This window comes from Phragmites australis, chromosome 16 (assembly GCF_958298935.1).
Source record: "Phragmites australis chromosome 16, lpPhrAust1.1, whole genome shotgun sequence".
Classification (NCBI taxonomy): Eukaryota; Viridiplantae; Streptophyta; class Magnoliopsida; order Poales; family Poaceae; genus Phragmites; species Phragmites australis.
In genome coordinates this window covers 24,985,267-25,057,191 of record NC_084936.1, presented here as the reverse complement: position 1 = coordinate 25,057,191, position 71,925 = coordinate 24,985,267, and the positions used below count along the sequence as shown (strand labels likewise).

The 71,925-nt window shown below is 43.5% G+C and overlaps 2 protein-coding genes and 1 pseudogene across 2 annotated transcripts; 2 read left to right on the top strand and 1 right to left on the bottom strand.

The window, feature by feature from the left end:
• Nucleotides 1-12,482: 12,482 nt before the first annotated feature.
• Nucleotides 12,483-18,899, bottom strand: LOC133895409 (protein DETOXIFICATION 27-like). The gene is made up of 8 exons (XM_062335707.1): nt 18,475-18,899; nt 16,469-17,010; nt 16,300-16,386; nt 16,145-16,201; nt 13,480-13,718; nt 13,267-13,385; nt 13,044-13,130; nt 12,483-12,929 (listed from the first exon to the last, which is right to left on the bottom strand). Exons 1-8 carry the CDS (start codon nt 18,739-18,741, stop codon nt 12,882-12,884), a joined length of 1,446 nt encoding a protein of 481 aa, XP_062191691.1. The 5' UTR covers nt 18,742-18,899; the 3' UTR covers nt 12,483-12,881.
• A 21,523-nt stretch (nt 18,900-40,422) lies between these two features.
• Nucleotides 40,423-43,096, top strand: LOC133895408 (cell division cycle 20.2, cofactor of APC complex-like; annotated as a pseudogene).
• Nucleotides 43,097-52,516: 9,420 nt separating this feature from the next.
• On the top strand, nt 52,517-55,955 carry LOC133895792 (serine/threonine-protein kinase PEPKR2-like). Its single transcript, XM_062336307.1, has 3 exons — nt 52,517-53,549; nt 55,037-55,333; nt 55,422-55,955. The coding sequence occupies exons 1-3, from the start codon at nt 52,829-52,831 to the stop codon at nt 55,715-55,717; spliced, it is 1,314 nt and encodes a 437-aa protein (XP_062192291.1). The 5' UTR covers nt 52,517-52,828; the 3' UTR covers nt 55,718-55,955.
• Nucleotides 55,956-71,925: the final 15,970 nt, after the last annotated feature.

Below are 71,925 nucleotides of genomic sequence, written 5' to 3'. Positions count from 1 at the left end.
CTCTAACGTGTATACCATCGATTGTCGGACCTTCCGGCGTAATCGTTATTCCTGAGACTTCTCCAATTCAACTAAACTTTGTCCTGCCTGCTGTGACTTCTTAATGTATTGTATTCATAAGACCTACTAATATATATTCTTGATAAACATATTAGTCTCATTAACTATGTTGTTATTAATCACTAAAATACAATCATGACCTAATAGGGTAATTTTCGCTATAATCTCCCCCTTTTTGTGATTGATGACAACACAACCAAAGCAAGTGGCAAGTAATAAATGATACCAATTATAAAGAGCACAAAGTCTTAGCACATTGATTTGATGCATGTTCTTACCACTTAGTCCCCTTTATTGTGGCTCTCCATTTCTCCAACGCTATTATCTCCTTTGATTGACCTATGCAAGAGCTTCTTCTTCTTTGTTAACCTTTATGTATCTTACACTTGTTTTGGTCATCACAATTCTACCCTTTTGTCAATAATCTCTCAAAAAGGCTATAAACACACGTTGAACTTAAGAAAAAAAATATTATAGCACATGTGAAAGAACTTCATAAACTATGATCTAATAAAGTGATACCACTTGTAGAGACTCAATTAAAAAAAATATGTGAATATCAATTTAGATGAAAGTACATAGATCACAATTCACGAAACTCACATAATATAGCCCAAACTCTTCCTATATATATGCATATATATGATGAGAAAGAAACATATACACAACTAAACAAGATATCAAGATAGGAAGTTTAACCCATATTATATATGGAGGTAGCTTAAATAAAAAAAGACAAAGATATCAATTGAAGTCTTTAAACATTTCATATCTCAAGGGACTTGTCAATTACTCTATGAGACTATAAAAGATATTACTTAAAATGCATGTTAGTCTCAAAATCACAACTCATAGAATATATTTCCCTAAATATGTGCATATAAGTGTTGAATACTTACGATATATGTGCACTTGTAATTGATAACAATAGGGAGGGTACCCTCTAGATTGAACTCATAACACATAAGGAATACCAATTTAAAATTAGTGTCATATAAAGAACCTACAACTAATAAACCATATAGATTGCTCATAAGAAAGAGAGAAATACAAATAACTTACCATATGAAAAACCTACACTAAATATTGCAATAAATTGAAATATACATACGTAATCCTAGACAAGTTAAAAATACTCATTAATTGAAAAGATTTTGCATCTAGTATCATTACCACTTTTACCTTTAGATGAGAATTTAGGTATATGATAATCATGTTCTTTATCAATATGTTCAATTTTATACACATGGTTTATTTCTTGAACGTTCATTTCATCTTGTGAGTCAAGTTTCTAAATCCCCGTAGCCGTCTCGAACTTCAAATCTTCTTTGAAACTCAAACCGATTAGTGCTGCTTTATATTGGTATGACTTCCTTAGTCATCCAAATGGGTTGGTTTCACCTCCGGTCCTTTTTTCAACTATGTGTGCAATCAGCTTATCATTGTACTTCTTCTTGAGCTTGTAGTGATTCGTCGGTATATACTCCGGCGTGCATACTACTGATCGCTAGACCTTCTACCGTAATATTTTTTCCTAGAACTTCTTTAATTCAACCAAATTTTGTCCCGACTACGGTATCTTTTTAATATATTACATCTATGAGACCTATTAATATATATTCTTAACAAATATATTAGTCTCATTGAATATGTTATCATTAATCATCAAACTCATAATCATAGTCTAGGATCATTTTCGCTATAGATTATAAAAAGTAGATTTAAAAAACTTTGATGAGCAATCCAGTAAAATAGACTTTCATAATATATAAAAAATTAAGAAAAACTAGCTTCTTGAATTTCTATAATTCAATAAACTGATTATAAAAAGTTATTATGAAAAAACTATATGATTATTTTAACTTTAAATTGTAAAAATTAAAAACCATAATTCAGAACTGAAACAAACCTGTAGTTATTTTTACACTCAGAAAATAGCGATACGCGCACGTACAACGGTACTCCCTTGTTTTGCTCAACTAACCAACTGCATATCTAATGGCGTGCACATCATTATCTTATCAAAACTCACGCACGGCAAACCTAACGCCATGGCCCATGGCGAACAGGGATTGAAACCTCCTCGTCGGCGTGCCTTTCTCCGCGCGGGAGACTCCGCGGCCCCGACCTAATTAACGCCGATGAATACGACGCTACCAGACTACCAGAGTCTCCGCAGGGAATCGCACTGTGCAGGAAGAACTCAAGGGTGAAGTATTTTCGGCGTTACCGTCATCTAGGATCTCCAATCTCCAAATTATCTTTCTAAACATGTGCATGCCTAATCCAGCGCTGCGCATGGGACCATGGATAACAGGCACGACACGATTTCATTCGCCCGCTTAGTCTCCCGAGAGGATCGAAATTAGTAGTAGGCCATTTCCAATATTAATTTTTAAGATATTAATTAAATGTTCATCTAAACTAAAAGATGATGTACCAAATAATTTAAAGATGAAAAGAATGAACTTGTTTTTTTATGAAAAAAACTAACTTTTTAAGTATTAAATGATTGTGAGGCAATAAATTACTTTTAAAAACTTAGAAAAACTAGCAAACTATATATACACATTAAAAACTTATTTTTTTATATTTATCTTTTTATTCTCTCTTCTTAGACATCACATTAAAACAAAATATTAAAAGTGGATGTATGTCGTATCTCGTCGGATAACTATTGGTTAGTACAAATTTGCCCCTACCCATTAACTAATACTTTATGTTTAAGATTTGTGGACTTTTCTTAGGAAGGAGCACTGGAGCAAGTCTCTGTACAATTTATTACTTTTCAATCACTTTTCAATCATTAAATCTACACCCAACAGCTCACATTTATTAATTTTATATATGTACGGTAATATAAATACATAGAAACTAACTAATTAATTCCATGTTAAGCAGTATTGTAATTTTAGGAAACTGGGAGATAACAATGTACATGCAATTTAAAACTAGGAAAATCTGAAACAAAAAACTTCTCTTCCACGGCTAACGATTCACCACTTAATCTCAGCCCGCCATCATCTACCAATTTCACTCATCCTCGATAAGGAGAAAGATGATCGCAAAAAGCCATATCGGTACAAACTGCTAGACATTAGCGACCATCACAGATGAGTGCAATGGTTCCTCGTTTTGAGGGCGGGGTGCTGTATCAAGTTATGCTTCTCCGTCCACCTCACGGGTGCAAAACTCCATATTTTCTTCATTAACATGGAATTTAGTCAATTTTATGCAGCCACTTTTTTTTGTTGGAGTCAATCACATGCAAAGTATGGAATCGATTGCTAGTTTGCCGTACCTAAATCCAACTCATATGGGCTAATTTATAACACTCCTCCTGATCCAAAATTTAAGACATTGACATCATCTCAAAGATGACATTTTGATCAGCAAAATTATATGAAAATATGTTATTTCAAAAAAAAAATTATATATTTCGAAAGTACTTTTCATAACGTATTTAGTAACATCAATCTTATACTCCCAGTCTAAGTTTAACAACAACATATCAGAAACGGACTTATAGTTGGGATCGGTTGGAGTATTAGAGTTGCCCCAATACACTGCCTATATGAGCAATTGCTATGGCCTTTATTTCTTGGAAAGATCATTGATGTTGCCATTTCATGGAAGAGGTCCGTGCAAACATTTGCAACTACTACTCCCAACTTGCAAAAGCAAACGTCAACTTGTTAAAAACAACAATTATTTTGGATCGAAGGCAGTACCAGCTCGAGGCACGGTGTGAAACCAGTAGAGGGCGTTCCTTTAATTCCCAAGGACGGTCTCCCCATAGGTTTCGGTAATGATCAGATTTCAGCAGAACGTAACCTGACTTAACAACCATACGTCGTTTTTTCTTGTGAACAATAAACGCGAGAGTAATAGTTGTGACACAGCTCGTCACCTATCTTTTCCAAATCGTCGTGTGATTCCCTTTCAGTTTTGCCCATCTCCTAGTAGCAATAATGGTATTAGAAAATCGAACATTTGATGTGACAAGAATAAATTTTAAACCAAACCTCATACATGTTGACCGTTCGATCACCAGAAAGTCTCCCAAGAGTAGAGGCTCACTACCAAAATCCAAAAGCATGAAGCTGGCATGTGACTAGATGATAAGGAGTGCAGATGTACATCCAGTCTACTACTACAATTTAATTTCTAGACTCGGTGTGCACATAATTTTTTAGGCGCGTATGCGCGCGTCTGCGTTCAATGAAAAAGTGTGTACCCACGCCCAATAAGGCCATAGTTGTCTCTGAAAAATTCCTAACGTGTATAAAGAATGTGCATGCTTGTGTTTGGATAGTGGTGTGAGTGTGGCGTGTGTTGAATATGTGCGTCTGCCTTGTACTCTCGTCAAAAGCCAAATAGTAGATAGTTTTTCTATTGCACCAAAACGCCTTTGAAGCATATAAAACTCTGATACAACAAAATGGCAATTTGGTAGCAGTGAAGAGAAACAATACACAATTGGGAATTGGCGCGTCCTTGGCTCAGTTTATTACTTTACATGTGGTAAAAGCAGTATGTTAGCATTTCTGATTCTTTTGTTCAAGTCCAAACAATGAAAGCACGGACCGATCGATCTGGATCCTTTTGGCAACTGAACCTTGGTCCAGGCCGGTCTATTGGAGGTGTAAGGTGGAGTGTTTTTTTTTTTTTGGCAAAAGGGGTTGGATTAGATTAAAAAAGGAGTGTACATCCCCTTTTACATAGAAGCCCCTGAAAGAAGGGAAAATTACATTGAACAAACACACTGAAACTCCCTCTCATCTTCTTCAAGTCCGGCAACCTCCATTGCTCCCCACAGCGCCATGCTGGCCAAAGAGGACCACCAGATATGGAACCTAAGGCCACAAATCACACCAGCAAAGGAGTCCACTCTTGTAGAAACCGCAAAAGATGCATACAAACAAGCTCAGGTCTTCGCCATACTCCTACATGCGCAAAGATCGTTGAAAGAACATATGCCCACTCCTCTCCGTGTGTGGTTGGGCATCAGAACCGACGCCGGCATCCGTAGATTCACTGAAGATGCAAGGCTAGAAGAAAACTCTGCCACTATCAACGAACACACCGACGGCCTGGAAGAAGCAGCCGCACAAGGGGACGGCAACTACCTCCAATCCTTTCACAAAAAGGACTAGAGATACTAACCTTACCCTAATCTCGCCGAGGAGGATGCCAATTTTGTCATCTCCCTCATCACCGGAGAGAACGGGGAAGGACAAAATCCACATGCTCTTCACACCAGGGAAGAACACAGGAAACAAAATCCTTCTATAAACCGCTTCGCTTGGGACCCCACTAGCAGTGGCATTGTTGACAACTGCATCACCTAGAGATCCATCATCGGAGAGGGACCAGAAGACACAAAAGGCCACATCGCTATGGCCAAAACTACAACATAAACAACCTAGATCTAACACAACTAGGCTTAGGTATATACACCAGCCGCGGGCACCTGCTGCCCCTCCTCTCTGGCACTGGAGAAGCTGCTAGAGGGGAAGGGGAAGCGAAGGAACCCCTGCCGAACTGAGGTCGCCTCTCATTCGACTATCTTTACTGTAGCATGGGAACAGAGGAGAAGACTCGAGAGAGTTGTGTTGTAAGGTGGAGTGTTGGCCGGCCTGACCGAGTGGCGGACTGTCACTACTAAGGGACTTGTTTTTTCCTAGCCTCCCCAGTGGCCTAGTCTTAAACGCAAATTCCTATAGGGCACTCATCCTAAACATAGCGTAACTAGACTAGCTAAATGTCTGTATGTTATAATGAAAATACAAATATTGGAGGCAGTAACTTCAAGCACAAACTCAAGGTATGGAGATGTAGATGTGATATGGGAGCGTCGCCAAACGAATCTAACGGTGCAAGAATCACTGAAAAAGGAGATGGGACGAGAAAGTTATGCAAAAACAAGTTTAAGGTTTAATCTAAAAAAGAAAATGACTTAATTGAAATAAACAGAAAGTTTAGGACCTTTTTGTAAAATAGAGGGATCTATTTGTAATTATGAAAAGTTTAGGGACTAAAGGGCAAAAAGACAAAGGCTTTTATGTTAAACAGGAAAGTTCAAGGGTTTATTTACAAAATTACTAATTATCTGGATTATTTGGAATTATTTTTATACTAAAAATCCTATTTATTGCGCAGAGGCTGATTGGGCTAACACATGGACTGACACGTAGGTAGATTTGCTGGCTTGGCGCACATGTGGCACTGATGTGGCACGGTGACATGGCCAAGGCACTGACTATGTTTAAAGTGCGACATGTGGTGGCTAGCTACTGGTGGATGAAGGGATATGGGTGGTTTATAATCTGGGCCGTAGGTTTGGATCCGACAGCTCAGAGGGAAGGGGACGGTCGAAGAGGACTAACACAGTGGTGCCGAGGAGATTGCAGCAGCGCTTTCATTGGAACCTTGTCGGTGATGACGAGCGGTAGACTACGATGAGAAGACAACGGTGACTCTGTTTTGGGGCTTACCTCAGGCAAAGGAGCATTGGAGGGGTGTTAGCGATGATGAAGATGGCGGAGGGGCTCGGATCTCGTCGAGACGGCAGCTTCGGCGACCAAAAGGTGAAGGTGACGGCGGTAAGACCTTCGGCAAGGGCAAGTGGCTCTACTGATGGGCTCAGGTGACGCAAGGAGGTATTGGGGTGGCTTGGCGACGAGCTCAGCCAAGGCGGCGCTAATGGCGGCGGTGGTCAATGGATCTCGGTGACTCGACCTCTTTTGACCGGTTGGATCGATGGGAAAAGGGCCGAGGGTTGGCGGTGATTATATAGGTGGCTAGGAGAGGCCTCGGGGCGGTCCAGGACTCTTAGGAAACATTGTTTTCCTCTTGGACACGATGGCGTCATCAACTCGGAGTTGAAGACGACGATGACGCGAAGGTGTAAAACGGGCAGGGCGTCTTCAGCGCGGTGGGTTGTGAGCACTGGGGCAATTTGAGTGACGCGCCGAGCTGGGCTGAAAACAGGCCCACATGGGAGAAAGAGCGGGAAAGCGGGAGGCAAGTAGGCCAGCTGGCCGACTGGGCTGAAGGCAGGTCAGGGAGAGAGGGTGAGGGAGAGAGGCCCAGATATGGTTTTGGTTTTACTCTTTTTCATTTTTATTTTCTAAATTCTACCTCTTTTGAAAACCAAAACAAAGCAAGGCCAAATTCAACTAAAAAGCCATAACTCAAAACCAAACAAAGTCCAAGAAACCCTAGATGCCTAATAACATCATTAATGCATATAAAAAAATAACATATGTCAATTTGGATTTACTTTTAGAAAATAGGTTTTATCCTATGCTATTTATTTAAACTGAAATTAAATCTAGGAAAATTTTAGGAATTTGCAAAAATTGAAAATCAGGGTGTTACACTTAACTATAAGATCAAGACAAAAAGAAACCACTACAAGCTCAAGAAGAAGGACAATGATAAAGTGGTTGCACACATAGTTAAGAGAAAGGATTGGAGGTGGAACCAACCCATTAGGTGCCCCATGAAATCATCACCAACATGAAGAGGCCCTAATCGGTTTAGGTTCCAAAGAACTTGAAGTCCATAGGTCAGCTTGGAGGATTTGGAGACTTGACTCACAAGATGAAGTGAAGGTTCAACCAAAGAATTTAAGTGTACAAGATTGGACGTATTGATGAAGACCTTGGTCATCATATACCCAAATCTCTCATCCAAAGGTTAAGAGGTAATTGTAACTAGATTTTTTTTCATAAATTTTGTTTTGCATCTAGTACATTTGACTTGTTTAGGATTGCATGTGCATATTTGATTTCTTTTCAATGCCTAGTGTAGTTTTTTTTATGTGGTAAGTTGCTTGTGTTTATCTCTTACCCATGAGCAACTTACATGGTTTATTAGTTGTATGTTCTTTTCATAGCATATTTCTACAATTGGTATCATCTATGTGTCATGAGTCTAATTTATAGAATAAATTTTTCATTGTTATGAATAACAAGTGCATATCTCTCACAAATATTCAATATTTGTATACACACATTTAGGAGATCATATTCTATGGGTTATGATTTTGAGACTAACATGTGTTGTAAGTTATAACTTTTATAGTCTCATGGAGTAATCTACAAGTCTCTGGAGGTATGTAATGCTTATTAGTCAATTGGTATTATTGTCAATTCATTCGTATATATAAGCTACCTCTATGCATAATATAACTTAAGCTTTCTATCTCTATATATTGTCTAGTTATACATATATTGTTACATACCTACAAGTGGTTCATCACAAGTGGGTCTCATCATATGTATGCACACATGTAAAGTGAGTTTATACCATATTATGCGAGTTTCATGAATTATGATCCATGTTGAATTTCACATATTCCTTTGAATTGGTATCCACATAACCCTTTCATATCATAAGCGGTAATATTCAAACGGATCATGATTTATGAAGCTACCTCCTGTGTGCTCTAATGATTTCCCTTGAGTTTAATATGTGTTTGTAGCCTTTTTAAGATTGTTGATAAAAGAAGAAAATTTTGGCGATCAAAGCAAGATGCAAGATTGTTGGCAAAAAAAGAAACATGATGCAAGAAGCATGCATAGAAGGATTACAAGTGATATCAAGGTAAGAAGCGTGTAAAGCAAGGAGCTCTTGCATGGGTTGATCAAGGGAGATAGTGGCGATATGGGGAGAATTGTCTCTATTGCTACCACAACAAAAGGAGGATAAAGTGAAGGTAAGAACAAGGTATGATAAAGATGAGATATTCCTCTTAAAATGGGTCTATATTAAGTTGGCATCAATGGTTCATTTTCAATTAGTATTATTCATATTTCTACCATTGGTACCATTAGTTGTTCTTATCTTGCATCCAACCAAAGTAATAAAGCCTTATGCATTTTATAATTGTTGTTATTTATTATTGTGCACTTTACATTTTGTATCATTTATGTTTTTCCACTTGATTTGATAGTGTTGTCATCAATCATCAAAAATAGGAGATTGTAGCAAATATGCCCTTGGGGAGACTGTAGCGGTCATTTTAGGGCATTTATGTGATTTTGGAGATTAATAACAACATAGTCAATGGGACTAACGTGTTTGTCAAGTATATACTATAGTAGGTCTCATGAATGCAATACATAAAGAAGCTACCGAAGCCAGAACTCAAGAAAGATTTAATTAGACGAGTTCAGAAGAAAATGCACTAACCAGATGGTCTGGTACTTAGATAGAAGAACACATCGGATGGTTCGATGATTAGTGAAGTGTATACACCGGAGTGTTTGACTTAGAAGGGAATATTCTATTCTATACATCAGATGGTCTGGTGCTCATACTCACAGGAGTATTTTTGTACACTGGAGCATTTTCCAGGAGTTGTAATTCTAGGTGGCAGAAGAAATTCTACACACTGGATGGTTCTGTGCATACAAAGAAGAACTCACCGAAGCATTTATTCCAAAGGAGGCTGCCACTGTTGAAGACAGAAGTTGTACGCACCAGATTATCCGGTGATCAGAGGGTTTATACACACCGGACAATAAAAAATAAGAAGTGGCTTGGTCAGGCTCAAGTCTGCACATCGGATGGTCCGATGATGGAGTTCAAGTTACATCGGAATATCCGGTATTCATAGATATGTTTAAGTGAGGTTCCAACGTCTAGTTTGTACTATTGTACACATTGGATGGTCCGATGCTTGCACTGATGTTGATGTCGAATTATTTGGTGTTCACAGTTTTTTGGAGCCATTAGAGCAACGGCTACTTCGTGGGGTTGAGGCTATAAATACCCCACTCAGACATTTGAGTGAGATGGAGTCTAGAAAAGCTCATAGACATATGAGAAGACATCCAGGCCACCAAAGTACTAAAAGTAATCATCCAAGATAATTAAGCACAAGATTAGAGAATGATTAGTGCTAATAGGCCTAGAGAGAGTTGTTGCTAGGTGTTGTTGCCTAGAGAAGGGATCAAGGAGTGATCCAATATTGTACCAAGTGGTACGTCGACATCATAGAGTCTTGGTGACTCGCCGGTATCATGAGCCTTGGTGGCTCATACTTGTTGACCCTCCGACTTGGTGTGAAGAGGTGACAAGACTCTTGTACGGGAACAAGGAGATTCTTGTCTTGGTGGCTTAAGCTTTGAAGTGAATATGACCGCAAGTGACCAGAAGAGAGACTTGTGGTGAGATTTTACCTTAGTGGTATGGCAGCTCAACCTACTTGAGGTCTTAGTGGGTCAAGGTTTGTGATCAGATGTCGTCCGGGAGCTATAGCCTATGTGACTGCTCCAATGTGGATTAGGAGTGACGTTTATACCATCGATACCACGGGATAAAAATCTCTTATACCGAGTTTGCTCTCTCTATCATCTTTACATTTTCATATTTACTTCTTATAATCAATCCTTGTATGTTTACTTTTATAAAGTAGTTTATTAAGATTGGCTATATGTTTCAAACCTTTAAACGGTAAAGTAGACACACTAGATAAACTTAAAGCATATTTAGATAAAAATTGATATAGGTTTATTTTGTGAAATTTTTAAAACCGATTAATTGTAAATGTCATAATTCTATCCTCTTAGGTCGTCACCAATTTTTTCTTGCTTAGTTCTAGTTTTGAATGGTGGCTCACGTTGGTGTATGATCCAACTGGTGATCAGGACAACCCCATCTTCCTTCAGGAACTGCACGATCTCAGGCAAGGCTGCATTGGCTCATGGATGGTCAATGGAGACTTCAAATTCATCTATAAAGCAGAGGGCAAGAACAATACGCTACTTCACCATTGGCCCATGGCTCGATTTCATCACTTTATTGATAACACCGAGCTCAAAGAGCTACATTTGAATGGTCGCTTGTACACGTGGAGCAACAAACGGCGCCACCCAATGTTGATCGCATTTGTGATGTCTTCATCTTCCCGAGCTGTTATCTCCATTCCATCGCCTCCCAGTGCTCTGACCAAGGTCCTCTTCTGCTACAAACAATCATCAAATTCCAAGACAACAAGCGCTTCCGCTTCAAAACTATCTGACCGAAATATCCTGGATACCTTGACACAATCAAGAGCGCTTGGTCTTGTCCACTAATTAATGCAGACCCATTTTGGAAGCTAGATTGGCACCTTAGGAACATGGCCAAGGCGCTGCGTTGCTGGAGCAACAAGTTCGTAGGCAGCGTGAAGACATAATTACAGGTGGCCAAGGAAGTGATTCACTAACTGGATGTCAACAGGACTTCCAATGGCACACAAAGGTCTCCAACAACCTGATCATGTTCTGGCGCACAACTACCTCAACACGCTCTGAATCTCCAGGCCTCACTGAGTCTCCAGGCGTCTAGGACTCTTCATCAGCCGCACGACGTCCACAAGCTGCGCCGCACCTCCGTGCTTCCTGGATTGAGGCGCCGACTCTTCTCTGTTGTTATTTAGCGCCTTGCGCTCATGTATATATTTGAACATTCACTTGATCAATGAACAAGCCGCACAATACATTGCCTAAACTATTCCATATGATATCAGATACCTCCTCCTGAGACCTTAGCTTCTTCTCTACCATGAGCGACCGCACATCATCCGCCATGGGCACTCCCATCTCCCTGTGCCACAACCCACCCTTCCAATCTCCCAAGCAATTCACAACCTCCATATCTCTAGGGCTCTGCTGTATATATAGAGGGTGGGAGATAGGGCACGGTAATATTTTCAGCCGATCAGCCTTCCTCATACCTCTTGCTCTGAATGGCCCGTGAATCCATGATCTATCATGCAGGACCTTCAATTTCGGCCTGTCCCAGTGTCCATGCACGAACGTCCCATATAAGCTTTACCGGCCAATATGTGGTCTCACTCGGTGGGTGATGGACGGACTTGCATCCTCTAATATTACTAAAGCAATGTCACCGATAAACAGTAATAGTGACATTAACCCTCCATCAACTGCCAGATCTGAAACGGACGCATCTGATTGATTGGTACAGTAAAGTAGTGCACAGTAAAATCGTTACAGTACCATCGCTACCGTAGATACTGTTATGATACTGTTTATTCAGACCCAAATCACTGTTCATTTCGGTGACATTGCTTGGTGATGTCAGAGGATGAGGATGCGAGTCTGTGATGGCCGGTCCCCTCGCGCAAGAAAGTACAACCTGTTTTTGTCGAGCTTTCGCTTAATTTCTGGTTGTTTGTTTTAATAATATAAACACTATCTCAGCCTCTACATCATGCACATAGTCATTTCATTTCTATGCTGTAGAAGTTAAAAACCTTAAAATCAGATACTTCTCTTGTACTTTATTGTGTACTCTGCAAGAGCCGGACTTGGAAGTCTGGTTTTTCCTCGGCAAAGAAGCAAGGCTCCAGATCCAGACCAAATCACGATATTCATGTGCAAAACAGTGGGAGGCAAGATGGTCAATGACGGTTCTGCAAACTTTGCTTAAATAGCACTCAGTATTTGGATCTTGAAACCTTGACGCAAATTGCAAAATGCATGTTACATAGCTACAAAAGAATCACAGATATTATCACCCCTGTGACTCCTCTGACGGTACTGCCGTTCTCTGTGGAGTCCTGATAGGTGAGTATATTCAGGAACCGGTCGTCAACCGCCAACTTTAGTTGGAGGCTTGGAGCTCATCTGCTCATGGACGTATTTATACAAGCATAGATAATGCATACGCATTGTTTCTTCCGGATTGTTTGGTTGTACTCATTTCATTCTGATTTTTCTTTTTCGGACCCGAAGTGATCATCATTCAGCTGAGCTCAAATGTTCCCTGTGTCTAAGAAACCGCACCAGTATTGCCGAGCAGCTTCATTTCGAGCTGGCCCATACTTGCATTCTGGTACTGGCTTTCTTGGCCTGCAAAGGCACAACACGAGGCAACCAAATGAGTTCGAATCTCCAAGGAACAAATGCGCAGGTCCATTTTATGCCAAACAAGAAAAGCTGGAAAAGCCAAGATGAGATGCTCACCTCTTCGTCCCAATCGCATCTGACAGTGAGGTAGGCCAGTATCAGCGTCTGGACGGCGGTCCCGCCAATCATCCCGGACCAGATCCCCTGGAATCCAGACATAAACTGTAAAGATCGGTCCAAGCTTTGGCGTGTGCTTTGCGCGAAGCTGATGCCATGATAACACTATTCTGTAGTTCTGCATAGGTTCGTTGTGTGATCTTTGAAGTGTTCAGAGCATTACCCCAACTCCGAAATGCAGCGGCCAACCGAGAATGGCGCCCAAAGGAACTCCGATGAAGTAGTAGGTTCCGACGTTCACGTAGGCAACCAACGCTTGCCATCCAGAACCAACGGCCACCCCTGCAGCAACAACAATGACGATGCAGAGCCCTGATTAGCATTGCTCATGTCTCGCCATGCGCCGCATGTTAGCTTTTCAGGTTCAGCAGCTTGCCTGAGAGGACGGGCTGCACGCTGTTGAGGAGGACGGTGAAGGCGAGCAGCACGGACAGGGTGTGCACGGCGTCGAGCACGACCTTGCTCGACGTGAAGAGGAGCGCGATCTGGTCGTTGAAGTAGAGGATCAGGCACCAGAAGACGAGGCCGATCACCACGGAGGTCGTGACCGAGACGACGATGGCGAAGCGCGCGCCTTTGCCTCTCCCCGCGCCGAGCTCATTCGCCACCCGCACGCTGCCGTTTGCAAAAGCTCACTGGTTAGTGACAATTGATCAGCTCTTAGCACAGTAGCGGACTCAGCATTTTCAACTTGAGTGTATATATTCATTGTACTCGTGCCCGCATACATCCGTCCCGCTTATGCCCACACCATCGCCACGCCCCACCTAACTCGAGCTTGCGCCACCGCCGTCACCCTCCAGGTTTGAGCTCACGCCCACGCCCACGCCCACGCCACACCACTATGACCCGCTCATGCCCGCATCGCCGCCGTCCTCCATCTCAAAAACGCAATTATTACGCAGTCACACACACAGTCTCATCTTATCAGGAATCGACACACTTACGCATACGGTCGTCACTCATATCTCGAGGGCACCTAGGCCACTATGTGTGGCTGTACGGGGTAGTGAGTTGTGAGTTATGGTCATGTTAATGCCGGTTAGGTCATGCTGATATGTGCTTGAGCCGTTGTGAACCGCGGTTCTAGGCACACCTACAAAACATAATACTAGCTAAGTGTACATGCGTTGTAACGAAAATATAAATATTAGGCGCGGTGACATCAAGCATAAACTAAAGGTATGCAGATGTGAATGCACTATAGGAGCGCCGCTGAATGAATATGTCGGGAGCGATGTTATAGTTTAATTTGAGATGGAATTTGAAAAAGGAATATGAGATTATCCACTAATTTTTCTTCTAATTTCTTCAAATATTTTTATTAGTAAAACAAGCCTTATACCCGTACTCAGTAACAAGACAGAGAGGTTAGATGATGAGAGTGGATAGTAAAAGTGGATAAATTATTTGAATTTTAGGAATTTTTATTAGATAAGAGAGAGTGGAGGGAAGAAGTGACGCGGGAAACAATTTGTATTTTATATAGTTGACATATAAAAAAAATTACACAAAATTTTGGTGTACCTGCCACTGCTGAGGCATATGCTGTGCATGAACATACGTACGTACGTGGCTAATTCATGAGCGTGTGCTGGGAAGCCGACTAGCAACTTTCTTTTTTTAAAGTCCTCTTCCTCCGTAACTTTCTTTTTTTTAATGTTTTTCAAAAAAAACTTTTAAGCAAAAGTTATCGAGACAAGTTATCGGAAAAAATTATCGAGAAAAGTTGTTAAGAAAAATTGTAAAAAAAAAATCAGCACAAACTTTTTCAAAAAAAAAGCTTTCAACACAAAGTTTTAAACAAAATTTCCATTATAAATTCACATGGACCTAAAAAAGCCCCACCTAAGCCTCTCCGCTCCCCCGGTCTTGGCCCGCAAGCCGCGCCTCTCTTCCCACAGCCCGGGCGGCCCAATGCCCGAATCGGAGAGTTTTTTTTATTTTTATATTTTTTAACTTAAAATATTAAATAAATAGATTCATGATAAAAATATTTAAAAAATAAACGTACCGCCCTCACTTAAAAGTCGGATGAACAGTAGCCGTCGCAAATTACTGTTTATGCATCTTATTTTCTATTCAAAATAGTAGTTTTTTTGTTGCTCTAAAAATTCTATAAATTTTTATATGTGTTTTATAATATATATGCAACCCATTTTAATTGGATTCATCTAAAAAACATGTGTAGAATTTAAACTAAAATTCTCCAAAAAATACCACTTTTATAAATTCTAACAATTATTAGGGTCTCAAATAAATTTTTAAAAATATGAAAAAAATAACTAATATTCTTCTTATATGATTGGCTAATTTCTAAAATTATTTTCAGCCATAATTTATATGGTGAAAAGGTTAGTTCCTTTATAATACTCTATTTATATGTATTTTTATCATTTCATGTGATATTAATCTTTTAATTCAATTTGAATTCAAAGAAAATTCAAACATATACAAAATTTAACTATTGGAAATATATCAATTGTAAATATTTTTTATGTATAGGATGGAAATATTTTTTATTTATAGGATGGAAATACTTTTACAAAATTTCATGTGATATTGTTTTCACCATATAAACTATGGCTGGAAATAATTTTAGAAATTAGTCTATCATATAAAAAGAATATTAGTAATTTTTTTCAGATTTGTGAAAAATTATTTGAGACCCTAACAATTGTTAGAATTTATAAAAGTAGTCTTTTTCGAATAATTTTAATTTAAATTATACGCGGGCTTTTTGGATGAATCCAATTAAAATGGGTTGCACATGGATTATGAAACACATACAAAAAGTTATAGAATTTTTAGAGTAACAGAAGAAAACTATTTTGAATAGAGCGCAATTTCGATTGCTACTGTTCATCCGACTGGCTAAAAGGCTGAGCGCGGTAAGAGAGATATTTTTGTAAATCTTTCTAACAAGTATATTTATTTAATATTTTAAGTTAGAAAATATAAAAATAAAAAAAACTCGCGGACATGGTCGAGCGCGCACGTGACTTCACAAGTCAGGCGCACGCTATTCGCGGCATACTTACCCAGTTGCAGCCAAGAAGCCGAACGGAATCATCATCTCCCATCCATTGATCGTCAGGCTACATTAGGATCAAGAACCAATGCATTGCAGTTAGATATGGAAACTGATTTGGATGTGAATGGCGAAGTACTGCTCTGGATGCTAAGTACCAATTACCATATGGAGAGTGCATCCACAGCGATTTCAGCGTTCTTCAGGTACCCTGTCAGCAACACCAACACTCTGTAGTACCAATTCTCCAAGCTGCAGTATATGAGCAAATTGTGATGTTGTTAATGGCATGAGTTTGGAACAACAAACAAATGTTCCTGTCAAATGGACGTACCAGAGCATCACTCCGGAAGCCGAGGAGAGCTTTATGAACTCCCAAAAGTCGGCGAACGCCTCCATCGAAAAGCCCTTCCACGACAGCGGGCACCCGCCGCCGACGACGTAGAAGAACTGGCCCAGCACAACGAGCCACCAGGACAAGTCGGCGGCGGCGACCGCCCCGACAAAGCCGAGGTGGAAACAGTGCACGAGCACGTACGTGACGACGACGTGGATGGCGAGCGCGACGCCCGCGGTGACCGCGGTCACCCAGTTCTTGAGCTGGCTCTGCAGGAACCGGGTGAGCGGGAGCAGCATCGCCATGGCGAAGTGCTGCGGGATCAGCCAGATGCTCATCTGGCCGGCGAGCCGCGACACCTCGGGGGACTGACCGATCAGCAGCAGCAGGTCCTCCATGAAGATGTACGTCGGCGTCAGCGCGGTGGCGAAGAGGAGGAGGACGACCCACGAGCGCTGCAGGTACACACCCAGCATGTGGTGTTTCTTGGCGCCGAACGCCTGCCCACACAGCGTCTCCAGCGCGCTCGCCATGCCCAGCTACCACAGCAAATAAAATTATTACTGTGATGGCGCACATTTTTTACTACTTGTGGCATTATTAATTGGGTAGTCAAATATTCTACTGCACTACTCTACATGTCGTGAGCCATGACGAAATGACAGAATAATTAGAGTTCGTGACCATATTGTATGGTTTCTGTGAGCTGCATACATAGGCGACTGATCTGATTGATGCTTCTGTACACAGTAGCAGACGCGGATGCTGCGGCCAAGTCACAACAAGACAAACACGCATAGAGTAAGAACGAAAGAAAATGCAGAGGGTGACAACGATCGATCGAGCACTGATAAGACGCGTGTTTGCATGTCTTCAAATAGGAGACTATTCTTCCGACTAAAAATGACAACATTGTTCGCCCGATTGGTTCATTTGGGATGAACCAAATGAAACCCAAAAAAATCAAAATCGTTTATCTCTTGGCAGTCTATCGTCGACAGCAGCCGTCCACATAAATGGAGCACCAGAGATCTCTCGCAGATCGCAGCTACCGCTTGGACCTATCCGACATAAAAGGTGAACGGTGAAAGATACTAGGACCCGACACTTAAGTTAATCCCTCCGATTGCAAATATAAATCATTTTAGATTTATGTATAAGAATTAAGAAAATAGATCAAATAACTTTATTGCTCTTTATTTATTCTGTATTGGAAAAAATAACTTATTCATTTGTGAGAGTGGTAGAATTTTTTAAACAAGGATAAGACGGAAAAAAAAGAAATAAATGCATAGAAGTTCGAGAATAACTTATATTTAGAGAATAGTTAAGGAGGCTAAAACAACGTATATTTACAATAAGAGAGAATATTAACCATGTTGGTGTTCCTGTCATTCTCAATCGTGACAGCCAAATAAACACGGCTCCTTCGTACCACCATAAACAAGTATCGCAAATATCTCAGTTGTACCGCATCGCTGTTTTAAAACAGAGGTCAAGTACCACGATGATCCGAGGGCATGTACCAAAGGAAGAAGATGAGCAAAGTCAATCGTCGATCGGTGTCCAACCAAATAATTATGTACCAACTTGGAGGTAAATTAACATTGTAAAGTACAGCTCGAACAATATTCAAAGCCATTTGTTGCAAACTGCCAACAAAATTGCAGATGCATGCAGTAATGGCCACTTGATCGTCCATACCATTTGAGCAAAAAAGATTTTGATCGGAGTGTTCGGTTCTCAGTCGCAGGTACTCGTATGTTTCGATGGAAATTGGTCAGTGGTTATTGCTTGGCTACTCTCACATCATTCAAATCAAGTGCAAAAGGCAAGTTCATCCCAGTGCTAACTGGTTAATTGGACAGTTCACGCGAAGGGTAGCAGTCTCTCCTTCACACGATCTGCCTCTAGAAACAAAAAGAACAGAGAAGAAAGGCTGTTTGTGTGGTTAAGCTCGAGTGCATGCATCATGTAAGCATATGGACGCGTAAGTAGTGTACCAGGAATCCAAAGTTGAAGCCGGAGACGACGGTGGCGGCGATGGAGAAGGCGGCGAGCTCGAGGTCGCCGAGGTGGCCGATGAAGGCCTGCGAGACAACGTTGATCCCGTAGAGCGCGATCCGCTGGAAGATGGCCGGCCCCACGATGCGCCACAGCTTCTTCGACTCCACCCACCACTCCACCGCCGCCCGCCTCGCTCGCCCCTTCGCCGTCGCCGCCTCTTCGCCGCGCGGCTGCAGCAGCGGCGCCCGCGCCTCCTCCTCCATGACACCACGCTGCGTACGTACACGGTTGCTAGCTAGCTAGCCGGCGTAGGAACTAATGGTTCCGCTACCTCTCCGGCTCTCCCTACGGGTTGGTATATAGAGAGGCTCGGCGACGGGTCACGGGAGCCGCTGTCGCGGTATCGCTCATGGTGCATGTTGCGCGGGCGCGTACCTGTTCGCAACCCAACCCAACCAATCTATTTGGTGCCATCCGGCCGGAGCATGGGGCGAGCTGCGTGCGATGCACAAAGCCTGCACGTTTCGGCTGGAACAGGGTTGACTGCAGTAGGGGCACTTGCTACGCGCCAAGATCAGCTTTTCGGGTCGGCAGATCACAGCTCCAACTATAACAATTTTTTAATAGATATTTCTAACTTTAAAATTTTGTAGAGCTAAGTTATAAATGCATTGAAGATATTTTAATGAATTATCTTATTTTTATTTTAAATTAAAAATATATGCTTAAATTAATTTATTTTATATATAAATTTTAGATCTAAGATGGAGAGCTATAGCCCTACTAAATAGGTCTTAGTAGGCTTAGGGTGAGTTTTGTTATCTGCATATGGCTCATCCTGTCTCATGGGATGCAAGCAGCAGATGCTTGGTTGCTTGTATGTCACTCTGAGTATGGCTCTCGGATATAAATACATGCACTCAGTCTGACTCTACAGGTATGTGATGCAAATATGTTTCTACAGAGCTAGACTTGCCAAATTTAGCATAGTGCTCAGCTAATGATGTTATTAGTATGTATTAAGTGATATTAATATATTTTAAAAAATATTAAATTTTAATAAGATAAACTAATAATTATAATAGTACAAGAACATAAAAATAAATACTTATTTGTACAATTTTTCTTATGCAATATGTCTTCGTGTGAGCTATCAAACACCATCTCTTTTTTGTCAAACTAAATAGATACATACAATCAAATAAATTACTGCTCAAGGTACTCAACTTAATTAAGATGAACCTAACTCATAAATACGGGTCAAACTTAGACATGCAAGTAACCAAACGCACTTTTTAGAGTTCTTGCAATCCATCCCATAATTAGTCTACGTGTACAACATCCAAAGGGAAAGGAATACCGAGTGCCTGCCAAATACTAATCGCCCTAGGACATCGTAGAAACAGGTGCCTGATATCCTGGCACGCCGAGCAGAAAAGACATTGGTTAGCCTCCCCGCTGTTTTAGGCTTCATTTGGACGTGGTAGGCGGCCGCGTAGACTCATCAGCGAGAAGGAATTAAGTGTGTCGCCAATCAGCGAAGCATACAGGTCACTACTGGCCCCTAGCTATAGTTAACTACCCTACCATTGGGTCCCTCGAGCGCGGGGCGACGCGAGCAATGAAACCGATTTGGACTCCGCACCTAACGCCGTACGCCGATCAAAGCGTTATTTCAGGCCAACCCGTTCCCTTGGAGAGATCCTCAACGTTAAACAGTTCCAGCTTTGCAACGAAAATTTCAAGTTTCAGCTCACCGGCAACAAATCCAACTTGGTTGGACATTAGAAACTTTGAACTCGTAATTTCAAATTCATGATTCAAAACTTCAAATACGCAACTTGAAATCCCCCAAATCTCAACAGTGAGATCTGGACTTTCACTTGGACAAATCAACCCCAAACCACAAGGGTGAGGGTGACACGGACAATGACAGTGAGAGACGTCACTGGCACTGACAACGGTGAGGTTCACAATCAGAAGAGAAGCGGGAGTAGTGAAGCTACAGTAGTGATGTATATTATTTCGGCTCTTCAATTAATAAGTGGATCCTTCACGATTTATAAGTCCCACAGAGCGAAAGTGATGCCTTCAATTAATCACACCGATTGCTTATATTTAGATTACCCGAAGATTCAAATATAAGCATTATATTGCATAGGAAAACAGATTGCATGGGAAAATATAAGCATTCAAATATAAGTTGTATGATCATAGGAAAAATAGATTATATGGGATATTGTATATATTGCATTTATCCTCGAGTACGGAATATATAGAGTAAAAATAGCTTGGATATCAAGCAATCCTAATAATATGATAGAATCTAATCATTTTCTACCATAAAATCTGGATCCTTATGTATCGTATATCATATACTCTAATATCCTCATGCAGCCGCAGCAGGAGCATCACAAATGATGAGATTGGAGAGAAAGACGAATGACATCTCCCACAATTAAAACAACATGATGTATATGTTGTGACTGAAGAAACCGACGAGTTGCTCATGCAAATGGTAGCCCTTTGTGCCTAATGCCGACATAGCCGAGAGCGAGACAAGTAGTTGTGGTCAAGGATGTTGTGCGTGAGGTAGCCATGGTCGACGAAGGCATAGTTCGGGTTACCATGGTCGAGGTAGCCACACATGAAGCCACATGCATATGGATGTCTGAGGGAAGAAGACGGTGACGCGGATAAGGCAATAGTCAAAGAAGAGGTCAATGCTGAAGTTAACGCAGTCGAGGCAGTCGAGGATGAGGCGTGCACCAGGTTTGCCAGGTCCAGGAACGCATCGGGGACGAAGGCATGCACGGGTGTTGCCAATACCGGGCGCGCGAAGATAGGGAAACCAACTATGTGCCAATGTCTGAGGGATCAGTAGAGAATGCCTCAACGGTCACGATGTGCATAACGGTGAGGAGGAGAAGGTGCCAAAATAGTTCACATGTACTGGAGTAGACGAAGAGGCCGAGGAGGATATCGTGACGTTGGCGATGAGGTTGTGCTGGATGAAGATGGTAGAGACGGAACTAGATGTCTGGAGCAGCGATGATAGGATCTGAGAGCGTGGTGGCGGTGCTCGAAGAAGTCGGCGAAGAACACCCTAACAACATGACGAAGATCTAGTGCGTTGATGACTAAGGCGACGATGTGCTGGGAGAGGCGGCATTGATCGGCCGGAGTGTCGTGGTGCGATGGGACATCAATGTAGGGCGACAACAGGATCCTCCGTTCGGTCGGACCGTGCTAGAGAGGGCGTGACAGCAATGAGGAGGCATGACCATGGGCGGCGGCACTGTGGCCTGAAGGCGATGCAACGGCAACCCCAGTGCTCGAGAAGGGGGTACGTGCGTACTCTAGGAGAGTATGAGCCATTACCGATCAATCGGGAGGAGCCATGTGCGATCAGTTGATCAGACCGAGAGCGCGTGAGGCGGTCGTGGCGGAGGCATCCCGATTGGTGAAGGCGACGACGAACCGGCATAGAGTGTCATGCGGACGGAGTGGCGGGGCAACGATGTGTGAGGGTGTCCCCTGAGTGTCGTGCGCCCAACTCTGGTCACGGATGGTCGTGGTCGAGGATGGTCATGGTCAAGATGACGTGTGAGTGGTCGACAGAGTCCCGAGTGGTCATGGTCGGTGTGGTCGTGTAGTGACGATCCAGCGCATGGTCGGCCAAAGTCGGCGTGTGCGGACAGAACCGTGCCACACGGTTGGAATCGACGAAGATGAGGATGCCTCCACGCGTGGACCAGACATGGAGACGGATTGGAGATGGGGATGCCTCCACGTGTTGACGATCCGGAAGTGGAGACGATGATGCAGCATGAAGACACACCGATGGGCGCGTGGAGAGGGAGACGTGGTCGTCATGTGGTGTTGGTGCATGGAGACAGGGCAACCGACATGGTCAGACAAGTAGAAACCTGGCAACGTATCCAGAAGTCGGGCGCGTGGTCAGATCAGTGGTGGTGTGGACAACCGACGCGAGTGTCAATGAACAGAAGGATAGAGCCGATCCAGGCCGTGCACTTGGAAATAGGCGCGATGGAGCCGCACGAACGAAGAGCAATCGGCCATGCCGCACAGGTGGAGGAGCCGGTGCAGTCGTGCCAAGGTCAGATTAGAGGTGCGTGAAGACGATGGGCAGAGGGTGATACAAACCGATCTTTGATCGAAAAAACCAAGGAGAAAAATCGATCAATGACTGATGTGAGAGAAAACCCCGATCAACAGATCGGTAAAATACTCTATAGGGTGGCCGATCAATATGATCGATGGTGCGAACCCTAGGTATGGGTGGTGCTGCCCCTGGTGGAGATCATGGAGATCGATCTCCTTAGTGGCGTGCAGTGTGGAAGCTGGTGGCGGCTAGGGTTTGTGGCTAGGATTAGAACCTAAACTCGTGATACCATGTAGTAAGAATAGATTGTGTGGGATATTCTATATATTGCATTGAGCCTTGAGGGTAGAATATATAGAGTGTAGATGGCTTGGATATCAAGCAACTCTATTGATAAGATAGAATCTAATACTATCCTACCATAACAACTGGATCCTTATGTATCATATACCATATACTCTAACAATGACAAATGCAGTTACCATTTTCAATTTTAACACTTGTGTTATGTAGCTGCATAGTTCCCTCGTTTTAGCATTGTAAAACTAAACGAAATTGCTAGAAAACATGCGATCATTTTTTTGAAGAAAAATAGTTAAATTTGTGACCTTTGGGTTTTCTTTAAGATCCACGAGCCTCATCACCAACCCTGGCGACCTTTTAGGTTGGGGGTTGACTAGGACCCAACAATGGGCGATGGAGTAGCAAGGCTTGAGGGGTGCGCTGGCCGCGGGGCGGAGTAGGTTAGTGGAGGGGGGCAAGAACATAGGAGTAGTAGGTGGCGGTCGATAATGGTGACGGCTCTAGCAATGATCGTTGACCTCGAGAAAGAATATGTGGGAGGATAAGCGATGGTGTGGTAAGGGAGGGTGGCGGAGGTGTGGGCCATTAGGCCTCACTAATGCCTAGATAGGAGGTGGCCTACATGGGCGGGGGGGGGCAGCCGAGTGGGACATAGCTAGGTCAGGGGTGGATGTGGATGAGATAATGTGAGTTCGTTAGAAAAGTTTATGCAGTAGGGTTGAGGAAAGAGTTAGCCATTGGATATAGATATAAGGCTCCAACTTTTGATTATTGTGAACTGAAAACAACATGTTACTAAATTTAGTTAAGTAGATATAAGAGATTCACCTTTGCGTGACCAATATCCAAGTCTGTACATCATAGCTCATCATAAAGAAAAAATTGTAGCCGAGGTGATACAATTTCCCTAGGAGAACATCTCTTTTTGGTGGACACTGAAAGGAGCTCATTTGTTAGCTTTACATGAGATGGTGGAGATTGTAAATAGTGTCAGAGTATTGAGTAAGGAGGTGTCCTGGTTAACGGGTCATACGAGGGATATAGCAATCGACGAAGGATATTTCCTGAACCCTGGCTTATCGCGCGACCATGTCAAGGCTCGCTCGACCAGCGTGAGGCTTGCGCGACCAGCCTCCTTGCATATATTGTGATCCTACGACTAGCCCTTACTAGTCATGAGACGTCCATACCTAACATGTCTAGTCGCATTTATTGATTTCTACTCAAGTATTTTTCTTCCCGATACACCCCCTTCAGCAAACAATGTCGTGGCCAGTGCAGATAGATAGTGCCTCGTTCTATAGCACTATAGAGTGGGGTTTTACGGACCGACTTGGTGCTGCGTGACATATGGGATGGGCCCCGCAATACCATCGGCATAAGGTGATGGCCTGAGAAAAGAATATCTAGCTAGGTATGGATCTACTGAAAGAGGCTCATTTGTAAGTTCTCCTTCAATTGTATATAGAAGGGGGATGAACGAGTCTAGATTTAGAGGAGGTACTCATCTATAATCAGTTCACAAACACTCATAATAAAATACACAGGACATATGGTTGTTATCCTTCGAGAGGCTTGAACCTGGATAACTCGTGGTGTTCTTGAGTTCGTGACATTGTAAGTGTCGTTCATGCTCCCATCGATTGGTGCACCCCGAAATCATTGTTTGGGGTTAACACACGACAGTTGGCACACCAGGTAGGGGTGTGTTTCTGCATTTTAGTAAGTGTTGAAGATTAGATAGGGCTACCTATGGCTGGATTCACGGCAACCACTGAGTCCCGTTTTGAGGACCCTGGTCACCGTGAGGTATTCTTCATGGGATACGACCCAGATGAGCTCGGTGTGCTCCAAGTATGAGACACCGAATCGGACTTCAAAGGCTCTGAGGTTCAACAGGAAGTTTATATGACAGTTCATGCAACGGGGTGCAGCAGAGGCTCCCGTATTTTGGGTGCCAGTGATGATCCCCAGGCCACGCGCCCAGAGGGGAACGAGACTGGTGCCAGGCAAGATCTCCAAATAGGTAAGAGAGTACTCTGAAACTAATCAGGTGTGTGGCCTTTTGGGTAAGGTCATCTTCTGGATAGGAAAAAAGGTCTCTTGCTCTTCAGGTTTCTAATAGTAAGAACAACCACTTTCGGTGAATAGTAGGAATGGAGGCAACCTTCCAGGATCTCAACAGGTGACCCTTTTCTCCTCTTGTACTGACCACTCCTCGACCAGATGAGGAGTCGTTGCCCTATTTTGCAGCTACCCCCACAGGTGGTGAGAGCGGTACTGGTCATCAAGCGGTGAGGGTTTCTGGGACCAAAGACGAACAGGCACATGACCACACATGTTGATAGGTCGTTCACGTTGAATGGACTAGGGGCTGGAGCGATCTCAACCCCACAATCTAGCGACAACTTCATGTACACATTTCAATTAAATATTTAGGCCACCAAACAATATTGCGGAGTATGAGGGTCTCTTATCCAGAATACGAGTAGCATCCGCAAGAGGGGTAAAACACCCACTAGCGATGAGGGACTCGCTATTGGCCATAAACCGAGTGCAAAGGGTTTCCTCTTCTCAGACCAGACGATGACGACATACCTCTCTGAAGTGAGAAAGCTAGAGCTATGCTTCATCAGTTTTGAAGTCAAGCATGTCCCTCACAAGGACAACTTTCTAGCCGATGAGCTGGCCCATCTAGCCTCTTCTTGTGCACCTGTCCCGGTCGAAGTCTTTGAAAAAAGATTCACATGACCACCCACCGTGGTCTCGGGTCAACGTAGAAGGGATGCTCTGCTTGAAAACGGAGCACCAGAGGCAACACCTTTGGAGGCAACGCCTCCTTTAGTGTCGTCGACCTCGAGTGACCATTATGTGGTCTTCCTGCTATTTTCGAGTATGGCCTGGATGGATCAGATCTTGAACTACCTTCATAATTAAGAAACCCTTGATGATTATGTGTCAGTAGAAAGGATCACGTGGTAGGACCATAAATACTCTTGGGTAGAGAGACGTCTCTACTGCCAAAGGAGCAATGGCATTTTATTGAAATACATCACTTAGAAATGGAGGAGCACATCATTCCTCGACATTCTTGGAGACATATGTGGTAGCTGCGCTTCGTACCACACTCTGGTCAAGAAAGCATTATGGTAAGGATTCTATTGGCCCACGACCCTCAAGGATGCTTGCGAGGTAGTGAAACAGTGTAGATCATGTCAGAACCATGGCTGAGATACAAAACTACTAGCCCGAACACTGCAAACCATACCACTCTCTTGTCCTTTCACTTTCTGGGGGCTCATTATCATGGGACTATTCCCTACAAGCCCCAGGCGGTTTTGAATTCCTATTTGTGGCAGTCGGCAAATTCACTAAGAGGATTGTGACCGAGCCTATCAGGAAATTCATCACCACAGCAACGATTAAGTTCACATGAGCGGTGGTAGTGCAATTTGGTCGTCCAAATCGTATTGTTACGAATAAACGAGACTCAATTCGCCAGTCGGAGAACGCACGTCGGTTGCCTCGAATGACCAACTACTCACGTGATGACCAGGAACCACAACGAAAGGACAATACAAACCCAAGCGAAGAGTCCTACAAACATGCTCAAAATTCGGGCAACCCGATACCAACAGGGCCTTAGGCACTACTGCGACCACATGGTGCGGGAGTGGACATTGGTCGTAGACGACCTCGACCTCAGACGAGTCCAGGAATAGGGCAAGTCGTAATAGTCTCTTCCCTAAGGGGGAGGGGTCCTACAAAATGGTCTGCATGTCTTGACCTGACACGGTTGACTTAGCCACAGAGGCTGGCCACAAATTACACAAACTCACGGAACACAAGTTCAATGTGTAAGGCTGCTCGACGAGCCTATTTTTCTATTTTGCAGGATCTTCCAGACGAGCGTGGAACATGACTTGTATTTTTTTTCAAGTTCAAAAAGCAGACTCTGTTTTGCAGGATAACCCGAGTATGAACGGTCTCACCAAATTGTAAGTTTTTCTGATTCATAGGATTTACCACCTGGTAGGTATGTTTTGGCTGACCAGATGATCAGGGGCTAAAGCTTTTAGGATATGTAGTTTATTTTTATGCAACGTACATGTTTTGTTCTACTCGATCAATATTGATTGAGTGGGAGTCAAAATTGTTGTTCACATAGTGTTAAAGGTATGGGTGTCCGAGGGATGACGACCACGAGGCCACAAGTCCTAGATCAGGTCGAGTGTTGGTCGCCCCCGAAGGGCTTGTAGTGCTAAGGGCCATCCTAAGCGTCAGGAACCTTGCTAGCGAGCACCCAGAACCTACTCTCCACTCGAACACAGGAAAAATTTACATCAAGGTTGGTCCTTTAATTACAAAGCGACCGCACGAGCAGCTTTTGGGGGATGTTTCTAAATAGTCTATTTAATATACACATGACCCAAAAATATAGGGCAGTGTTCAAACTAAACAAACAAAAGAATGGAGTGGATTGTGGGCAGATACGAATCGACGAGGTCGTGGAGCTCCTTCGTAGTCTTCATGGATCTACCAAAACCCTCAAAGACCGCCGTGATAAGGTTAATATTCGGAAAGTGCTCGTGGACGCAGTCTAGGGCAAGACAGACATCGATGTTTCTGACATCTAGCAAGTGGACTCCCACCATTACACGTAGCTTGTCCTCAAGGCCACTCGCCTCATCAGAGACTGCAAAAAACTAGTCGATATGAAGGATCATGGTGTCTCCAGGAGTGGGGCGAACTTGAACGCCGACGGTCCGCAGCCGCGAGTCGAAGGGTGCAAAAGCACGGCTGAGGCGATAATAGAAATATAGCCACCACTGGTTGCTATCTCGGGTTATCCTCTCCATGTCTTTCCTTGTCACGAACAACTACTCCCGACAAGCTGGACAAGGAAAATAGTCGCAAGCCATGCAGGAGTTAGCTGATCGAGCCTCACTTGGCCAATCGGGGTCTACACATGACTAAATAGAGGTAGGACCGGTGCACCTCTAAGATCACTCTGCAAGATCTCTCGCTCGACCACAAACCCAAACTCGCACTCGGCCACAGCTTTCAGACTATGCTGGTCAACAAGGTCATCGGTCGACATGGTTGGGAGCTCCGTGCGGGCAGGTGGGTTGGTTGGTCCTAGCCGCACTCCATCTACAGGCGTGGTTGGGGGCTCGGAGCAAGTAGGAGGCTTGGTGGGCAAGCTTTGGCTTTCCAATTTATAGGGCCAGCGCGATATCCCAACTGTCGCATGGAACCCAGACGTCTTGTGATTTGAAAGGCCGCGCTTGGGGAACTAAAATTCCCCCAGGTCCGACGGAAATCAATGTCTCACTCTCCTGATGTTTCTCTCTCTCCCTCTAGAAGTTTAAAACCTCCTCTCAGAATGCGGTTTTATGGGCCCACCACAAAAGTGGACTGCGTCGAAGGCCACTCCCAGGGTGAACTCATGTTTACCTAGGGCCTAGGTGGTACGACCAGGTCCACCTGTGACCACGCAACAAACTGCTCAGACCACCACATCCGCGAGGGAGTATTGAGGGCTACTGGCTAATGGGTCTCACGAGAGATATGAGGACCAGCAGGGGATATTTCCAAAACCCTAGCCCATCATATGACCAGGTCAAGGCTCGCTCGACTAGCGTGAGGCTTACGCGACCAGCCTCCTTGCGAAATATTGTGATCCCGTGACTAGCCCTATCGTGCGACGTCCATACCTAACCTATCTAATCACATTTATTGATTTCTACTCAAATATTTTCCTTCCCGAGGCACCTCATTTGGCGAACAAAAGTTTTGGCTACCGCAGATAGGCAGTGTCCCGTCCCGTAGTGGGGTTTTGCGGATTGACTTGGCGCCGCACGATAAATGGGATGAGCCTCGCAGTACCACCAGTGCAAGGTGCAGCGTGCACGCTTTGCATGGTGATGGCTTGAGAAAAGAATATCTAGCTAGGTATGAGTCTACTGAAAGGAGCACACTTGTAAATTCTCCTCCTCTTGTATATAAAGAGAGGAGGAACATGTCTAGATTTAGAGGAGGAACTCATCTGTAACCAGTTCAAAAACACTCATAACAAACTACACAGAACATAGGGGTGTTATCCTTCGGGAAGCCTGAATCTGGATAACCCCTGGTGTTCTTGAGTTCATTACATCGTAAACGTTGTTCATACGCCAATCGACCGGTATACCTCAGAATTATTGTATGGGATTAACCCATGACAAATAGTATCAATATCACTAATGTGCGAGATGAGTTATTTCATTGGAATCTAACCCAAAATAGTCAATTCTTGGTGAAATCAATATACAAAGTGTTAAAACAAGTCGATACGCCTAACAAAAATAAACTTATGTGGAAGCTAAAAGTGTCATCTCAAATTAGGATCTTCCTTTGTTATCTTTGGCGAGAGGTTTGACTCACGAAGGACAACCTAAAGAAAAGAAGATGACAAGACAATAAAAAATGTTGCTTTTGTAAAAAAATTAAACAATTATGCATCTTTCTTTTAGTGTTAATTGGCTCGTTTCGCTTGGCTCATTATCTAGGTAGCTACAAATCTTTACCTACCTCGAAGTGTGACCCATATCATGGAATGCTAGTTACATGACCTTAGTAAATATTTGAAAGCTAATATACTGGTTGGAGCAGTAGCCTTGTGTTGGTCTATATGGTGATGTAGGAATGATTTTATTTTCCACAAGAAACTTTCATCTTGTTTGCATGTTATTTTTACATATATGCACTGGCTCCGTACTTGATCTGTGCTTCTTCAACCAGAATCTCGATAGATAACTTCTACGGCATGCTGGCTGGGGTTCAAGACAACGGATTCAGACTTAATAATCCTAAGGGATATCTATGTGATGTATTACTTCTCCTTTCGTCTCTTAGGGTTTTATTGTGTTCTCTTTTGTTTTTAGGTTATGTGCATCTTCGATATGCAGAGATTAGAAGCAACTTATTTTGGTTGTAAATATATTTTATTATAATAATATGAGTAAAGCTTCCTCTTATCCCAAAAAAAAAAGCTAAGTAGATATCACGTACGTCTCTTTTTTTGTTTTTGAGATGTAGATACCACACGCTCTACCAGCCACGCACTAGATGCTTCTGGTAACTTGGTAAGCGATTTCATGAAACACCGGAGAGTGCAAAAAGACGGCAGGTCCCAACCTTTGCCTGGCAATGGAATACAGTTCGTTGCCCTTTGCACTGTCCTTTGCTTCCACATGCACACCCGGCCTTTCTTCTGCTGCAACGATACGCCGACGTGAGGTGCACAACCTAACATGGCACCGTAACCACAAGCTAGCTCGCGATGGGAAATGTATGACGTACGTACCGCGCGTGTCCATCTTAAGGCGGCACTCATATGTGCGTAAGGGGTGATGCAATGCTGGAATAGAAAGATTTGACGCAGTCCGACGTGCCGACGGCGATGGCGACCCTGTTGCGATCGACGTAGTTGGTGCGTCCACATGCGTACGTACGTATCCAACACGAACAGGATCTTTTCCGGGGCCCTATCGAACAAAGATTTTATGCATGTACAATATAGAGAGGAAACCAACAACCTATGCTATTTCTGTGAGGTTGTTAACCAGCCGAGTCGCTAGGAGACGCGTGGTGACAAGGCGAGTTATGGCGATCGAGTCCGGCGCGCTTGCGTGGGGCGAGTCTGGTCATCTGGTGCAGGGCCGCGCAGATCCTCGCTAACACTATTATTATATTCGGCATGCATGCAGCATTATTCTATTGAGCGCCGCCTGCTCATAGACTCATCCTCAATGGCACCCGGTCTTGCTGGTAGTTGATACGCATATTCTAGCAGAGATTTATCTTCATAGACATACTTATACTTCGATTATAACATCTAAATTTAAGTGTTGTAATAATATATTACATCACAAGTTAAACACAACCTTTTCAACTTTAATAGACTTTTGCAGTAAAAAAAACTCAGCGAGTACATCTAAACTCTGTAGGCAACTTGGGTGCAAACTTAGCCTTAGTCTTGTAATTTTCTTTGCCGGTACTAGCCTAAATGCCTTATAGGTCTTGGTTTGAATCCAATAAAGCAGGAGTAAGTATATAAGGTACTTAACAAATTTTACCTTAAGAAAGTAATAGATGTATAAAAGTAGAATAAGGATAAAGCTATAGATCTTTAGATTTTTGATGGAAAACTAATTTTGATGCATGCAGGTGTTCAATTTGCAATTTTTTTTTCTCAAAGCAAATGACCAAAGAAGAGTTGAATATACAATTATAAGGGTGTTGGCTCTAAGGGAGATACATCGATCCCACCAGTTCCTAAGTTTTAGAGTTAGTAGATATCATATCCTCGTCAACTCAAAACTCTCGGTCTGTGCTTCCAAAACAAGGGCACACTATACACTCACACATCAAGAAGGTACTAGCACCATTGAACTAGTCATTAAGACCAAACAATAGTATCATCCATAATCGTGAATGCAGCTATTCAAATAAATTTACACTATATAAAAATGATATACTTTACCCGTACAATATGCTTAGGCACGCACACCGCTATCATGGTAGGAACTTGCATAACGAGATTCATATCTACCAATATCTACACACATAACTACTATCGAGGAGTCTATAGCAGTATGTCGGTGTATTAGGAACCAGGGGTCCCTGAGTCCTGAGACCGGGCCGGCCATCCGCCACGTGTCACCATCCCGCGAGGTCCACCCTGCAAGATAAGAAGAAACTAAGTCCCGGGAGAAGGTGCTCGAGGCCGCAGCCTCTGGTTCCCGAGCACCCCAGTTCCCCGATGATCCGCAGAGTCCAAGTACCGGGAAGGAAGTGCTCGGAAGGGTTCTCACTTACCCCCGAGTACTATAGTCCCCCGATGATCCAAACAGCCAAGTGCTCGGGAGAGAGTGCTCGGGGCTGCTCGTGGCAGCCCCCGAGGACTCGGTTCCCCGAAGGTTTCCCCCAAGTGCTCGGGAGAGAGTGCTCGGGGCTGCACGTGGCAGCCCCCGAGGACTCGGTTCCTCGAAGGTCTCACCGAAGTGCTCGGGAGAGAGTGCTCGGGGCTGCACGTGGCAGCCCCCGAGGACTCGATTCCCCGAAGGTTCGCGCAAGATCGTCCGACGACCCGAAGGGTCCCGTCGGCGGGGTGTTAGCGAGTCAAAGGCCCAATGCCGCATTTAATAGGCACGCGCGGCCTGACATCCTGACATCCTGACATTCTCAGCTGCCCACGCCCTAGTGTCAGACCCTGCCATGCTTTGGCAGGGGGGCGTGGGTCCATTAAATGCACGGGTCCCGTCCCGTTTCATCCGGGTGCCTCGGGATAACGTTGCCAGAATCGAAGCGCTCCGCCTGCCACCCTGCCCTGGCAGAAGAACAAGACAGGGTGGGCGCACCGGGCACCTCTGTGGCTGCCCGGTGGGCCCTCTTAATGGCGCCGGAGGACATCCACAGTGGCGGGTGGTCGGATGCACGCCGCATTTTTCCACCGCCCCTGTCACTTCGCCAAGACGGAATGATGACGCCTTTCTCCGTGGCGCCTTGGCACTCGCGCCCCCTCTTTCCCATTCAGGATAAGTCGAGGTCGGCGCGCCTATAAAAAGAAAAGATGGAGAACACATAAAGGCACCCTGTCAAAGCACCTCAAAACCCTGTCAAAGCACCCCAAGCACCCCTGTCAAAGCACCTCAAAACCCTGTAAAAGTCCCCCAGACCCCAGACGAAAAGCGAGCCCCAGTTCGAGATTCAGGTAAAAAAGGTTCAGGTTCAAGACAAGACGAGACGATAGAACAAGAACATCGCAAACAAGCTCGAGCAGTGCTAGAACACGGGAGCCTCAAGCTCTCTGTAGGCAGCACACCCTTGTAACCAGATACATCCTTGAAGAATTCCCTTCAAGGAAAGATATAGCACTCACACAGGAGTAGGGTGTTACGCCCCCGTGCGGCCCGAACCTGTCTAAACCCCGGTGCATCTATCTCTTTTTTGCACTAGGTTGACCATCCCCCACCACCAGCCGTTGCATTTATTTCCGTTTCCATTTATTTCCCGGACGAGCTCGTTCAGGATCATCCCCCCGCCGAATCTTTAAAAAGGGGTATCTCGGGATCCCTGCGACAGGAATTCATCATCCGACACAGTATATCTCAATTAAACAATTAAATAGCACCAGTAGAATCTGCTCTCTAGCCTAAATGTCACATGATATTCTTGATTGTTTGAACCTTAATTCCTCTCTATATCTAGTTTTGATCCTGTCATCCACTACATTCGTACTCAACACAAACCTGCATATGAACAAACACATAAAAGCACAAGTTCTTTCCTACTTAAATTAAAATTAGTCAATGCAACATCGCTCACATGAGTATATTGCATCCTAATCAAAATCACAAGTACATTACCAAAAATGTATCAATGAACGTATCACAATACTACCACAAGTATATCTAAAGAGAACATATTAGCAACTAATGCACATAAGCCTATATAATTATACTAAATCACTATATTTTACCAATTTCATCATTAATCTAATTTTTCATCATATATGGTCACATCTCCCCATGTTCCAGCTATCAACGCCTCGATTGGGGGCCAACCAGCGAAAAGTATCGGTGATCATTCCGATACCGGCTTCATCGACCGCTGATGGGTTGGAGGTAGAAATAGCACCATAGAATCTGAGAGGAGGCCAAAAGATGAAGATGTTTTGCACTCGTTGTTCGTGACATGGACACGTGGTTGCTTACTGCCCTGTCCCGTTGTATTGTGACATCTTCGAGAGCACGAACCACGTGACATGGACACGTGATATGCTCAAATCTCATAATCTAAATGTGTCCTTTCGCAGAGCTCTTGTAGGGAATAAATAACCAGACCAAATGGAATGATTTAGTGTCTAGAGTAGCTTTGGTGTGACTCACTGATCAACGAGATTCATTTAGGTAGTGTTTGGTTGGAGAGTGAGGTGGGATGAGATGATTCCATTCATTTATTTAGGGATGGGATAAGATGGTTTTGAATCAGATATTTGTTTAGTGGGTGGGATGGAACGGCTCTATTTTAGATTTTGGGCCCACCGTCAGTGACCCGTCTCAAGTGGGATGGCTGCGTTCAGTCTTTTTTCTGGAACGGATCCGTCCCGAATCTTTGAAGAATATTCTCTGATTCAGAACCATCCCATCCCATTAAACTCCAACCAAACAGCTCAAAAACAGGATGGATCCGCTCCGTTCCACCCCATCCTACAAACCAAACACTACCTTAGTTGGCCCTTACATAGACATGGACGGTTCATAGGGCAATCCATGTATAGAGCTTTAATTGATCATGACATAATCCAAATAAATCGCTTCTTGTAGAAATTAAAACTCCGCCTAAAGATTAAGATATTCCTATGGTTTTTACAAAAAGGTGTAATTCTAACAAAAGTAACTTAGCTAAACGTAGGTGGTAGTGCAGCTTTCAGTGTTGTATTTTTTAAATACTAATAAAACTATCTAACACTTATTTTTAGTTATCAGTTTGCTAAGTTCATTTAGAGGGTTGTGCAAGATGCTTTTGGCCTAGAACCACCAAGTAGTGCAGCTCAATTGTTTGGATCTTGGCTGCCCAATTTGGGTGCAAAAAGAAGGCACTAGATTTTAATTGGAGAAAGTTTCATCTGTTGGGTTATTTGGTTTAGCAGAGAATGGCATGGTTTTTGACAAGGCAAAATCACATTTATATATGCAAGTCGTCTTTAGGGAACATTTATTAAAGAGCGAACGAAAGGGGCATATCGTACTTTGAAGACGATAATTATGACGATTTTCATGAAGCACAGGGATGTTACTAATATAATTTGTTCTTAAGTATCTTTCGTTAATGTACGAGACTTTTATTCACAAGCCGTTTGTTGGCATTCTTCCTTCGAGGTTGACGCTCAAACTTTTTAGTAATAAATGGTTTGGTGCATGGCTCATAAAGAGGACACAATAAAATTATTCCTCCATCTAAAAAAAGCTTCTGGTTGTTGGAGTTAATTACAGCCCGAGTTATCCATGTCCGATCTCTGTTCTCCTTGGTGGCATAATGTGCTTCACCAGTGGCACTGTGAGTGCCAAACAAAAGTTAGTCCGATAACAGTGGCACGCTTCTTGTTGTTGAAGAACAGAACCACTTACTTGGTCATGCATTTTACTTTACAGACTACAGAGGCGTCATATAGTCGTATACTGTTGACAGTCCCTTTAAACTGAGTTGCACACAACACCCAGCCCATTGAATACTCGGCCCATGCATATCGAGGCCCAGGTTTCAGTATTGATATTTATTTATTTATTTTGAAAAGCTATAAAAGCACGAATACGCTTGAGGGAGAGCACAACATCATCTCTCCGGATCAAATCCAAGGGCTCCTCTCTCTTCCCACCGCAATACGTCACTTTTTGTGTCTCCTGCCTTTCCCTTTCCTTCCGAGGAAATAAATTCTATAGGTCCGGTCCTTTAAAAGAGCCTCATTCTTAACATGACACGTGTCCCTCTTCTTCATGCGCGTGTCACTATCAGCTGTTGGATCAAGTACGTACGGTGTGGATCAAAATCTCATAGAAGTCTTTTTATACCAGGTCCTATATAATTTGTTTCTACTCCCCCACCTGACTGAAAAAATCAACCGGCCCCACAAGGAGATCACCGCCCCGCCTGGCTCCTCTCGAACGCGTAGACGCCACCCCCGCGCTACTCCCTCCTCCTGATAGCATCTCCGCCCCCTCTTCCCTCTTCCCTGATGACGTCTCCACCCCGTCCTCCCTCGTCCCTAACGGCACCGCGGTTCCCTCCTCCCTGACCAACTCACCGGTGACTCCCCCCCCCCCTCAAAAATACTATATGCGACACTTTTGGTAACTACATCATCCAATCCCGCGGAATATCCTCTCCTGAGTGGATCGCGCTCCAGCCTGACCTCCGTGATCGCTCCGCCTCCATAGTTCCAATTGCTGTCGCCTCCTCCACCTTGCCAGCTACGACCCCCTCCACCGACGGCCTATCACGATTGAGGCGGCCCCCTCCACAGGTCCTCGCCGAGGCGTCCCCCTCCACTGTTGGCCTGTCGTGATTGAGAGAACCTCCACCACCACACGAGCCGGTCCCATCTATGTCAGTTGTCCAGCAATCGCATAGGATCCACACCATCGTAGAGCTTCCACAAATGCCCCCCCCCCCGTGCATGTGCCTTCCCCCAGCGACGTTCTGCATGATTAGCTTGCCCCTCTCGAGCCTGGCGAAGACCGACATGAGCGTGTTGCGCTCAAGGAAGACACGAACTTCCTCGACCACGTGGCCAGCGACGTAGGTGTGACCGTGACCATGTTAGAATTATTGGGACCGACCTATGTAATAATTCCTAATAAATCTCAAAGGCCTATATTATGGAGATGTGACCTATATTGAGGTCCATCCTCTATTAGTACCATATTGCTAATAGAGGTAGAGGTGGATGATTTTCTCTCTATATATATATGCAAGGACCCCATCTTATTGGAAACACGTAGAATATAGACTGCTAATTGAGTGTAGTCCTAAAATTAGGAATGCTCTCATTACGTGAGGCTATATGAGAATTAGGGTTTTGTCTCTTTCTCTCTCGATAGTGTTGTCGTTGTAGTCTATTCTATTCCGACATCGGTGTGCACCAGCGAACGGGAGTGCAGGTATCTGAAACCCTCGCTCTTGAGATCTTGCACTAGGAGAGGGTGAATAAAGTTTTTAGAAAACGCTCCACACGACTGCTCAAGTTCTTCACCACGGCTCATCTTCCTAATCGCTTGGGCGCTGCCCACTGTCATCATTACAAACTCAACGCGTCATCAGCAAGATCGATCGTGCTGTCAACATAGTGCAACTAGCATCTTTAGCAACCTCCACAATACAAGACCAATACGTAAAAACCATGTTACTTGTACTTTATTTCCTGTGATTCCTGATAGTCATATGTTGTGCTTTCGTACACATGTCTAGATTATACTATGATGATATGATCATATCAGTTTATCAATTTCTGCTCATGAATTATTTATGGATTAAATTAAATCTAAATGTGCATTATTTTTTAACAATCTAAAAATCTTATAGTAGGCACTTAGGTTTATCAATGGTTGGTTTTGTCAATGCATTGAGACTAGACAAGTTTTCTGGTATGCACTTTAAGAGATGGCAAGTCAAGGACACTATATGGCTGACGGCTATGAATGTCTACTGGGTGGCTAATGGCAAACCGGAAGGAATCCTTACTGCTAAGCAGGAAAAGACGTTCATGAATGCCAATACACTCTTTGTAGGATGCATTCTTAGCTTCTTGCTGACCATCTTTGTGATGTGTATATGCACATACAAAGCACGAAGGGAGTTGTGGGATACACTGAATGCTAGATTTGGTGCATTAGATGCAGGAAGTGAATTGTATATTATGGATCAGTATCATGACTATAAGATGGTTGAAAATTGCTCTGTAGTCGAACAGGCTCATGAGGTTACATGCATCGTGAAGGAACTCAAACTCCTCAAGATCTATGTACCCGATAAGTTTGTGGCTGGAGGCATCGTTGCCAAGTTACCTCCTTCGTAGAGAAACTTTGTCACTGTTCTAAAGCACAAGAGACAAGAGATTACTATTGAGAGTTTGATCATGTCTCTTGATGTTGAGGGGAAAGTTCGGGCTAAGGATGTGAGTCTAAAAGGAGGCGAGGCATAGACTACTGCCAATATGGTGCAAAAACCCTTCCACTAATTGGCGACCATTGGCGAAGCTGGAAATGGAGCTGCAGGGTATGAAAATTTACCTTCAGTGTTTTTAGTATTTTAGTCTATTAATTGGTGGATTGATACAGAAGCCAATGTTCATGTATGCTCTGATATCTCAATGTTCTCTTCTTATTAGGTCGTCTATGATTATTCCGTCCTAATGGGGAATGTGTCACATTGCTTCCATTCATGGTGTTGGCACGGTAGATCTGAAGTTTACTTCGGGAAAGATCGTGCAACTGAGGAACGTGTAGCATGTCCCTAAATAAACAAAAATCTAATTAGCAGTTCCCTTCTTTGTAGAGACGGGTTTAAGGTGGCGTTAGAGTCCAATAAAGTAGTAGTGTCAAGGCATGAATAATTTATTGGTAAAGACTATGAGTGTGGAGGCCTGTTTCGTTTTTCCCTTTCTGATTTCAGCAATAAGTCTGTAAACCATATTTGTGGCAATGGCAATGATGATGCTAGTATTTGGCATTCGCGGTTATGTCATTTAAATTTTGGTTCTATGACTTGACTTTCCAGCATGAGTTTAATTTCAAATTTTTTCATGGTCAAAGGTTCTAAGTGCCATAGTTGTATGCAATCAAAAAAATCTCGTAAGTCCCACAAGGCAGTTGAGGAGAGAAATTTAGCACCTCTAGAACTCATTCATTCATATCTGTGTGAAATGAATGATGTGTTGACGAATGGTGAAAAAAGATATTTTATGATTTTGATTGATGATACGACTTGATATTGCTATATTTATTTTATTGAAAACAAAATATGGGGCTCTAGATCACTTTAAAATATATAAGGCAGAAGTTGAGAGTCAATTAGAGAGAAAGATGAAAAAATTAGGTCGGATTATGGTGGAGAGTATTTCTCTAGTGATTTTTTGACTTATTCTGCAAGAAATATGAGATTATTCATGAGATGATGCCTCCCTATTCACCCCAATCAAACGGGGTTAGCGTAAGGAAGAACCACACATTGAATGACTTGGTTAATAAAATGTTAGACACTGCAGGATTATTTAAGGCATGGTGGAAGAGGCCCTGTTGACTTTATGTTGTGTCCTAAATAGAGTTTCTCTCAACGATAAGGAAAAAATCTCATATGAAGAATAGGAAGAGAGAAAGCCACCACTTTCTTATTTGCGCACATGGGGATGCTTAGCGAAAGTCAATGTACCAATAACTAAAAAGTGCAAGATCAGACCTAAAACAGTGGATTGTATCTTTCTGGGATATGCTCATCGAAGCATTCTTATAGGTTTTTAGTGGTTAAATTTGAGGTACCTGACGTGCATGTTGATACAATGATGGAGTCTCGTGATGCAACGTTTTTGAGCACATATTTCCTATGAAAGATTTACATATCATGTCTATACTATCTTCTGAGATAATTTCTGTATCTACTCCACCTCTTGAGTTTATTAAACAAACACATAAGAAAGATCCTGAGGAGGATGATCCTCCTAGGAGCGGTAAGAGACAAAGAATTGCAAAGTCTTTTTGTGATGATTTTACTATGTACCTTGTGGATGACACTCCCAAGTCCATTTCAGAAGCATTTGCATCTTCAGATGCAAACTACTGGTCTAACTGGAGGAGAGTATCTTTGTTGTTTGACCCACTCGAGTGAAGATGCAATACTCTCAGAGATCTGTAAGGCAGGTTGGCTATTGCCTTAATGTGTTCTGTTGTCTTTAAGTAGTGAAGATGCTGACCTACATGGCATCCTTGAAAGAACACACCTATATAAGTCTGACTGTTGATCGCAGTCTATGAGATTTGGGTGATCTCTAGTAAACTCATGAATGTAGCTTGATGTTCTAGGTGGATATTCAACTTAACAGTATCCATTGAAACACAAGTATATCAAACAATAGTGGGAAACTGGTAATTCTCTCTGTGACTTTTAGATCTGGTGGAGAATTGTTAGAATTGTTGGGACTAGCCTATGCAATAATTCCTAATAAATCTCAAAGGCCCATGTTATGGAGAGGTAGCCCATGTTGAGTCCGACCCCCTATTAGTACCATATTACTAATGGAGGTAGAGGTGAGGATTTTTCTTCGTATATATGCCAGGACCTTACCTCATTGGGAACACGTACAATATAGAATGTTAATTGAGAATAGCTCTAAAATTGGGGACGCTCTCATTACGTGAATCTATATGAGAATTAGGGTTTTGTCTTTCTCTCTTGATTGTGCTGCCGTTGTAGTCTATTTCATCCTGGCGTCGGCATGCACCGACGAACGGGAGAACAAATCTCTGAAGCCCTCACTTGTGATCTTGCACCAGGAGAGCGCGAATAAGGTTTTTGGGAAACACTCCACGTGATTGTTTAAGTTCTTCACCACGGCTCGTCTTCCTAGTCGCTTGGGTCCTGCCTGCTGTTATCGTCAACAAACTCGGCGCGTTATCAGCAGGACTAATCGTGCCATCAACACAGTGCAACTAGCATCTTTAGCAACCACCACAACGTAGGACCACTATATAAAAAAATATGTTACTCGTACTTTATTTTCTACGATTCCTAAGTTTGAATATAGTAGATTTAGTGATATATTGTGCTTCGTACACATGTCTAGATTATACTCTGGTGATATTATCATATCAGTTAATCAATTTCTACTCATAAATTATTTATGTATTAAATTAAAACTAAATGTGACTTATTTTCCAACATACCACGTCCGATGCGGTCCTCGTGGCCACGTGTGTCGGGGATCCGACCAAAAATCCCACCAAGAAACCTCTCCGTCGCAAAGCAAAATTGTCCCTCTCGGCTCCCCAATCTCATTGTCCTCCTCGGTCGCAAGCGAATCCAGCGATCGCGGGGACGTCACCCTCTCGTGACCAAAGCTCTCCGAGATCCCACTCTCCTCTTCTCTTTACTAATCTCTTTGATTGATCTCTGATAGATTTCGTATTTTCAAAAGAAATTTTCTGATTGATTTTCTGGGTTGAGTTATTCGTTGTCCGGGTTGTTAACTTCGCTTTCGTTTCTTGTTCTTTGGTAGTATCTTTGCATTAGGATATGTGCGCGTGAATTCTTTTTCTTTGGTAGTTACTTGTGCGTGTTGATTTCTGATCGAATTCTTGCTTGTATTGTTCGTCTGCGTTGATCTTGTTCGTGGTAGTAGTAGATCCCTTCTATCCGTGGTGTGCCTTGTTTCTAACCCATGGGTCCAGGTTCGATCTCGTCACAGAAGAGCAGCCGGCGCGCGGTGCCCCGGTCGCCGCTCCAAGAGGCCAGCTCCAGGCCGTACATGCCATAGCTGAGCACGACGTCCGCAACCCATCGGCCAAGTGCTATGCGAGTTCTCGATCCTAATCTCCCTTTGCACGCGCATGCAGGCTGTTAGACGATATGCCAGAATTGATGATCCTCCTTGTTTGGTAGGGCGACAGTTCATCCTTGACAGGTCGGCGATGGACATGGACTTGGCGTACTACCTGCTAACGGAGCCGAGGAAGGGCAAGGAGTACTCGGTAGCGTCCTAGGCCAAGGAGGCGTACCGAAAGCTACTGGCCGAGAAGCTGCTCAATAATTGCACTAGGATTTTGTCCTTCCGGAACAAGCCACTGGAGGCTGAGAGCAGGGATCTCCATGATGATGCGACCTCCATCCAAGCCAAGTCGGCGAAGCAGCACTGACACATTCCTCATGTATGCACGCATGGCTGTAGCATTCTTTGGTTCTGCGGTTGAAGTGGCAATCCATGATGGTTACTGACTGAATGTGACTTGGATGCTTGGCGCAGTCTGCGGATAGGACTCTGGATGCACCAGAGCTCATTGACAATTATTACCTCAACCTTCTAGACTGGGGAAGCAGCAATGTGCTATCCATTGCACTGTGCAACACGGTGTACCTCTGGGACGCCTCTAGTGGGTCTACGTCTGAGCTCGTTACCATTGATGAGGACTATGGTCCCTTCACAGGCGTCAGCTAGGCTCCTCATGGCCGGCACATTGCCGTGGGTCTCAACTCTTCTGATTTCCAGCTATGGGACTCTAGCTCGAACCAACTGGTTGGTACTTCTTGGGCTCTCCTAATAGTATGTTGTATTAGTGATCACTGTGCTTAAGTTGCTCTGCAGCTGATGACACTACGAGTGGTGCACGAGTCGAGGGTTGGTTCGTTGGCATGGAACAACAACATCTTGGCAACTGGTTCAATGGATGGAAAGATCGTGAGCAATGATGTGAGGATCAGGAATCATGCTATGCACACATACAGTGGGCATGAGCAGGAGGTGTGTGGACTGAAGTGGTCAGGATTAGGGCAGGAACTTGCCAGTGGGGGAAATGACGACCTCTTGCACATATGGGATGTGTCCATAGAATCCTCTGTTCAATCCGATGGTCATAATCAATGGTTGCACAAGCTGGAGGACCACTTGGCTGCTGTGAAGGCACTGGCATGGTGCCCCATCAATAGGTCAAGTTTCTGGCATCTGGTGGAGGTGGCGGTGACCCGTGCATCAAGTTTTGGAACACCCACACTGGCGCATGCTTCAACTCTGTCGACACTAGATCGCAAGTGTGCAAGTTGCTCTAGCACAAGAACGAGAGAGAGTTGCTGAGCTCACATGGATTCACCGGTATCAGCTCACCTTATGGAAGTACCTGTCAATAGTTAAGATGGCTGAATTCAATGGCCATACCTCCCATGTCCTTTACATGGCTCAGGTAATCTTTGCCCGCTTACGCCGTGTGCTTTCTTTGCCTTGGCGCTGTGGCTTGCTTAACATTATATTATATTTCTGTGAACACATTGCTTATGGCTTGCTTGCATTGCCTTGAGGCAATTTTGCAGAGCCCTCACGGTTGTACTGTGGCATCTGCTGCAGCAGATGAGACCGATTATGGAATGTGTTTGGAACTCCTGAAGCGGTGCCTAAGGCTGCAGTCAAGGCTTCCCGCACTGGGATCTTCAACATTTTCAACCATATCCGATCAGGAGAAAATGCCTTCACTGGTATTGCTCTAGCGCCTCATACTGTTCCTTTGCCTACTTTATCATTTCACACAATTACGAACTGGTTATATATGATAATATTTTTCCCTTTGCAGCTCTCAAGAGCCAGGCCTGTTGATAGGAACGCGTCTGCTGACATCACCGTAAATCACCGTCGAGCCGAAGAGATCATCATACTCCATTATTCTAGCAAGAATTATGCATTCACATGTGCAGTAATTGGCTATTTGGGTTTCTAGCGCTGTAACACACATTTACATTATAATTCTCCTCGGTATGCTGGTAACATTGGTTGCTGTTCCACACCGGTCCATAAATGTTGTACATAGCTTTTGGATATAAAATGAAACTATAGCTTTTCTATGATTTCCGTGGTTCGTATTTCGTTTGCCGCTGTAACTTTGTTAGTCTCAATGGGCTTCTTTCAGTTGAGACTTGAGAATTTTTCATGCCGTGTCAACTGTCAATCCATGATTTTGAGCTTAGGGATAGTAGATACTAAATAGCCACTGTTAGCATGTTTGTGAACTCAATAGTTTAGAAGTGCATGCCGTCTCTCTCAAACAGGAAAAAAATCAAGAAGAATTGGCATGCCATATGTCAGATTATCACCCAATGCAGCTTTTATCTCCACATGGCTGTCAGCCCCTTCCAGAGTCGAAGCATCTTAACAGTTACGGAAACACACTCCAATAGCTACTAGAGTTTTTTTACAGCATTGGTTCGTTGTAAAGAGCTATTGCCAGTTTGCCATTCAAATTTCAGTCCCCCCTAATCCTCATGTCTAATGCTTGATTGCCCATTAGGATTTGCCGTCTATCGATATATCCTATATGAAAGTTGTGCCCATATATAGTGATACATCCTTCGGTCCTAAATACTTATCGCTTTTAATTTTTACGATTTTTAACGTGCAACTTTGATCTTATTTTTTATTAAAATATAATTGTAATATTTAATAAAAATATAATATTATTAAATTATTTTTCAAGATAAATCTATACGTGTGATTTTTATAATTTCAAACTAAATATTTTGTAAACTATTAATAGGTAAGTTTAAAAAGTTTGATTGGATCTTAGTTAAAGTGATAAGTATTTATAACCAGAGAGAGTATAACCCGAATGAAATGGCTGAGGCAAAGACGGTTCCTTTTTTACCCTAGCCATATATATATATATATATACACACACACGTGATATAATTATCATCAGGTTATAGGTCCAATTAGAACATAATGATTTCACATCTATACTTCTATATGCTTATATAAAATGCACCGGTTGTGGCAGATTTGAACAATCTCCACTGCCCATCCAAATTGATCAGACAATCACTGTGCAAAGTGCCTAATACTTATTGTACCGTTCATTTTTATTCTTGATCCTCTAAAATCGTATCAAAACTATAGATGTATAAAAGTTGTGCATGTGTGTCGCATATGCATGGATACTAGTACTAGTCTATAACATATATTGTAGCTACTATTCACAAATCATGGCACTACACGTGGCACGCATAGCCAGCGCTAAAAAAAAAGAAACCGATGGAGAGGTCGGATCTCCCCGTGGTTGCCACCGGTTGAATCTTGCTGGACCCATCCCTCCTCCCTTTTGCCTCCTCTCGCCTAACGGATCTGCTCCGTCGCTTGTCACATTGAATGCGAACACCGCACAACACCGACGAAGAGGTGCACCGTGTGGTGGTAATCACCACCATCGGCGAGAAGTCAACGTGACCCCATCCTTCATTTTGATGCAGGAGCCATCGTCGAGTTCCCCGACATTGCCACAGCCGCCCCCACCAAAGCCCGTAGGGGCCCCGAGCCCATTAGCCTCCCCACTGGTTCCGGCAAGTGCGCCGACGAGGAGCTCACCAACACGCGTAGCTTCGGGGCCACGCAATGGGCGGTGTCGGTGGGTGAACACCGCAAGCGGGGATCCGGAGGGACCCCCTTTGAGATTCGGCTGGGGGGCTGATTCTGGATCTACCTCGTACGTGGATTTAATGCGAGTGTATGAGATGTAGGCGGGACGGATGATCGTCTGCTAGTGAGAGTAAATGCTCAAGGGATTTTAGACAGGTTCGAGTCGCACGGAGCATAATACCCTACTCCTGTGTATATGCTATTAATGCTCTTGGAATGACTTTCTCTGGATCTCTTGTGTTACAAGGTTTTTTGTCTAAGTCTAGAGCTTCAGTCTTCAAGTGCCGATCTCTAACTGTGTGCTAGAGCTTATTCTTCTTCAATCTGTCTCTCCTTCTAGCCTCTCGACCCCTTCTTTAACGAAGTGCACCCCCCTTTTATCCTATCGGGGGAGGCTCGGCGTGCTTAGAAACGGGGGCGCGAGTTGCCATGCGCCATAAATGGAAAGCAACCGTCATGGGGCTACAACTTGACGTTACAGGGGGTTGAAAGGTGCGTCTCCGGCCGGTCCTGTCGCCCATTACGCCCGACTTTAGCAGGTGCAGGGGGGCCCACCGGGCAGCCGCCGAACAACCCCGCATGCCCGCTCGGTCAGAGCAGGTCTGACACAGCAAGGGGCAGGCAATATGCCTCGAGCCCAACGACGATGTCTCCAAGCCGTTCCCCTTATGGGCCCCACAGGATGACGTGCGATGGGACCCGTCGCATTAAATGTCCCCACGCCCCTACCAGGCGGTGGTAGGGACTGACGTACTCAGTACGACAGGCGTGGGGGGGGGAGTGGTTGGAAGTGACTGGCCACGCTCCCTCTTAAATACAGCATTGGGCCTCTCACCAATTGACACCTCACCACTGAGCCCTTGTGGGGTCCATCGGTAAAAGTCTTCTCAGGTGCTCGGGGACTACTGTTCATAGCCTCGAGCGCCCCCTCCCAGATATGTCTCTTCTCGGGTCCTCGGGGAACTCCGGGTACTCGGGGACCACTGTTCATGGCCCCGAGCACCCCTCTCGGAACTGGCTATCTCAGGGACCACTGTTCATGGTCCCGAGCACCCCTCCCGAAACTGCCTCTTCTCGGGTCCTCAGGGAACTCCGGGTACTCGGGGACCACTGTTCATGGTCCCGAGCACCCTTCCCAGAACTAGCTCTTCTCGGTCCTCAGGGAGATGGTCTCCGAGGGATGGCGCCACGTGGCATTCTGCTGTCCTATCCTCGGGACTTGGAGACCCCTGGTTCCCATATCACCGACAGGCGGCACCGGCGGCAGTCCATGTAGTTCCGACGAGCCACACCACGGTGGATCTAGCCCTGAGGATTTGGGGCCATCGCGTACCAACGAGACAGACAACCGTGGCTGACAAGGAGATGGACGAGCCCCTCACCACGGCCGTCTGTGAGGAACAGTCACGTCCTAAGAGGGGAGGTGATTAGGACACTTAGAAACTATTCGGCTCCAAAGAACTTTACAAGATAAAACTATCTCAATTTCTATCTAAATGTGACCTAGGTTTATCTAGTGTATCTACTCTATCGCTTAAGATGATTGCAACCTACTCTAGCAAGGTAAAAGTAAATACGGAAATATAAATAATGTAGAGAGACAAACTCGGCACAAGAGATTTTTATCCCGTGGTATCGATGGCATGAATACCACCCCTAGTCAATGTTGGAGCTCCACAAAGGATATGCTCCCGGTCGGCACGACTCTTTCGATCATAGCTCTTAAGCTACTAAGTCACAAAGACAAGGTCTCAAACACGATGAGCCACCAAGCCACCAAGGCAATATCTCACCACAAGCCTCTCTTTCGATCACTTGTCGCTGTGACCACTTCGGAGCTTGAGCCACCAAGGCAAGAGTCTATACGTCCCTGTACACGTGTCTTGCCACCACTTCACACCAAGTTGGAGGGTCAACAAGCTTGAGCCATCAAGGCCCAAGATGTCGGCAAGTCACCAAGACTCCAATGCGCCGACGTACCACTCTGTATAAGCTAGGATCACTCCTTGATCCTTTTTTTCAAGTTGCAACACCTAGCTACAACTCACTCTAGGCCTATAAGCACTAAACACTCTCTAATCTTGTGCACTAAATACTCTCTAATGTTGTGCTTAATTGCCTTGGATGATCACTTTAAACACTTTGGTGGCTAAGATGTCTTCTCAAGTGTGTATGAGCTCTCTCTAGACTCCAACATCATGCCACATATCAAATGACTGAGTGGAAGGGTATTTATAGCCTCACATCCGTCAACTAGCCATTTTTCCAATGACTCGGGAAAATTGTTGACACCAGATGATCTACTGAGAACTGTATTACTACCACCGGATCATCCGGTAAGTACAAACTCAGAAACTAGCCGTTGGAACTCTACTTAAAATCTCTGTGGACACCGGAAATTCCGATGTGCCTTCCAATCTATCACTGAACCTTCCGATGAGTCATCTTGAGCCAGACCGCGCCACTTCTTCTCTGCAAGAAATGCTCTGGTGCATTCATCTTCAAAGCACCGGACCTTCCGATGGGTTATTTTTCACTCTTCAACACTTGCAGTCACCTCTGCAAGAAATGCTCTGATGCTATACTCTGGTGTGCACAAACCAAGCACCAGACATCCGATGGGTTGATCTTCAGTCTTCTGCACTTGCATTCTTCTCTGCAAGAAAAGCTTCGGTGTTATCCAGTGCAGATCACCGGACTATACGGTGAGGTCCTCAACCTTCTCCCCCTTCATTAGAAATACTCTAGTGAGTTCAACACACAAAACACCGGACTATCCGGTGAGGCTATCAGTCTCTATGCACAATGCTTCGGTAAGTGTAAACGTCTCTGTACCGGACTATCCGGTGAGGTCAATTCTTCTAGGACTTCTCCAATTTAATTAAAATTTATTCTAGCTATGGTGGCTTCTTGATACATTGCATCCATGAGACATACTAACATATATTCTTGACAAACATGTTAGTCTCAATTACTATAATATCATTAATCACCAAAATCACAATTATGGCCTAATAGGGCAATTTTCACTACACCGCTTGGGAGATGTCAAGTGGGACGACGTCAGCGATCTACTCCAATGGTGACGCACAAAACAATGTCAAGCGAGACGACGTAGGTGGTTTACTCTGGCTGTGCCCGCCATCCTTCTTCACGTGCGAAGGGCCATCGAGGCCTCCGTCATCTTCTCCTTCGCCTATGACCCGATCTAGGGGCCCCGCCACCAGATGACAAGACCCTCTTGCTTCACGAGCACGTCCACGCAGGGGCCGCCATGGCCCCATGCGCCTCCATCGCACACCACCGCGTCGCACAAGTCGCTACAAACGCCGATGAGGTGCCGAGTCAGCGCTGCTTCTCTCTCTCTCTCTCTCTCTCTCTCTCTCTCTCTCTCTCGGCCGGTGGCACTATGTCGCTAGAGTTCGCTCGAGGTCGACTACCATTTCACCTTACGCTCTCGGCCGTCGCATTTTTACCAAAGGCGACAGGAAAATGAGAACATAGGGTTAGGGTTCCTGGGAGGGAGGCATGGTTTTGATCTCGTGAAAAGAACGGCGAGCCGTCGGATGCTTTTAGACGGGCTAGATCGTGTCTCTATGTTGCTCGGGCTGGAATGTTGGACTAGACCGTGCTCGCGAGACATGGGCCAAGCGCGCTGTGTTGTTTCCCCTGGTGGACAAGCACGTGTGTGAAAGAAGTGGGCTGTCACATGTTTTTTGGGCTGAAAGACCGGATTTTGGAGCTTTATCTTTTTAATTGAATTTCCAATTCATTTATCAATGATTATGGTTCAAATAAATGACATTTAATGCGCCAATGCTCTCACCAACAGTGTTTTGAGATTCAAATGAACCTCTACAGATGCAGCGTAGCGCGCCAATTCACCTAGTATATTCTTAAGTGAGAAGAGAGTGCAGGGTGCGAGAAGCGCAAACAGCATGTGCGAACTTTAGCCAGACCGGCCAAGAACACCTAAGAATTTCGAGGCCCAGGTTTCAATATTGATATCATCTGACACAAATAACAACACACAGAGGAGTGGATGGATGGAAGGAATTGGAGGGAAAGAGTTAGAGCAAGAGCGGCACTGCTGAAATTTATTTTTCTAACTAAATTAATTATTTGCTGCTGGTATTATAGTTGCACTATATTATCTAAAAAAATATAGTTGAACTATATATGCCAGTGCCAAATATCACAGCAAGTCACAGTACTTACCAACTACATGCTACATTAGCACCATACCGACCTAGATGTTCATAAGAACTTGTACCAAAATTGAGAAGGTCAATTATCACCTTGTCTTCCTCTTTCTTATGTTGTGACAACAACTTGACTACAGTACCAGGCAGGAACAAGCAATGATTAGTGCCATCGTTCCTATTGTCCACCCATTTACATCCACCCGAGTACGTCCAGTGTTCTATGACATGTTTATATGAGGAACATGAAGATTCCATTAATTCATTTGTGTTGAGATTTGGAAGATGTAGTGTTACGTCCTAAAATGTTAATTATGTGATTAAGTATTCATAAGCATCATAATATTATGTTTATGCGTATTCGTTTGATAACTTGAGTTTAAATATGTTTCAAAAGTATTTAGAGATAGTTTAGAGCCTTTAGGAAACACTATATGTCTTGGAGATGAAGAAGAATAGAAAAGAGAAATAGAATCAAGTTTTTATACAAGACCACTCCCGCGGTCTGACTGGAATTCCCTGTTGTCTGACCGTCAAGGGACAGCCACATAGGCTTGCCACATGGACTTTCCGCGGTCTGATCGACACTTCCCGCGGTCTGACTGTCATAGCGCAGAGGCTCCACTTAAGTAGGCCAGCCAACTCTTTCTCACTCACTCTCTCTCACACTCTCACTTTCACTCACTCCTTCACCCACACCAAGAGAGAGACCACCTCGACGCCCACGACGACCAGAGATTGACAAAGGGGACTTCCTCGAGCTCCCTGAAGGCTTTCTGGAGCTCATCCCCTTCATCCTCATTGTCAGTGAAGTTTCCACACGAGTTTATCCACCTTAAGCCCCAAACCACCTCAGAGCCTGATCTCCAAATTGGAGTTGCCTCGGAGTGATCCCTTTCAATAGAAAGCTTTCCTACACTAAGGTGAGGTATCCCCTACTATTTTTCTGTCATTCATAAGCTCAAGTCGATCTCCATGTCATTTAGACCCGAGTTCAACCTAGCCTAGGGCTTATCCATGGGGTATTTTGAGTTTAGCTCAGTGAATATTATCCAAATCACTTTAGAAGTACTCCACTAGTCCCATAGAGTATTTTGGTACCCTTCATGGTCGAAGGCCATGCCGGAGCCTTCACCGGCGGCCCTACAAAGTGGCGTTGGCAGGATCTCACGATCTAACCGTTAATAGGGCCGGTCTGACCACTAATAGGGCCGGTCTGACCGCCAGATGGCGGTCTGACCACCGATATACCGTCGTTCTGACCGTTAGAGGCCAAAATCTTCTGCACGCCGGCGGTCTGATCGCCACTTCAGCACCGGTCTGACTATCAGCCATTAAAGCTATATGCACTTATGTTGTCTTATCCGGGGCTTCAAACTTTAGAACCCTAATCTTTTAGTGGTCTTTTGCAAATCTTTTCGAAACGCGACACTCTATTAATTTTTAAGCATATATCATATGCACACATTTTCATCATTTTATTATTTTTGCAATGCATTCTTGATTCATTTAGAGAGTGTTACACCGACGGTCCAAGTGAGTGAAGGCGACGCCAATCTATCGGAGTTCTGTGAGTGTTGCGCCGGAGTATCAGGTAACCGCCAGAGCAGCAAGACAAGCATCTAAGCGTACTCAACCTACTACTTTGAATCTCGTATAATATAACTTGATAAATTACGCTTATGTATGTTTGTATGAGTAGTGAGTCTATTGTTGGGTTTATATGAATAGAACCTATGTTGATGAATTGTATTACCTTTATATTGAGTTGTTTATCCATATGGATAATATTGTTAATGCCTAACTTACAAATTATTCGAAATGCTCAGCAATGTGTATGTCCTCGATAGAGGATGAGCAATTGTTCAACCTTGTTTGTGAGCTTAGAGCTTACTTAATATTTGCAAATACAATAATAATGATGTGGGTTGTATGAGATGTGAGAATGAGGCGGTGGGCGGTGCTAGGGGTATCTTTTGCACCGGAGGAGTTCCTCGGTGTAATTCAGGACAGGAGCCCGAATGCCATAGACCGCTTGCATTGTTTAAGCACCATCCGTCGGTGTAGTTAGCTTTAGCACTTTCCGTACTTACTACATGTCACATATGAGAATGATAAGTCGAATACCTTTGTAGTTATGGCCTTTTAGCATACGATTCGATGATGTCGTGGGCATAATAGGCTTGTAGGGGTATTCAGTTTGCTCTGAGAGTAGTTCTGAATTATCCCTGCACCTATCGGTGTATGATAAAATGGTTAGGGTTTATTAGGAAAGGTTGACACAAGTACTCCTTACGTGGGCCTATGTAGACACATGATCCGTATGGTCCTCGAGTCATACAGGGAAAGGAGTACCCCTGCAAGGTGTAAAAATAATTCGAATTGTCGCGCTATCGGTCATGAGTATGCTCCTATCCATTTGCATCAGTCGTAGAGTTTTTGAATTTGTGGACGTGTGATATGGAATGGTGTGTTGGGGATAGTTGAAAATGATTATTGATTACATTAGATTGTTCCAGTTATATTTATGTTTAAGTTGTTGGTTACAGGGTAAGAAAATACTTTTGGTTAAGTATAGAAGCTCATATGTGTATGTCAAGTTGCATACCACTTATGTAGCATCTTATCCTTGCTAATACCTTAATGCTTTCTCATTAGAGTCGAGCTATTATATGTACCCATTATGAATTAAGTCTTGCGAGTATCTTCGTACGAAAGCTGCTCTTTTAGGTTCTACTGGTGAGGAGGAGCTCGTCTTTGGCTACTTCACATCCACTGATGTAGGTGACGAGAATAAGTGGTGCAAACTACTCGTGTGGCATGTTTTTAGGTGGAGCCTAAGTGCATATGGCTTTACTTAGCTTTTGGTGTTTATAGATGTTACTTTTTCGCTACATAGTTTCTCTAATATTTTGTTGTAAATTGTTGTAAACGGTTGAATGCTTAAGAACTTATAATATAATTTAATTACTCTCTCTTTTTTAAGCTTTGTTATGATGCTATATGTTGGAAAGACATATGTTCCGATTTTAGGTACAAAATACTTGTCAGGACTACCGGGATGATATTCCGGTTAATTATCGTGGTTATGATTAAGCATATGATCATCTTGATGATTAATTTAAATGCTGTTTAGATAGTTTGTCATATGTAGGTAAAAAAATTATATGGTATATAAGAGTATCAATAAATGGGTGAGGGTATTAAGTGGAAGTGATTGATAGCTAAGTTAGACTGTGTGTAAGAACATACAAGTTACATTTTCTATGCAGAGGCATGTGATAAAATACTACTGTAGATACAATAAAATACATTAGACCTGATTTTAGCCGTTGATTTCACGACGGATGTAACGGACCCAGCGTAGCAGTAGGAACACATTAGTGTGCTACAGTGACATAGCAACTGCACAACAAATCAGATTACTGTTACTACAGTAATAGTGATTAGGTAATGCATAATGGTATAGGATAAGACTCATTTTACTGTGTAAACAATAATATTTTGTATTAACTTATCGTTAGTGTAGAGGATCCGGGTCCCTCAAAAGCATGCTTAGCTTTTGTGGCAGGAAGGACAGAGGAGTAGGCAACTGAAAGGCCGTGGTAGTGGAACCACTCAAACTTACGAGCAAAGCAGCGACAAGGCTTTTGGGAAGATAGGTGCGGTTTCACTACGAGGATATCTGATTGAAGTCCGGTCTCACATGGGCCTTGCGCGGCCCCGCCTGGACCACAAAACATCAGGAAACCTCGCGTGATTTCACCGCGCGACACGCCACACCGGCGACCGGCGTCGGTTACACCGTACAGCACCTAACCAGGCGCTCGCTGGCGCCACCGCACCAATCTTCCCAAAAGCCTCTCGTCCTTTGCGTCGGCTCGACGCCACATCTCCAGACCGCCGTGCTGCGCACCGCACCCAGGCCGCCGCCACCGCGCGATGCCCCGGAACCGCAGGCGGCGCAAGAACGCAGCCTAGGAGTGGCTGAGTGGGAGATTCCGACCCTCCGCGCCATGGAGTCGATGCCGCGGAAGCGCAAGGGCGCGCCCCCCGCGTGCTCCGCCGCCAGGTCCCTCCAAGATTTGGCGTCCCGCAAGCGCGCCTGTCGCGAGTGCGACCCGCAGCCACCCTGCACCAGCGCCTCCTCCCGCGGGGTCCCCGCCGTGGTGATGACGGCGCCCGCGGCGAGCGGCGGGGCGGCGGCGGGAGTCCTCCCGGGGCGCGGGCTGAAGCGGAAGGTGGGCTGCATCGAGGCGCCCACGCGGATGGGGCGGAGGAAGCGTCTGGAGGGCGAGTACGACCTCGGCGAGGAGATCGGGCACGGCAAGTTCGGGTCCGTGCGCGTCTGCCGCGCCAAGGCCGGTGGCGAGGAGTTCGCGTGCAAGGCGCTGCCCAAGAACGGCGGGGACACGGCGCACCGCGAGGTGGAGATCATGCAGCATCTCTCCGGCCACCCGGGCGTCGTCACGCTCCGGGCCGTTTTCGAGGACTCCGACAGCTTCTACCTCGTCATGGAGCTCTGCCGCGGCGGCCGGCTTCTTGATGAGGTGTCCAGGGAGGGGAGGCTCTCCGAGCGACGCGCCGCCAATGTGATCAGGGAGCTCATGGCCGTGCTGAAGTATTGCCACGAGATGGGCGTTGTACATAGGGACATCAAACCGGAGAATGTTCTGCTCACCAAGGACGGAAGTTTGAAGCTCGCAGATTTTGGGTTGGCCGTGCGGGTCGCTAATGGTAATGACCTACAAAGATTGCTACTTTTAAGTTTGATGTGTGGGTTCACAGGCATCATCTATGTTCAGTGACTACTCGAAATTTCGAAATGAGTCCGATATGCATCACAATGATGGAAAAAGGATAATTACTCACTTGGGAGAGGCATGAAAGAACTGATATTTTTCCATATAAAATGAATACGAGCATCCAAATAGAATTTGGGCTTTTGTTTAATGGGGAATAATAGGGCTTAAAGTGCATGGTGCCTTGGAGAGAAGAGAATTGTAGTTCAGATTGATGGGAAGCGCAGTGCATTGAGCATGGAAGATTTCATTACATCAAAAAATTTCTTACGGTGTTGTAAAGATTAGTACTGCAGCTGGAATGAATGATTTTAGCCTTAGGAGCTGAATCATTTCTTTGGCTTACACACATATACCGCTAGGTTTTAGGCAGGGGTTTTCCAGTTTCGCAGAAGATCCATTTCTTTTCTAAGCTGACTACATCTTGCATCTTAAAACCTTTTACCAGGAATTCGAAGTGTACAAGTTGTATTTTCATGTTATGACTCAGTATCAGGTGCTCACTGACTATGTCATTTTGTTTTGTTAGGTCTGTCAAGAGAGTCGAAGTGGTGCTATTTGGTAGTTGCAGTCGAGTTGTTGTCATCAGAACCTAGTTGTTGTTCCCATGGAGTTCTGGATGTTTGTGTTGACAGCTTCAATAGAATGACATCATGATGTTGAGGTAGTCGGGTCATGTTTACCAGTAGAACTGTCATGTGGTTTAAGAAGTTTTAAGGCATTTGCATGCACTAGGTAAGGCAGTCTATGGGCCAACTATCAACCATCGAGTATTTTAATCATTTTAAGGACATAAATTATTTGCTTGTCAGGAAGTAGCAAAATGTCTAATGTTTTATTGACAGATAACAGCAGTTTCATTTTTTTGTCAGACTAACAGTAATGTATCTTTATTTTGGTCTGGAATTTTCGTATGAAACTATGAAGCAATTATATTGGTCGACCTGGTCTTTTTTTCACCACTTGCAATGCACCTAAGTTTATCTTCTGATTTGTCGTACTATTAATATGTTGAAGCACAATTCCGGTATCTGGTATACGACAATTATGATTTTTATTTCTAAAATACTCACAAAACACTATTTGGCTGAGCAGTAATCATGACTATTCTTGCCAAGATCTTGCTGTGTTGCACAAAATAGAACTTTTTGGTCCTTTCATTATGTTAGTTTGTCTGCCATTTGGATTTGGTCTACTTTTTGTATGCTTGGAGTGTTATGCCCTGGGACCCTAGCTGTTATGTTTATGTCTGTTTTGATCTTTTTATTGGAAGAATGTACTTCAGCTTTTCTATAAAACTGGTGTTTCCCTGCTGAATCCAGAAAAAAAGTAGCTTGGTCAAAATTAGATGATGCTTTTAAATTAACTAATGTGCTGACTGCAGGTTTGATGCTAACTAATGTGTCTCTCAACTTTGAGCAGGTCAGAAGCTAACTGGTGTAGCTGGGAGCCCTGCATATGTGGCACCTGAGGTTCTACTTGGAAATTACTCGCAAAAAGTAGATATATGGGCTGCTGGAGTGCTTCTGCATGTGCTGCTGATGGGCACTCTTCCATTTCAAGGCAACTCTGTCAAAGCTATCTTTGATGCTATAAAGACAGTCGAGCTTGATTTACACAGTGGTCAGTGGACATCGGTATCACGTCTTGCACGTGATCTCATCGGCCAAATGCTTCATCGAGATGCCACTTCACGATTTGATGCTGATGATGTTCTCCGTAAGTTCAAGCATCTTTTTTCTTCCTTCTTATAACTTCTGTTTGTGATGTGATTCCGATTCTAATTTTGCAATGCCTTTGAACACAGGGCATCCCTGGGTCTTATTCTACACCGAGTGCCCATTGAAGGTAGAATTTTCCAATCTTTGGAGTACTAACAAAACTGCAACACCCATGATTCATTGGGAAAGAGTTAGATCAGATCGCGAGTCTTCATCTTCAGAATCTTCAAGTGACAACTCTGAAGAGCAGGATGAATGCGGCATAGTTGACGCACTGACGACAGCAATAACACAGGTGAGGATATCAGAGCCCAAAAGGTCCCGGGTCTGCAGCCCAGCCAATCAGCTGTTCCCGCCGAGCAGGAATGCTCTTCTAACTTGAAGAAAAATCCATCGGGCACGGCATTCTGAGTTGACCTTAGCACCCATGTACAGCCTCTGATTTAGATGTAAAATTCTTAACCGTGATTGATCTTGTCCAGTTGCTAGCTTGCTGGTGCTGTAACTTTGTAAATATATAGCCACTGGCATCTTCATTTTTTTTAGGACGGTTGCCGGTTACACCATAATTGATTCGATTTAGTTCCTTTTCGTGAGTACAATTTTTTTTTGTCCGCATACATTATTGTATCGTAGTGTGGTGGATGTCTGTGTGATGAATACGATTTTAGTGTTCATGGGGTCTGTTTAGTTGGGATGAGGTTTTTTCAAATCTAAAGACTAAATTTCGTTTCTCGTTCCATCTGGACATCATTTCTGTCGTCCGATTCCAATCACGTTGTTCGCATCCTGTTGCTCCTTATCTCATTCCTCTCTACTCGCACGCCCCCCTCACTTACTCTCCCCTTCCACAAGAGCCTTGGGGATCAGAGTCGCTCCACGGCGGCGGGACCGATGAGTGAGGAGGCCAAGTGCTTAGAGACGGTGAGGGCTGATCACTCCGTGTGGCTCATGAAGTGCCCCCTGTCAGTCTCACGCGCCTGGTAGGCTGCCTCCTCCGATGCCAACCCTAACCCTGTCATTGCCAAGGTGGTCCTCTCCCTCGACCTGCTCAGCTCCAACAAGCCTTCCCTCCATGCAAGATCCCCACCCCCGTGTGCTCCCTTGGTCCTCCGTGCTTCGAATTTGATATGTAGGGTCACCTCAAGCAAATTGAAGGGATCTCATGAAGTTGCTGTGGTGAAGCATGCTTGAACATATCGTTTGGTAGTTGCATGATAGAAATAGGTGTTTACGTGGATAATATCTGGTTGGAGAGTATGTGCTTACGATTAAGCGGATTATAAATAATGTTTCTAAATTCTAGGATTGGTTTTGATTCCCCGAGTTGGGTCTTGTTTATTTGCTCTCATAAGCAATTTTTTTTCAAAATTAATGCTATTTTGTCTAACTAAGTGTTCCTCAAATTACTTTTCAATCATCTTTAAGATATCTTAACTTGCTTTTAGAAATTAATCTAATTTGTTTGTGAATTTCTCATGTTCTACTTATGTGGTTGTGCGTGATTTTGTCATGACTTCATGGGAAATTATCTAAATTTTTTTACAATTTGCTTATCCATCTGTCCACAGTCCAGTGCAGATCATCAGTGAATAACAAGTTACTTTTGTATTAACGCAAACATGCTTTTTCTGGTGCAGAACAGTGACATTTGACAGTATTTTTATGTATTCATGAAAGCAATACATAGTCAACTTGAAAGTACTTTTTCTGATTATGAAAGCAAGTTCAAATGGATCATAATTCTCGTTTACTATAAATTGTTGATAGAGAATCTCAGGTTCATGTAGCATTTTTATGCATTATGAAAGCAATATACAGTCAACTTCAAAGCATTGTTTCTGATTACTGAAAGCAAGTTCAAATGAATCACACAATTATGGTTTCCAATAAACTGTTGATTGAGCATCTCATATTTCATAAAGTATTTTTAAGCATATCGGAAAGCAATACATAGTCAACTGCAAAGTATTTTTGTGGTTATTGAAAGTAAGTTTAAATTGCACATGTGATTATTGATATAATGCATTCTTGGCACCCAAATTTGTGCAGTTAATGGAGAAATGGGATTTGCAAGCACATCTGCAAGCTTGCAAATATACAAGTTCGATAGAAAGCACATTTTGGCTGTATATAATGCAACTATTTGATATGATGTATCTGAAATAATTCCTTTGTTGTTTCCATTTATTGTTCGTTCTGAAAGGAGGGCTTCTTTGCCAGCGACGCACTCGGGTGTGTTGGTGACGGAAGAGGAGGAAGCGGCAATGGCGAAGGCCTGACCTTTGTTGTCTCCAATCTAGCCTAGGTACTGCGTCTTCGTTATCTCTGCCGCTTCCTCGAGGTGTCAAGTCATGTCAGGATGCCACATACGCTGACCATGGGTATGATGTTTCCTCACAGCACTGCCGTTGCCACAAAATGGATCGTGGTGCTGCCTAGATGGGATGTCGTGCTGTGCGATAGGGCTTTCCGCTGCCGACGGAGGGGGTCCTTGCTGTTGCCATCAGTAGTGCATTGTGGCAAAATGTCTCACTTCATTATCGTCTCTACCAATTTGCTTCGCATTTTGTATTGATATGCATATATTTCTTCAGTTTTTTCCTAGCGAAATGAATCAAAATGCTTTTCTCTTCTAGTGTTGTGAAACCTCACTTCGTTCCTTCTGCATATTTGTTGAATCTGATTAGCAGGGCGTGCGCACATAGCTAGTGAACAGGTGGGTCACCGATTGATTAGTGAAGGGGACACACATGTTACGAGCGGGTTTCCTAATATGGGTGAGTGTGCCTGGTGATTAGGGGAGACCCTCACACTTTCCTAATATGGGTGACCCGATTAGGAAGGCTACTAATAAGGATTTGTTTCCTAACGAGTGGTGTGCGGACAGAAGTGCGTTTGGACGCACGTGCATGCATTAGTCGCCTCCTTTTTCAAAAGCTACTTTGAAAATTGTTGTTGAAAAACTATTTTTGAATTGTTTTTTGATCCGAATGAAATCTACAATAGATATAATACCTCTCATAACATTATTCTTTATAAGTTACAAAAGTATCTTTAGATCAACTTCTAGTAATAATAATAGTTTTTGTCAATTTTTACTTTTCAAAAACTATTTTGAGAAAGAGGTTATTTGATTTATCTTTTTGCTTAGTAGCAAAAGATAGTAGAAGTTGAACCAAACACAGATCGTGGACATCTGATCCGAGTCAAAATCAAGAGGACAGGCGAGCGTTAGGATGGTCCTGGTGGACCGTTCTGTTTTTGATGTACAGCAGCGACAGGTGGGCCGGGCTAAAATTGATTAGTAGAAGGACTGTCTTGGAGGCGGCAGGCTCGATGGGGACGCTTTAACGCGGCAGGCCTAGGCCTTCAGGTGGCGTTGCAGCCATGCAATTTTTTTAATATATATTTTTTAATATTTGCAAAAATAAATAGCTTTAAAAAATTACAACAATAAGTTACCGTCGCCGGTTAATCGGGTGAGAGTAAGGTCTCGCCTCATGAATATATGACACCTTATGGGGCCCACATGTTACGGAATAAAAAATACGGTGTGACCACAAGTCAATCTATTCACTAGGTGACATCTTGTAGTCGCTCGGTGATCAGGCGATATCTTTATCTCGCCCACTGATCAGGCGACAACAATGTATCGTCCAATGAACATGTGACACCTTGCTATGGCCAATTTTTTAAGCCACCTGAATTTAATTTTATCTACGGTAGAATAGACATCTGAGCGACGCAATTTTTATGTTTCTAATTCGTCGAGTGGCATTAGATGTTTGTGTGATTATTTTGGATATCTGGATTTGATGGAAACGAAAAGTTGAATAAGGTGATTTTAATAAGAATATCGATATATACAGACGATGGCATGTACGATACACCATTATTCTAACCTAAACAAGAAGCACGTGTAGCAAATATGCTCTTAGCGAGATTGTAGCGAAACATCTTAGGGTATGTATGTAATTTTGGTGATTAATGATAACATAGTCAATTAGACTAATATATTTGTTAAGTATATATATTAATATATCTCATGAATGCACTATATGAAGAAGTCACCGCAGGCTGAACAAAGTTTGATTGAATTGGAGAAGTCCTAGGACAAAAGCCCTTACTGGATAGTTCGGTGTAGAAGAAAGTGTACACATCAGAGTTTATCTGCAGAAAAGAGCAAAATAGATGAAGCCACCGGATAGTCCGGTGTTGATGAAAAAGCTACACACAAGAGTATTCTTAGGGATAGTCCGGTGATGAAGGGTATGAAGCACCAGAGAAATTCTTGCAGAGACGATTTCAAGTGTTGAAGAATGGAGATCATGTGACCAGATGGTTCAGTGAATATATTGTGTACACAAGACCATCATCACCGGAGCATTTCTTGCAGAGAAAGTGTCAGGAGTTGAAGATTGAAGCTTAACTCATCGGATGTTACAGTGTTAAGAGGAAGTGCACCAGAGGCTTGCATCAGAGTGTTTTACACAGAGAAGAAGTGATGCGGTTTGGCTAAAGTTAGCTCATAGGAAGGTCCGGTGATGAAGTTGAAGAATCTACCGGAGTATCCGGTGTTCAGGATGACTTTGAGTGGAATCCAACGGCTAGTTAATGATGGGTGACTCTCTGGATTGTCCAGTAGTTGTATTTCTGTTGTCACCGGACAACCCGATGTTAATAGCTTTTCTAAGTTGTTGAGTTAACGGCTAGTGCACGAGTTTAAGTCTATAAATATCCCTCCACTAAGTCATTTGAAGGTGTGCCTGTCCAGAAAAACTCATATATACTTGTGAAGACATCTAAGCCACCAAAGTGCTTAAAGTGATCATCCAAGGCGATTAAGCACAAGATTAGAGAGTGTTAGTGCTTATAGGCCTAGAGTGAGTTATAGCTAGGTACTGCAACTTAAAGAAGGGATCAAAGAGTGATACTAACTTGTAACAAGTGGTACTATAGTGCCTTATAGTCTTGGTGACTCACCAATAACTTGAGCTGAAGTTGCTCAACCTTGTTGACCCTCCGACTTGGTGTGGAGCGGTGGCAAGACACGTGTACAAGGATGCAGAGACCCTTGCCTTGGTGGCTCAAGCTCCAAAGTGATCACAATGTTAAGCGACCGAAAGAGAGGCTAGTGGTGATGCCTTATTTTGGTGGCTTAGTGGCTCATCCTACTTGACACTTTCTTGGTGGCTTGGTGGCTCAAGAGTCATGACCGGGTGTCGATTGGGAGTATATTCTTGGTGGAGCTCCAACGTGGATTAGAGGTGATATTTATACTATCGATACTACATGTTAAAAATCCTTTGTGTTGAGTTTGCTCTCTGTACCTTATTTACGCTTTCGTATTTATATTCTTGTAATTTATTTTTCTAGATAGGTTACAATCTCTTTTAAATGGTAGAGTATACACACTAGATAAACCTAGAACATATTTAGATGGAAATTGAGATAGATTTATCTTGTGAAGATTTTAGAGCCAATTTGGTTAGTTTTCTAAGTGTCATAATTCACTCTCCTACTAGGACATCATCGATCCTCACAATTGGTATCAGAGCCTCGTGCTCTTGATAGGTTTAACCGCCTAGAGTTGCGACGTCTGGGGTTTTGATGAACATCTGTAGTGCTCCATTTTTTGATGGCATAAATTTTTCCCGCTGAAAAATTCTAATATCTTGTTATTTGCAAGCCAAGGATCTAGATGTTTGGAGAGTCACCGAGGAAAGGATAAGACCTTGCATCACCAACAAGTAGAGGCAAGTAGATGGATTGGAAAAGGGTATCCTTTTATCATCTTTAAATATTAATGCATTTCATCGTGTTTATTCTCTCACCAATGAACATGATATTTGGACTAGTCTCATTGAAATACAGGAAGGCACAAAGAATGTGTGTAATGAGAAATATCATCTGCTTGTGAGTAAGCTTAATGGCATCAAATAACTATCCTATGAAAATGCTAATGATATGTACACAAATTTGAATATTCTTGTTAATGAGATCAATGTGTTAGGTTTGATGCAAAATTGATGATGATCAAGTGGTGAGAAGAATATTTTAAACTCTTCTTCTGAAGTACAAGTTGATAGCCTCCATCATCTACGACAACAACGACATCAAGAAGATGACTTCAAGTCAAGTGCTCGGCAAGATCACCGCATATGAGATGACCATGAATATGGGGATTGAAGCTTTTTCCTCATCCGACACCAAGAATCTTGCCCTCACAAGCAAGAAAGTACCATACCGACACATGAAGGCGAAGATAAGGAGATATGAGCAAGAGTTAAGCTCAAGCGAAGATGATGGAGATGAAGATGAAGATGAAAAGAGCAATGAAGAAGATGAGCAAAATACCTCAAACGAAGAAGAGATGGATCCCGAAGTCGCCAAGGTCATCTCACAAGTGGAGAAGAACATTAAGAAGATCAATGGCAAGATTGATCACCGAATCTCCATGAAAGACTTGGTCAAAACTATTGATCATATCAAGAAAGAGAGGAAGACCAAGAGCAAGAGGGAGACAAGAGGAGACGCAAGACATTTGCAAGCATGGGAAGATGAGTGAGTGAAGAAGAAGATTTGAGCTCAAGTGATAAGAGCTTAGCCACCCACTACTCTAAGAGAAGCTCTTCCTCAAGGTCATCATTGTGTAAGCTATCACACAAGTACCTCATGACAAAAGGTATGGATAGCGATGTAAGTGATGATGAATCCGATGAGGATTCTCCCTCTCAAGAAGAACTCCTTCATTTGATCAGTGAGCAACAAAGAGCCCTTAAGAAATAATCAAAAGAGCTTAATAAATTTAATACACTTAATGAGATTAATGTTACCTTTGTTTCTAATTATAAATAATTATTGAGCAAATTCAATTTACTAAACAAGGAGCATGAAGAACTTAAGATAAAACTTAATGGCATTGAATCTCAAACTAAGATCCCTTTGAAGCAATCTACCTCTCTATTTTGTTTCAATCCTAAGGTAAATACTTGCATTTCATGTGATGATTTAATTGACTTATCTAGCTCACTCTTTTGCAATGAGACATGTTTTGAGAATATTGTTGTAGAACCATTTAACGATCTCATTGCACAAGAGAATAATGAGCTTAAGCAAGAAGTGGAGAAGCTCAATAAGGACTTGACAAGATTAAAGGGAAAAGAACATGTCCAACCTCCTCAAAATAACTGTGTTACCATGGTGAAGAAGTTTGCGGAGGAGTCAATCGTGACATGCTTTAAATGCCATCAAGAAGGCCACAAGTCCTAATGCAAGCAAGTGAAGAAGGAGACTAAGGAGAAGAAGAAGATGACGAACCTCTCCAACAAGATCTTCAACCTCTACACCAAGCCTAACTACAAGACCAAGGCCAAGAGCAACCACTACAAACTTAAGAAGAGGAATGATGGTAAGGTGGTTTTACACAAGATTAGGAGAAAGGAGAGGGGTGGAACCAACCCATTTTGATACCTAAGGAAGTCATCACTAACACAAAGGGGCCCCAATTGGTTTAGGTTTCAAAGAAAACTTGAAGCCCAAGGGTTAGCTCGGGGGAGTAGGAGACTTGGCACACAAAATGAGGTGAAGATTCAAGCAAAGATTCTTGTTCATGCATTTTGTGTTGCATCTTAGTTACTTTGTCTTATCAAGGATTGCATCTATCGGTAGAGGAACTGGAGGTGCGAGAAGATCTCTCTTACCCAGAGTATCCGGTCAAGATTCTTGAGATGTCAGCACGGGTTACCAGAAACAGGCGAGTCCGTATGTGCGAAGTGCAATTGAAGCATAACTCAGAAGAGGAAGCGACTTGGGAAAGAGAAGATGATATGAAGGCAGAGTTTCCTCATCTCTTCTCTGATCCTTCCGAATCTCGAGGGTAAGATTCAGCCTAAGGGGGGTAGGCTTGTAACACCCTAAATTTTGAATTTTCACAATAGTTTAAAATTTTGCTAGAATTAAATAGGAGTTGTAGGTTTTTTTCAATTTAGATGGAAAATTAATTTCTAAATTCAAGTTTCCATAGGTAATATTCATGTTTGATGCATTCATGTTGTCGTAGTTGCAATAGGTTTTTATGAGTGGAAAATGTTTGTAAAAGTTCGTTAGAAGACGCTCTTTTAAATCTCTTTTGAAAAATGGTTAAAAAAATAAAAAGAAAAACAATTTCCTAAATTCCTAAAGCATTCCTGGCCTTTGTACTCTCTCAAGTCCGGCCCAAACATCTCTTTTCCCCCTCTCCTTCTCTCCTTTCGGCCTGGCCCGGACCGCCTCTCCCTTCATCTCCCCGTTGGGCCGAAGCCCGATCGTTTCCACACTCCTGCCTGGGCCTGGCCCGTTTGCCGAGCCGGCCTCTTCCGCTCATGCCTGAGCCGCTCCCTCCCACCTCTCTCTCTCTCTCTCTCTCTGCTAGCGGGCCTGGCTAGAGCCGCCCAAGCCGCTCTGCCCAAGCCGGCTCATATTCTTCCTCCTCCGCTTGGCTCGTTCCCCTCCGCTGACCACCGGAAATCCACGCCTCCCCGCGCCATCTCTCCCAACCGAAACGGCAGGATTCAATGCATTAACACACAATCAAGCGCCCCACCCGTTTCACCCTCCTTTACCCCTCTCTATTGCTCAATCAAAGCGGGAAACCGCCGACCTTAATGGCCATGGCTGCCGCCCATTTCAACACGAGCCCGGTCGCTCTGCTTCACCTCGCGCCTATTTAAGCTACCCTGCACCTTCTCAGCAAAGTTCCGCGTCTCCACCACCCTCTCACGCCCTCTCTCTCTCGCTCGAATTTGCCGTTGGCGCCCTCATCTTCTTCAACTCCAGTGAGGTTGCGTCGCCGCCGTCCTTCTTTGTGTATGCGCCGTCTCCGGTCGAACTAACCCCCTCTTCAGCACCACAGGGCCCTCCGGAGTCGAACCTGGGGCGCTTCATCATCGTTTAGCTGCTAGAGCCCGTCCCCGACACTGCACCAGCAGCCGCCGCTGTCCACTTTGTAGCCCGGCCTCCTCGACCCCTCTCCAGCGCTGTTCTCGCTTGGGGTGAGTTCGTCGTCACCCCCTCTCCATGTTTCGCTGCTTGTCGGAGCTCCCTGGTTGCCGGAGCTCCAATTCCGGCTGCTCTCTAGCCACCCCACCGCCGTGCTCAAGCCACTGGCTCCCTCAGTCCATGGTGGACCGGTCCACCGAAGGCCCCCCTTCGATTCACAATCCATGGACCCAGTCCACCACCCTTTTTCCTATTAAAAAATAATTCATATTTCACTTTTTGACATCATCTTGTGCAATAAAAAGAATTTCCAGTATAGAACTTATTCGGTTTATTCTTTGAAAGAAAGTAAAATTTGCAAATTAGCCTCTGAAACTTCAAAACCGTATAACCTTTTGCTCGTAGCTTCGTTTTGGGCAATTTTTGCCCTCAAACGTTCGTAGCGACGTGTAGAATATTTTTATAGGGGTTTTTTTAACCTAGATTTAGTACTGTTTGGTGTACTATTCTTAGAGGTTTCTCTTGTGTGCTTTTTCTGATATGTCGATTATGAGGTGTTTAGTTCGGGAATCTTCAAGATCAAGTGTTTGAAGACTTCGAGCAACCCTCAGCTAAAGGTAAGTGTCCTTGAACTTCTTATTCCTATTTTAGGGTTTACATGTTAGTTGTCTATCCTTCTTGCATGAGTGTCTAAATTGAAAACCTATGATAGGGTTTACTAGCTTTTGTATGATTATCATTGTCGCCATTGATGAGTCAATGGTTATAAAGGATGGATATGCTAGTCGCTGTCATGGTTGGATTATGAGTTAAACTTGATTAATGATTATATAACATGAATCGGGAGTAGTAATCTTTGGTAGCAACGTAGTATAGGGATCCTAACAGGACGATTGGTTTGAGGTGGTGCTACACAACAGGTTTGCGGTTGTTCCTGTGTGGGATCCTAAGGATCAGTTCTTGAACATGTAACCAAGCTAAATCGCAACCATCCATGGGGCCTTTATGGGTACGGCCAGGCCAATTAATTAGCCACCCTTTCGGTTCTGCAAGCACTGTTGGACAGTTAAGTGGCACAAGAGGGGGCTTCTGCAGCGATGTAATCGTCTGTTAGCGGTGAAACCTCAGTGGGTGCTTGCGGGTCGGCGGGAGATTTGTAAAATCCTTGTAGTGATCCCCTGGTGTACACCTCAGAAGTATATAAGTGCTTGGCCGGCACGGCAACATGGAGACTGTCACTTGGTAATACGAGTGATGAAATCATGACATGTGGGGAAAGATGGGAAAACTCTGCAGAGTATAAATCTGATCGATCAGTCGTGCTCACGGTCAAGAGCGTCTTGGACTTCTTCTTGATTAGTTGGGATCAAGGTTCTGGAATGGATGGTCGGGTAGCCAAGTAATGGGATTACCAGGTGAGCTTTGGTAGCCGGATATGGGATGTCTTGTGAGTCTTGGTATTCGGATGAATTTGAAGAGTTGTTACTCTTGTTTAAGTTATGTCTTCACACTTAGTAACTAGGCTACCTGTGGTAAGGTCATAGGTTAAAGTTGCTTAGTGCAGTAAACCAGTGTCTAACCTTTTTCTTGACTAAAGCCCCATATCATGCTTTCCCTACACTTGCAGAGTACATTATGTACTCACACCCATTGCTTCCCCTCTTTTGCATTCTTCGGTTGTTCAGAAGCCGTCAATGAAGCTACCTCCTTCGATGAAGACGACTTTGACCCGGAGCTCCTTTTCTAGGCCGGTGTGCCCCCAGTTGACACCTGTGGAAGATGAAAGACCATGTGGCGCTGAAGCTTTCTTTTCTGCTGTGTTTTCTTTTAGACCCTCGTGTCCTTTTGTATTAAGCTATAACATTATGTATTTTTGACACTGTGATGATATACTGATGATGTAACACATGTATGAAACTTGATCCTAGCATACATGTGTTGTACCTGGTTTTGATCCTTTTAAACCGGGTGTTACAGGTTGTGATTTTGAGACTAACATGTGTTGTAAGTGATATCTTTTGTAGTCTCATAGAGTAATCTATAAAGTCTCCGGAGGTTTGTAATGCTTAAAAGCTTCAATTGGTATCATTATCAATTCATTTGTTCATTTAAGCTACCTCCATGCATAATATGGCTTAAACTTCCATCTTTTCATATTGTCTAGTTGTGCATATGTCTTTCTCTTATCATATGTATGCACACATATATGGAGAGTTTAAATCATATTATGTGAGTTTCATGACTTGTGATTTGTGTGCTTTCATTTAAATTGGTACCATATTCTTAAATTTTATCCCTACAAGTGGTATCCCTTCAATTGGTATCATTTCATTGGATCATGATTTATGAAGCTCTCTCTTCCATGTGCTCTAAAGCTCTTCCTTGAGTTCAACATGTGTTTGTAACCTTTTTTGAGATTGTTGATAAAGGGAGAGAAATTTGACGACCAAAGCAAGAAATAAGATGATCAAGAGGCATGCCTTGTAGAGAAAGAAGATGCCTAGGGATGCCAAGACTTACATAGGGGGAAGCCCAAGATTGATAAGGGTGACTATCTTCCATTTGGCATCAAGAGCATGCAAATGGAGAAACTCTTGCATGGGTCGTTCAAAGGAGATAGTGGCAATAGAGAAAGAGAGAGCCACAACAAAGAGGGACTAAGTGGTAAGAACATGCATCCAAGCAATGTGGTATAGCCTTGTACTCTTTACAATTGGTATCATTTGTTATTTTTCACTTGCTTTGGTTGTGTTGTCATCAATCACCAAAAAGGGTGAGATTGTAGCAAACATGGCTTTAGCGAGATTGTAGCAGAACATCTTAAGGCATGCATGTGATTTTAATAATTAATGACAACATAGTCAATGAGACTAACATGTTTGTCAAGTATATACCTTAGTAGATCTCATGGATGCAATACATGAAGAAGCAACCGTAGCCGGGACAAAGTTTGATTGAATTGGAGAAGTTCCAGAAGAAAAGCTCTCACCAGATAGTCTGATGTAGAAGAAAGTATACACACTGGAGCTTATCTGCATAAAAGAGCAAAACAAATTAAAGCATCGGATAGTCTGGTGTTGATGAAAAAGATATACACCAGAGTATTCTTAGGGAAAGTTCACAATTTGTGCAATGACCAGATAGTCCGATGATGAAGTGTATAAACCGGAGCAATTCTTGCAGAGGCAATTCCATGTGCTGAAGAATGGAGATCATGTGACAAGATGGTCCAGTGAATGTATTGTGTATACCAAAGCATCATCACTAGAGCATTTCTTGCAAAGAAGGTGTCAGGAGTTGAAGATTGAAGCTTAACTCTTCAGATGTTCCGATGTGAAGAGGAAGTGCGCCGGAGGCTTGCACCAGAGTGTTTTACACAGAGAAGAAGTGGCACGATTTAGCTGAAGTTAGCTCATAGGAAGGTCCGGTGATGAAGTTGAAGAATCCACCACAATATCTGATGTTCATGATGACTTTGAGTGCAATCCAACGACTAGTTAGTGATGGTATAATCATCAGATTTTTCGGTGATTGTACTTCTGTTGTCACCGGACAATTCGGTATTAACAACTTTTTTAAGCTATTGGGTTAATGGCTAGTGTGTGAGTTTGAGTCTATAAATATCCCTCCACTCAGTCATTTGAAGGTGTGGCTGTCCAGAGAAACCCATATACACTTGAGATTGAAGCTTAACTCATTGATGTTCCGATGTGAAGAGGAAGTGCACCGGAGGCTTGCACTAGAATGTTTTACATAGAGAAGAAGTGGCACGATTTGGCTAAAGTTAGCTCACAGGAAGGTCCGGTGATGAAGTTGAAGAATCCACCAGAGTATCCGATGTTCATGATGACTTTTAGTGGAATCCAACGACTAGTTAATGATGGTGTAATCACCGGATTGTCCGATGATTGTACTTCTGTTGTCACCGGACAATCTGGTGTTAACAAATTTTCTAAGTTGTTGGGTTAATGGCTAGTTTGTGAGTTTGAGTCTATAAATATATCTCCACTCAGTCATTTGTCGGTGTGGCTGTCCAGAGAAACCCATATACACTTGAGAAGACATCCAAGCCACCAAAGTGCTTAAAGTGATCATCCAACACAATTAAGCATAAGATTAGAGAGTGTTTAGTTCTTTCATAGCCATGCTGCTCAGGAAGGGCTAGAAGAAGCGGGATATGTAGCATGGTGGCACCAGTTGCACGGCCTAGTGCCAAGTGGGACGGGAAATGGTCACGTGGGAGCGATCGGCTCATGTTAGGGTCGGCTTCCCACCCCTTCCCCACCTTCCCCTTTTCCTCGAATTTATTATTATTATTATTATATATATATATATGCAAAAATACACATCCATTTGAAAAAATAGCAGAAGTAACATACCATCGCCAGGTAGATGGGTGACAACAAGTTGTTGCCCATCCAACGGGTGACACCTTAACATGATAGGCCAGCATGACGGTCCTCTAACGTGGCGCAGAAGATGTCGCATATTCAGCGGGTGACAATTTGTTGTCGCCCAATCAGAGGGTGACATCTTCGTTGATTTAAGGGTTTCGTCATGCTCATTTTGGTTTGTGGCAGAGTTTGCATTATTCGTGCATCTTCATTTGGTGGTTTCAAAGTATATAAAATTCCTATCACCATTCAATGTTTGAGATATTTTTGATATGTGGAATTGCTGGAAAAGCAGTTGAACATGATGATTTTAATTGGAGTTGCAACATACATTGTGGCATGCACGGTACACGATCATTCTATCCTATCCATATATCACCTCTAAACCTAACATGCCTTAGTGAATGTAAATAAGATCATGCTTCCTCTCCCTCTCCGCCTCACAGGCCTCCTCCTTCATGCGGTTCTGCTCCTCCCTCATCTTCTGCTGCTCCTCCTAAATGCGTTTGCACGTAGCATCCCTCCTTTCATCAGTTCCCATTCCATGGAATCATCTCCAAGCAGCCTGGTGCTTAGTGTGTAGGAGGAACATATCTGCTGTTGACTGCTCATTATTCAGCCACTGTACGAAAGTCACATAGTGGTGGCAAAGACTGTAACATGGACTAAAATGTTTAGTGGTAAATCTCAGTTGTATTTGGAGTAGTTTGGCCAAAAGTGTTTACCCGACAACGGTAGCCAACATGGATGTTACTCTGGGGTGGATCGTACTCATAGTTCGGACACATGAAGAACCTCCCATATGTGTCAGAGAATTCAGAGGATTTCATCACCCTACCAAGGTCTCCACACCAGCACATAAGCACTTCGACCCTACTAGGTGTAGTATCCGGCAAGTATTTCTTGGGGAGAGAATTGGATGCCATTGTAGTATGAGTTGTGGAGGTTGAGGCTAATGGTTTAGTTCTAGAAGTGGTCAGCATATCTTCTATTTATACTGGAGTTTCGTGCTGGTTCATGAACTAAGTCCACAAAAATTAAACATGGGAAAGCAATTGATTTCGCTATATAGAGTGGCATGTCAATTGAAAAGGCTACTTCTGAAAAACCTATTTCTGAAAAGGCTAGGTCTGAAAATGCTATGTCTGAAAAGGATAGTTTTGAAAAGGCAATTGATTTTGCTATATGGAGTGGTCATGTCAACTGAAATGGCTACTTCTGAAAAACCTATTTCTAAAAAGGCTAGGTCTGAAAATACTGTCTGAAAAGGATAGTTCTGAAAAGGCTAGGTTTGAAAAGATTACTTCTGCAAAACCTAGGTCTGAAAAAGTTACTTTTGCGAAGGCTAAGTCTGAAAAGACGATGTTTGAAACGAGTACATGTGTATTAATCATACAAGTATAGTACAAGTCAGCAATTTTATTGTCACATTTGGATGTCTACGAGTAACACAAAGTTCACGATAATATTACAGTGTTGCTGATTGAAAAAGGCTTATACTAGATGGACCAAGTATGTTTCCCCTTCTTTCACATGCCACATCGTGCTTAGCCTCTTCCTGCCGACTTCGGAGCTCTTCACGCCTTTGTAGTTGTTCCTCATGCCTATGAAGCTTGTCCTCATGTCTCCTTAAAATGTCCTGTTGGTGACAATGTTCCTCCTCACACCTATGAAGTTCCTTAGTCCGTCTCTTGCGTTCTTGTTCTCGACGTTGACATTCTTGTTGGCGCTCGTGACGTGCCTCCTACTGCAGGCGTGCTTCCTCCATCATAATCTCGTACCCACGTTTTGTTTCAGCCTCTCTGATGTAGTCCCCTTTGTAAGGTGGCATGACAAGGTCGATCCATTACTTAAAATGACAATACTTTGGACAATAAACCTGGCGTTAGTAAGGCTCTGCACAATATATAGTTGGGAGGTGCGAACAAAATGCAAAAGAGGGATGCACCATGAAATCGTAATTAAGGTCCGGACACACGAAGAACCTCCTACCAAAAGTCTCAACCTCGAAGGAAGTCGACATTCGAGCTCAGTTGCCACACCTGCATAATGGACGCTCGTGCCATTGTGGCACTCTCATGGTGTGGTTCCTCCATGAATCCATGTTGACCTATTTTGTGAAGGTGATATGCCCTAGAGGAAATCATAGATATGATTATATCACAAGTCTATGTTCATGTATTACCGAATAATGTGTTATTTCAATAATGACTATCGTTTATATTGATTGACAAGTATGTGACTTGTTCATGAAACTCTTTGTTTATATCATGATGTTATTCTTAGTCGATCCTTGATCGCATATCATTGTGATGATACATAAGACCAGCACATGTATTTATTGATGACCACGTTTCATGGATCATAGGTATAGATATACTAGGTCAATAATATGGACATTTATGTTAGAAAATATGATGTTGGATAGACCTACCTTGAGATACTGCTGGGATTGTTATTTATGATGTGCCATCAGTTGTTATCTCAAATGGTGTACCTGCAGAATCCTTAGACCTGAGATTGTCACTGATTCCCAGAATGTGTAATGGCATACTTTGAGGCTGCCAAACGCTATTCTATAACTAGGTAGTCATAAAGGTAGTTTTCAAGTTTATCATGAAATATATCGTGGGGTATGAGCGATCAAGATGAAATTTGCCACTCCTTGATAATGGGAGAGATATCTTTGGGCCCCTTGAGTTAGTTGGATTGAGAAAGTGCATGACCATGCCAATATGATTAAAGAGTTAATCATGATGAATCCACTACTTGATCGAGTGAATGGTCGAGCTGTCACAAGGGTGGCACGTATTTCCCTTAAGCTTGACTGGTATCGTGAGGCGAAGGGATCAATGCATGTGTATATCAAAGTTCAGCCGATATGATCTTTTATGTATAATCGGAAGTCAACATGTCCTGCTAGGGACCGCTAATGATTTCAGTTTGGAAAGGGTTTTCGAGTCGTAGCCGTTTGTACATGAATCTAACGGGTCACACACTTAATGGGTTGGAACAAAACATGCAAATTGGATTCGTATATGGATTTTGATTGGATTGTGATCCATGAGAAGTTAAGAGTCCTAAAGGGCTTCCAACGTGGGAGCCCATTGACGAGTTCTATATAAGGAGAGGCGTGGGTAGGGCATGCGAGGTTGAGCCACTCTAAAACTCTAGCCACAACCTTCCATACGGTCTCCCAAAATCCTAGCCGCGC

Bases quoted from the DNA above. Each gene is read 5' to 3' on its own strand.
- LOC133895409 (XM_062335707.1), bottom strand. From the start codon at position 18,741: ATGGAGGAGGAGGCGCGGGCGCCGCTGCTGCAGCCGCGCGGCGAAGAG. The intron at 13,386-13,479 runs GCAAGCTGCTGA...TTGTTGCTGCAG, and splicing joins CGTGCAGCCCGTCCTCTCAG to GGGTGGCCGTTGGTTCTGGA. The intron at 12,930-13,043 runs GTGAGCATCTCA...GTGCCTTTGCAG, and splicing joins GATGCGATTGGGACGAAGAG to GCCAAGAAAGCCAGTACCAG.
- LOC133895792 (XM_062336307.1), top strand. From the start codon at position 52,829: ATGGAGTCGATGCCGCGGAAGCGCAAGGGCGCGCCCCCCGCGTGCTCC. The intron at 53,550-55,036 runs GTAATGACCTAC...AACTTTGAGCAG, and splicing joins GGCCGTGCGGGTCGCTAATG to GTCAGAAGCTAACTGGTGTA. The intron at 55,334-55,421 runs GTAAGTTCAAGC...CTTTGAACACAG, and splicing joins TGATGCTGATGATGTTCTCC to GGCATCCCTGGGTCTTATTC.